The 72,089-nt window shown below is 36.9% G+C and overlaps 2 protein-coding genes across 4 annotated transcripts in view; both read left to right on the plus strand.

Moving 5' to 3' along the window:
- The first annotated feature begins 11,734 nt into the window (after positions 1-11,734).
- Positions 11,735-38,194, plus strand: LOC128227464 (very low-density lipoprotein receptor-like). Of its 3 annotated transcripts, none has more exons than XM_052938243.1 (10): positions 11,735-11,846; positions 17,118-17,163; positions 21,470-21,598; positions 21,857-21,985; positions 22,244-22,372; positions 25,934-26,443; positions 27,194-27,335; positions 27,816-27,944; positions 28,252-31,410; positions 37,581-38,194. In XM_052938243.1, exons 1-8 carry the CDS (start codon positions 11,820-11,822, stop codon positions 27,835-27,837), a joined length of 1,134 nt encoding a protein of 377 aa, XP_052794203.1. In that variant the 5' UTR covers positions 11,735-11,819; the 3' UTR covers positions 27,838-27,944; positions 28,252-31,410; positions 37,581-38,194. The 3 variants fall into 3 exon arrangements, with proteins under 3 accessions (XP_052794203.1, XP_052794122.1, XP_052794040.1); XM_052938162.1 differs by lacking the exon at positions 37,581-38,194 and adding an exon at positions 31,459-32,122; XM_052938080.1 differs by lacking the exon at positions 37,581-38,194 and having other exon boundaries at positions 28,252-32,122.
- A 32,211-nt stretch (positions 38,195-70,405) lies between these two features.
- LOC128228724 (lectin BRA-3-like) overlaps positions 70,406-72,089 on the plus strand; it is a 5,737-nt gene continuing 4,053 nt past the window's right edge. The window contains exons 1-2 of the mRNA XM_052940236.1: positions 70,406-70,483; positions 71,119-71,225. Coding sequence (XP_052796196.1) covers positions 70,435-70,483; positions 71,119-71,225 — 156 coding nt within the window. The 5' untranslated portion in view covers positions 70,406-70,434. The remainder of the gene's footprint in view (positions 70,484-71,118; positions 71,226-72,089) is intronic.

Genomic DNA, 72,089 nt, shown 5'->3' on the forward strand with positions numbered 1-72,089 from the left:
GGTTTTGTGTTGTGTGTGAAACTGGAGTACATGTCGTGACGCCACTTGACAATCACGATAGGTCTCATGCAGTTGATAATCCTTCCTCCAGCCTTCATTAAGATTCGACATTAAACGCGCTGTAACAAACCGATCGCGGAGATGACGTGTACGTATGAGATTCCCCTGACGTGCTGACGTCATGCGAGATGCACCCGATTTGGCTTGTCTATATTTCACTTATCCTCTGTTCTAAGTATACAATTTTCGAACGAGTCACCTAAAAACGATTTTTATGTACGTCTACACTCTTGCATTGCCAGAATCCTAGCACGGTTATCATTTCTTAGTCTAGGCATCGTAAATCAATTAAAGAAGCACAACTTTTGTCCAAAATAGGTGCATAGCATGGTTGAATAATTATCACGTGCAAAACGTGCGCTGACCGACACAGGACTCCAATGATGTGTAGTGGAACGAATTAGTTTTATGCGTGATCCAGAGTCATGAAATAAAAAAGCATCAATTTGTAATAATACATATGCACATTTTTCTGTGTAGCGTTTTTTATTTATATCAGTTTATTTCTGATAAAGTCGTCGAGCACATTACCCTCAGCGACGTTTTGTCACATTTTGAATCTTCCAATATCTTTACTGACAGCCAGCATGGTTTTCGCCAGCATTGACCCGAAACTATAAACAGCCAATCGAAGGGCATTGATTACAGCACACAAAATAATTCAATTCTACTTGACATTAGAAAAGCTTTTGATAAAAATCCTCATTAACGTCTTTTCCAGAAGCTTGCTCACTACGGTATCTCTGGCACAATATTCAACGGTTGCTATATCAGACAATGAAACGGCTGGAAGTCACCGATCAGGTACCTTTTTAAACTCTTTGCATTGTAACCAGATTAGCAGATGTCATTCAATGTCTAAATCAGTCATGTCAGCACTTAACGAAAAATTATCCATACTCAGTATTTAATAGTTATTGTTTGTGTTCGTTTGACGAAGCCATTCGGTTAGCATTAGCGAGCTCAATAAGATAATACCTACAAAACATTTGGCCCAAGTGTCACCAGCAAGCGCCCCTGCGCCAACCACTGAATAATCCACTTAATACAACCAACCTATAACTAAATGGAACTTTTGCCAATCTTTTTGTAATTATTATTTTTCATAGATTTATATTTCTAAATTATTGAACCGAAATCCGTCTGGTGATCCAATCAGCTTAGACATATGCCTATACAATAATAAATAACTATTTTGCAATTTAATTACATTGATGGCGTGTTTCCTTACACATACAGACCCACTTGCTACTCTTATCCTGGTAGCAGAATCTTCTGCAAGAGCTGTAACAGCTGCGACACCGGAGCCAGCCGTACCGTACAAGTAGAACACTTATTTTTATGGGTTAAGGGACTGCTGTCACAAAGCAATTTAGGTAAAACATCAGCTAGCTAGACTTGTACAGGTAGAACATGAAATGTTATGGGTCCAGAGGACATTGCCACTAAGCAACTATGGTAAAACAGTAGCCAGACATACCTGTATAGATAGAACACTTTATGCAATGGGTTAAAGGACTGTTGTCACAAAGCAATTTGTATGAAACAGGAGTAAGTTAGACCTGTACAAGAACACATAATGTTATAGGTTCATGGGGCATTGGCACAAAGCAACTTAGGTAAATCAGGAGCCAGCTGCATATGTAAAGACAGAACACTTTTTGTATTGGTTAAGGGGTCATTGTCACAAAGCAATTTTGATAAATCAGGAGCCAGCTAGACCCATATAAGTAGAGCACTTAATGTTACGGGTTAAGGGGGGCCTTGTCACAAAGCAATTTGTGTCAAAAGGGAGCTAGCCAGTACATGTAGTGCACTTAATGTTATAGGTTCAGGGGTCATTGACATAAAGCAATTTACTGCGTCAAGCAGCAGCCAGCTACATATGTATAAATAGAACTGCTGCAACCAAGATTGATGTCAAGAGGGCTATAGACTTGTAATTTATATTTATAACTTACCTGCAGTATTTACTACGGCAACCAAAATGGCTGTCAAGAGGGCTATAGACATGTAATTTATATTTATGACTTACCAGCAGTATTTACTACCGCAATCAAGATGGCTGTCAAGCGGGCTGTAGACTTGTAATTTATATTTATAACTTACCTGCAGTACTTACTGCCGCAACCAAAATGGCTGTCGAGCAGTCTGTGAACGTCTTCCATCCAGCGATAAGTTAGGTTGGATGATATGTAATGAATACTATGTTAGTATCGATGATTCCCTGATTGGTTGAGCTTAGTGTAAATTAATTCATATTTGCTCAAATGTGAATAAAGTAAGGATGGCAACGAGTGGTAATATTGGTACTCGAGTACTCGGACAATCTTCCGATCGAGTACTCGAGTACTCGGATAACTTTAATTGGTTTTCGGGAAAGACAAGTTCGTGTACACATGTATCGGTGTATATCGTGCGTTGGTCGTAAAATTGGCCATAGCATCATTAAATAAAACTGTCATTAAGTACCTTAACAGAGAAATCAATAAAAAGAAAAGAAATATTGTTACATGCTTTTAGTTTCAATTGTCGTTTTCATTTAATTTTATACGTATATAATTATGTACTACAATATTTATGGAAAGCAAAACTCGGATCATATTCGAGCGTCGCTATGACGAGACTACACTCAATAATTATTTCAGAATTACAATAAACGAAGATTATTTATAAATTGTTTAATTGTTTACTCTACGAAATATTATTTAAAATGACAGTTTTTCAAAACATCGTTAATTGACATCAGTGCAAGTTAGGGCCCATTTTGACAGTTTGCAACTATTACAACAACTGTCAAATAATTTATTAGGGTGAACACAGCGGGGATTAGAGGGGCTGTTAATTGTCGGTTTGGAAACACGAAAGATCTGATACTTACGTCTGTTAATTGTGAATTTTATAAAAAAAAATGTTTTTTTTAGAGGACTCGAGTTGTGATTTGATACTCGGGTACTCGGATGATTGATGAGTACTCGAGTACTTGGGTACTCGTTGCCATCCCTAGAATAAAGCTACCTATTATTATGTTATTAATTAGGTTATTTCATATTGGCTCAGTTTTTGTCAGAGGATAGTTTTATTTGCCTTAGCCCAAAACGTTAATCGGTTCTTAAAAAGATCTAACCGAGCAATAACTTACGTGCGGCTAAATGACGATGATTTGTAAATATTAGCTTGCTACTTATTAAACGCAGTCTAAGACATATGGTACGAAACAGGAACAACACCGAACTCTCGTGATTGAAATTCCTGGGATAAACTTCAATAACTGACCAGAATAAAACTAACTACAAATGAATGATAAATAAACAAACACACGGTATGACACATTCTCATTCATCAGAGGTTTGATAGTGATAATATACGCATAGCATTATCGCTCTGGTGTTCGAGGACGGGTACGACTCGGGTTATACATTATAACAAGCTGTAAATACATAAAATCAGGTGAGAATGAACAAAACTACTATTGAAAAACAATATTTAAAGTTGATCTTCTAAACTCAGGGCTTGTTTGAAATATAAAGTTTATTTATTGACTTGTTGTTCATTCTTATGCTTAACATTTCAATGAACACGAGTAGTGGGTGAAGTTATTTAATATATAGCAGAGTAAGAAGTTTGATGAAACTGTGTCTTATGGTTGTGGTGGAAAAGGTTTATTGGAAGAGCAAAGAGTTACAAAAAGGAATATAAGTCGAAGGGCATGTCCCAGTGAAAAAAATATGACCCATCTCCCATCCTGTTTTACGCCAGTACGCTGACATTTAAAAGCATGGACATTGACATTGGTTGTAGATCATACAATTGCTAGTTTTAAATCGAGGAAATGCGTAATTATTAATTGAAAAAAAAATACAGATCCGTCTTGAACAAAGAAATTATCAGTCACACGTTAAGTTATTGTGATTTGCCAACTTTACTAGGATGTGTTATATCTTTCTGCAACCAGATGCAAATAACTTGAATATCTATCAATTAAATCGTCTATCTATTATTTCGTTAGCCCTTGAAGTTATTGTTAAGATCCTGCATCCTTGTTGTAAGTGTTGAGCAAACTACGTTAACAAAACACCACTCAGAACACTTCGGCGATTTTCCATCGAAAAGTGTCAGAATTAACATTTAGCTACTCTGCAAGTAGATCGCGTAGTAATTTCAAGTAAGCTACGCGCCATGTATTTGAAGGAGTGATGGGGTACGGCTAGGAACATCATTTGCAGGGCATATGCCGCCTCTTTTAATGAGTGATGAGTGCATTATTCAACATCAGTTGCAGGTCAAGCCCCACCCCTTTCTATAAGTGATGGGGTGCGGCTAGGAACCTCATTTGTAGGCCATGCTCCATCTCTTTCAACCCTTTCCATTGAGGTGCGGCAATGTATGTCAGTTGTAGGGTGTGCGCCAACCATTTTCAATAAGTAATAACGTGCTGTAAGGATTATATGTTTAGGGCATGTCCCACCATTATCAATGAGTGAATTGGTAAGGAAAGGTATGTCAGTTGCAGGGCTTCCACAATCTTTTCAAACATTGATGTGGTGCGGCAAAGTATAAATTATCAGTTGTAGGGCATGCCCCAATCATTTCAATGAGTGATGTTTAATAGTGGTAAGGTATACGCCACCTCTTTTGAATGAGGAGCGGCAAGGAATACATGTTGTAGTCCTAATAACCCTAATAACGCGTGATGGGATGAGACAAGGTATGTCAGTTGTAGGGCATACCCCAATCTTTTCAATTAGTGATTTGTTGCGGCAACGTATGTCATTGAGTGATTGGCCATCTTTCTAAGTATGTGGACACTTAAAAGTCAAGAACACCATATCTTATTAACGCATAACAAGTCCGTTTTCTGTATGTTACAGAGTTATGTTAACGACAAAATTTAAGGGCGTATTTTGCAGTAAATTCACGAGCAGTTAACGCCAGGCTTATTGTTTTACATATGCATACCAGTATCCGGTATAAAGGGCATATTTCAACTCTTGATTTATTTTTGAACAGCATGTCCAAGATAGGAGTTATCTTTCACAATTTCCATTTTCAGTAAATCATCTCAACGCTGACGAACACGCGACAAAACATACACCCTATAGTTCATTTAAAAATAATAAAGAGCGCTAAAATCCAGCAATACGTGTTTTAGATTTCAAGATCTAAAAATACCCTAAAACACAAGCAAGGTCAAAGCTAAATTTCAGGATACTAAGATATTTCAAGCAATCTATTGTCAGCCACTTCAAAAATCCGTGTGTATGTTTTTGTTAAAGTTGTTCTTCCCTTTTACTAGGATGTATTATATCAGACCAAGTCAAGACGCGAGCTCACTTGAATATCCCTAATTCAATCTTACATCCTATTCCGTTTATTCTTGAGTTAAAAAGATATGTCCTGCATTATTGTCGAGGAGTCTTTTTCAAAATTTGTAAACAAATATGTTTAGTTTAGCGCTATCGATAAAATAGAGAATCGAAAGCTTTTTGCCAAGTGTTCTGTATACGATTAACAAGATGACTTTCGGTCTCAAATATATATCGAAATAATACAAACTGTTATCATAAGAAATATAGAATGACCGTTCCAGAAACTTTAACGAAAACTGCTATTACTACACTGACTCTGGTAAATATTACAAAATATATCACTAACAAACAGTAAAATAATGGAATATACAGGATAAGAATACCATACAAACCACAGGAACAATCCCAGTAGTCGACAATTCCAAAATATATCTGGTTAGTGGAGCAGTGCGAGGGCCCAAAAGACAATGTACAAGAAACAACACTTAGAGGCGTTAAATGATTGGAGAACAGCCTTGAAACGGTCAGTGAAACATGAGTTAACTGAAACACCCGGCTACTGGGGGCTTAATCTAGTACTGCCGCAAAGTGGACGAATAAACTGTTAAGATATTTATATGAAAAGCTACAAAAACAAGCTCGGTAGCCAGAAGTTTAAACATAAACCCTACATATTACAGACACTAGGATTAGGGTTAAGGTTTGGGTAAGGGTTCATACCTAACCCTAACCCTAACCCTAACCGTACAGACCTAACACCAACCCCTACCCTAACCATTAGACGAAAGGTGCAGACATTACGGTTAGGGTTAGGGTAAGGATTTAGACCTAACACAAACCCCTACCTTAACTAGTAGACGAAAGGTGCAGACATTACGGTTAGGGTTAGGGTAAGGATCTAGACCTAACACAAACCCCTACCCTAACTAGTAGACGAAAGGTGCAGACACTAGGGTAAGGATTAGGGTTTGAGTAAGGGTCTAGACCTAACACAAACCCCTACCCTAACCAGTAGACGAAAGGTGCAGACACTAGGGTTAGGGTTTGGATAAGGGTCTAGACCTAACACCAACCCCTACCCTAACTAGTAGACGAAAGGTGCAGACACTAGGGTAAGGATTAGGGTTTGAGTAAGGGTCTAGACCTAACACCAACCCCTAACCCTAACTAGTAGACGAAAGGTGCAGACACTAGGGTAAGGATTAGGGTTTGAGTAAGGGTCTAGACCTAACACCAACCCCTACCCTAACTAGTAGACGAAAGGTGCAGACACTAGGGTAAGGATAAGGGTTTGAGTAAGGGTCTAGACCTAACACCAACCCCTACCCTAACTAGTAGACGAAAGGTGCAGACACTAGGGTAAGGATTAGGGTTTGAGTAAGGGTCTAGACCTAACACAAACCCCAAACCCTAACTAGTAGTTGTAAGGTGCAGCCATTAGGGTAAGGATTAGGGTTTGACTAAGGGTCTAGACCTAACACCAACCCCTACCCTAACCAGTAGACGAAAGGTGCAGACACTAGGGTTAGGGTTTGGGTAAGGGTCTAGACCTAACACCAACCCCTACCCTAACTGGTAGACGAAAGGTGCAGACACTAGGGTAAGGATTAGGGTTTGAGTAAGGGTCTAGACCTAACACCAACCCCTACCCTAACTAGTAGACGAAAGGTGCAGACACTAGGGTTAGGGTTTGGGTAAGGGTCTAGACCTAACACAAACCCCTACCCTAACTAGTAGACGAAAGGTGCAGACACTAGGGTAAGGATTAGGGTTAAAGTAAGGGTCTAGACCTAACACCAACCGCTACCCTAACTAGTAGACGAAAGGTGCAGACACTAGGGTAAGGATTAGGGTTTGAGTAAGGGTCTAGACCTAACACCAACCGCTACCCTAACTAGTAGACGAAAGGTGCAGACACTAGGGTTAGGGTTAGGGTTTGGGTAAGGGTCTAGACCTAACACAAACCCCTACCCTAACTAGTAGACGAAAGGTGCAGACACTAGGGTTAGGGTTAGGGTTTGGGTAAGGGTCTAGACCTAACACCAACCCCTACCCTAACTAGTAGACGAAAGGTGCAGACTCTAGGGTAAGGATTAGGGTTTGGGTAAGGGTCTAGACCAAACCCCAACCCATAGCCCTAACTAGTAGTTGTAAGGTGCAGCCATTAGGGTAAGGATTAGGGTTTGGGTAAGGGTCTATACCTAATACAAACCCCTACCCTAACTAGTAGACGAAAGGTGCAGACACTAGGGTAAGGATTAGGGTTTGAGTAAGGGTCTAGACCTAACACCAACCCCTAACCCTAACTAGTAGTTGTAAGGTGCAGCCATTAGGGTAAGGATTAGGGTTTGGGTAAGGGTCTATACCTAATACAAACCGCTACCCTAACCAGTAGACGAAAGGTGCAGTTACAAGGGTAAGGATTAGGGTTTGGGTAAGGGTCCAGACCTAATACCAATCCTTACCCTTTCCAGTAGACAAAAGGTACATACACTAGGTTTAGGATTAGGGTTTGAGTTAGGGTTTAGACCTAACACCAACCATTACACTTACCAGTAGAGAAAAGTAAACAAATAAACTGTTAAGAGGTACTATGGTAAGGCCTACATGTTACAGACACTAGGGTTAGGGGTAGGGTTTGGTCTAAACCTAACAATGACCCTTACAATAATCAGTAGACGAAATGTAAACTAACAAACTGTTAAGGGGCACTATTGTATGGCCAACATGTTGCAGACACTAAGCAGGAGTAGCATACAAAAACATAACATAATACACATTTATTGATATAGCTTTTCATACATCATATTGCATAATTACTAGCAAGAAACTCAAAAGGTTAAGTTCATGTTTTTCTTGCAAGTGTCTGACGAGACCTATATATTCACTTTTCAAGACAATAATACAGTTTGATAGTTTAATTCAAATGCATTAAGGCCAAAGGCCCATGAGCATACAAGATTGATGCATATATACACATATCATGACAATTCATACGTCAGTGGTCAAATACAATTTCATATAAACAAATATTTACAACAACGAACACTATATTATTATATAATTCAAAATATAATATATATAATACTATAATGTTATCACAGTGAGGAGACAATGGTTGCTATATCAATATAAACATATTACATATGTTAAATATAAATACACGTATTTCTGAATTCAAAAGCTTTATGTACAGACAATAGTATATAGATTTCCCATTTTATATCCCAAGCCAAACAATGTAGAACTTGGCTAGTTGGTACTTCTATTGCAATCCTAACATTAATGATTATGTACCGCGGACAAGAATTGCTCTTCTATCCATCTATCCAGTTACCCCTTCCGCCTGCATAGCATGGCAGACAGTAATTAGTATTGTCCGCATCGGCGTTGGTAGCTCTCCAATTAAAGCATTTCTTATCTAATCCCGATAAACAGATATGCCGAACAGAACTTGGAAACATGTAAACAATGTTGCAAATATATTTACTTTGCAATGGAAGGAAGAAATGTTTTTTTTATAAGACTTAGCTGATTCTTAACTAGATTATATGGAATTAATATATAGCATATAGTATGGCATTATTTATGTTACTGTGATCTATTACTGTTTGTTTATTGAATGTTAATATATTGTTTATAGGGATTTATGTTCATTGCTTGTCATTGCTTTTCATTATGTCCGTGTAAATGGTCCAATGCAAAATTGCCGATATGCCAATAAATCTGAACTGAACTGAAATGGTCATACTCGATGAGATTTTTGGTCTGCAAATTTGGCGTTTTTTTTTTTACTTGCAATACGAAAGCAGGACCTGACGAGTCAGACTCGGTCCCAATCTTCTACGAAGTGATCTATCCTTGCAAGCAGAATAGATCTCTGACACCACGAGCAAGGAAAGCTTGAATTCAGCTATATAATCGTTTTAAAATGCTTTTCCTTATCATTTTATTTTTAATTTTTAAGTCGCATGGACGTTAACATTCATTTTTAAAAAAGTTACAGATAATTTCCATACCATCTATGGTGATTTGAATGGTGGCAGTGATAACTGTTCTGTTAGGGAGGTACCACAAGGTGTGAAATGGTTCCGACCACTCATCAAGGATAGAAACACCAACAAATAAATGAATCTGCTTTTCAAAGAAATGGATGTGCCTTGTGGGTTTACAATCAGAGTAAGTCATATTATCTATTTCTTGTTTTCAAAATGGTTGTAGTTTTAGTATGAAACATACTGTTTGATCAAGGATCGGATTAACATTAGACATAAGTCAGAAAAGTACACTTGGGTCATCAGACCGTTCGGCTAAATTATGGAGCTTTAATATTTCGATTGACTCCCTAAAAATTAAGCTAGTATGTGCTCATCATTTTGAGTATGGTGCCGGGGCTTTTATAATTTTGAAAAAATACGTTATTTTGACAGAAACTATAAGTTTCAATTTTGCCAAGAAATGGAAAAGATTGCTTCATAAATAGATTGAAAAGAAATACAAATTGTGATCAAGTTTGTTTCTTTAACATAAATCTGCTCCACCAAACAAAAACGGTTAAGGTGTCCTTTTAAACCATTTTTTTAAACATTATATTTGAACTGTAAGGAAAAGGTGCTTTAAACCATTTAAAACAAGGTCCTCGTAAATATTTGGCTACTGGGCTTGTCCTTGTAGTTTATATTGCATCATTGGTATGTTCTACAATTTTTAATACACAATGTTTCATGTTGAAACATTTTTTGTAACTGATAAGAATAGATATACCATACAATTAAACAACTCTATTTAGTTACAGACTAGTTTATTGAACAACACATTAACTGCACAATGTCACGTGATGTGTTTTGTTGTTTTTAAACGGAATATAATAAACGAACTGTTATAACCAAGCAAATATAATGCATCAGCTTTTAAGCTTAAATGTGAGGTATAAAACATAAAAAATTCACATCTTGAACATACATATGCATCATGGCGATTTTTCAGATTTTTTAGTCAAACATATATGACAAGATTATTGCAACATACAATACAGAGACATATATACCTTACAAAAACAGTAGTTTATCACGTTAGGTGCACTCGCAAAATTTCGCAGATTCAATGGTATTCTTTAATATGTTTTAGTACGTGAACGACCAGATTGATTAAAGATATTTCACCTTGAAACCACATCAATCAATGAATTTCCTATACAAATATTTATATGTCCTACAAGGCAATACAAAAGGTGTCCATGATTAATCTCGAATGTTTTATTTGGTATATATTTTGGGAACGTAACAATATTTTAAACCTGTTGCAAGGAAACATAATCGCTACAGATTCGGTCGTTTTTACCATACGAAAGATACAAATTAGATCAGAATTGGATTAGGAACGCGAGTATCTGGACAAATTCGGCTGGAAACTGTTGAATCGGGACGTTTACTGAACAATATCTGATTGTTGTCGTTATTAAATAAATGTTTTAAAATAGTCTTACAAAATCAAATATAAAGTTTGAATTTCCAAGATTAAGTTAAACATGCATACTAATATTTATCTTCTTTTATTTATTTTTTACATATAATTGTGTATTGGAATGACCATAGCATCTACTAAGGCTTCTCTTATACAGTTTTTTGGGGAGACCTTCAAATGCAAAGAATACGCAAACATGCCTAATAAATTCGTTTTCAATGATTGAAAACTTTCATTTCCAAAAACAGTAAGTTCTTAACAGTGTGTTATAGATGATGTTAGAAAAAAACATAAATGAAAACAAATGGGTATACAGCTTAGTGATAGGATAGTATTGTCATCTGTCTTATCGAGGGTAAATGTACATATTGAGTAATATGTTTCATTAACCTTGTCTATATGTTTGCCTTTGTAACTGTGCCCCTGGTGTCCAAGTAATTCGACGGTTCCTAATAACGCATTAAGTAAGAAATTTGTCGCTTCTTATGGGTGACAATTGACATGTTTAATTGATTTAAATACAACAACAATTCTGTGAGCATTGTTTCTGTATAAGATAGTATTTCAAGAAAAAAACTTAAATTATTGCTTAGTTTTATTTGTGAAACAGATAAAGCATCAACTCACGACATTCTTAATAATGTGCATGGGCTTTTAAATCATAAACAAAAATATATCAGCTCGTTAAACCGGCCCCAATAGTTTGAGTTTAAAATTAAATGCGGTAATATCTGGTGTTTGTAAAATTTTAAGAACATTTGCTCTTACTAAATTCATTTAGAGCACACGCTTCAGTTTCTGCATTGTAATACAGATGCGAATGCTAGATGCATGCTTCCTTTAAATGTTTGTTGCTTGTTATATTTACTTGGTTGCGGAAATCAGCTCATTCAGACAGCGGCTTGGGTTTGATCTGCGCGATTTAAATTCAAACAATTAAGTTAAAATATTAAGGTGAGCTGTGAACGTTCTTCTGAATAAAAAAAAATGGCTTGGATACAGTTTTGTCTCATTGTAAGTTTTAATAAATACGCTATCATATTTAAAACATTATTTAACACTGACTGCAATACCATCTTCCTTTGTTTTCTCCCGTTTTATGTCATTGCTTTCTCCCATTTGTTTTTCCCCATTTTTTGTCTTTGTTTTCTCCCATGTCTTTGCTATTTTCCCATTTTTGTCATTGTTTTCTCTTATTTTGTTTATGCGCATTGTAACTCTGAGATTAGCATAGGGTATATAATAAGGTCTTTATTGGTCGCCGTTTGATTTGCCGACTGTTTTATGCGTGTTTTGATGTCATTCAGAGGTATTCAAACCACGGCCCCAGTATCAAAAAACTACTTAAGTTAAATCTCAACCTCAGACCTAATTATTCTTACCACATAACATCATAGGTTATTCAAAATCATATAATTATATTCTTACTCCTTTGAAAAGGAATTCTCTCATAGAATATAGAGGGGTAGTTAAGGGCATTCGGGTTGAGAGCAAAACTAGCACAAATCTGCACACGGTTCTCTTTATTGTAACTCTATGGCCAGGGCAATAAATTCTAACATAATTACAGTATCAAAAAACTACTTAAGTTAAATCTCAACCTCAGACCTAATTATTCTTACCACATAACATCATAGGTTATTCAAAATCATATAATTATATTCTTACTCCTTTGAAAAGGAATTCTCTCATAGAATATAGAGGGGTAGTTAAGGGCATTCGGGTTGAGAGCAAAACTAGCACAAATCTGCACACGGTTCTCTTTATTGTAACTCTATGGCCAGGGCAATAAATTCTAACATAATTACTTTTTCTTCGAAACACAAAAATTACGTGTTCTTCCTTTATTAATACTCTTGCCATCATAAAATCTTACAGGACGAAATTTAAATGATGGTTTTATAGTATGCTTTAAGTAACTTGTTCTGAAAACGTTTACTTATAATGAATTTTATATATGTTTTAAATTGTTTAAATTACGAATAGGTCCCTTTACGATAAACGCAATTGCCTTAAAAAGTGAAAGTAAAGCAAGTTAGGTGTTTTAATAAAAACATAAGGGATCAGAAGAATGAGTTTGCTTAATCAATGCCGATGAAACAGAATGTTTCGCCAAGATGTTTACAAGGCAATCTTTTTCTATGGAATATTAAATCCCTGAAGTATTTTATTTGTGAGTTTACAAAACTGTTGATATTGTTCATGAAGTACTTTTTGTGATTATAACGATTTTCGTTGTCATAATTAGGGCGGTTTCAAGAAAACTTATCGAGATTTTTTAATTCGTGTTTTACATATGCATGACCCGGATCTTTCTGCGAAACTCCGCCTACAAAGGTCATAAAAGGTCGACAGGGTCATACAAAATGAACGCAAATTTTATCGTATGGAAAATGAAAATATTTGAAACTGTCTGCCAATGACTGTATCTTGTATTTACAATATTTTAGGCCTTTTTTTACTTTTAGACGTCCTAAGAATATACAATATGGTCTTATAAAATGTTTGTGTTATACTAAATCATTTTCGGCCAATACATGTTATAGACTTAGAGGCTCATATTGGGACAATATCAAGATTAGTTCCCTATTTAATAGCCAGGGGCGTTTCCAGGATTTGACATTAGAGGGGGCGTAACTTAGGAGCGTAACCTTTTGACTTGCGCCCCTCTCTTAGAACCGAAATGTATTTGTTATAAAGTGTTTGCGGGGGTTTGGGATTTTCCCCTAGATTTTTGTAACAACTTCTAGTCCGAAATATTGCAATTTGGGCGTGTTTAATTACTTTTATTACCGTTTCAATCTACATTGAAATAAAAAGTAAACTTTTGGGAAAGGGGCGTCTCTTGGTTATCATATGATTTGTTTTTTGACTTACAATGCAGTTCACGTCATACTACATACATTTTTTAAACTTATTAAAATTTTCATAGAATAGATTCACGTAGATTTGATATAAAAATGTTACAGTTACTGAGTTTTCGTTTCTTTCTATAGATGTTATCTTTAACCACATTGACCGATTATGCACGGGAACATACATCAACTATAAATTGCCTCCGCGCGGTCTCAATAATTAACTTCTTTATGCTATTTGATACTGTCACATATTTGTCATAATTTACTATGCATATACAGATCGTGTTTCTCTTTTGATCCATAATACATATGTGTTTTAAAGTTTGTCATATCTATTGCTCTATCAACGTCATTTGATTGCCGCTAAATGACATGTACATTTCAAACACCTTAGGTCGAACTCTGTTATCTCGGTGTTCTGGTTATGTCGAACTTTTTCGAATGTATTGGGTATAATTAGACATCGGTTATATCGAGTTTTCGTTCTCTCGAAGTATTTATCAAGGTCCCAACGACTTCGGCATAGCGAGTTTTGACTGTATCAATATTTACATTCGCCAAATCCTTTGTAAAGATAAAACTAGACGTCCATATTGTATACAACACAAGGAGTAATGACGTCATTGTTAAGTTCAAAATTGCGCTCCAGTTGGATTAGCGAGAGGTCAATTTAAAAATGATTTACGACGTTACAAATATAAACTATTCTTTCATACGAATGCAGAAGATACCGATAGTTTTTAATTTTAATGAATAACTGTTTGATATGTAAAATAAGTATTGGTGGCATTTTTTCTTGCGTCATGAAGAACACTTTCAGTTTCAGTCAACACATTTAGATTCAAAATATTCGTTTGTGAAAGGACAGAAAACTATGATTAAAGTATACTACTACTACTACTACTACTACTACTACTACTACTACTACTACTACTACTACTACTACTACTACTACTACTACTACTACTACTACTACTATACTAGTTATTTAATAGAATGTGATACGCTTTGATATCATAATTGTAAAAAAAAGTACCAAAATGTAAAAAAAAATGTATCGGAGACCGGGTTCGAATCAGTGTCGCCAAAATTGCAGTCCAGCGTCGTATCCACTGAGCTACGACGGCTTACTCTATTGTGACATAATAAAGCTATACACGTTACTTAGTAATATCACGTGATAACACCAACTAGCCAATCACGCATAAGGAATGAATTCTACTAGGTAGACATACCCAGTAATCTTTTTTAATGAAAATACGAAATAACTGCTAAACTTAAAAAAAATGTAAACTATGTGGTACTTCAGTAAGTAAGTTTCAATTTACTGTACACATTAATACCAAGTTTATGACAGTTTTCGACAGTTTTCTTTTTTTTCAAATTGATCATCTGGGTGCACAGTTGCTTTAAAGTAAGATGACTAATTATAATTATAGTCAAAGTGAAAAGATAATGATAATAACAAAACCTTAATTACATAACAATGATTTTAATGATTATAATTATTATAAAAAATAACAAGAACAACAACAAATAATAATAATAATAATAATAATAATAATAATAATAATAATAATAATAAGACTAAAAGTAATAATAATAATTAATAATAATAATTATAACTTTAATAATAATAATAATAATAATAATAATAATAATAATAATAATAATAATAACAGTAATAATAATAATAATAATAATAATAATAATAATAATAATAATAATAATAATAATTATAATAATAATAATAATAATAAATAATAATAATTATAATAATAATAATAGTAATGAAAATAATAATAATAAAAATTATGACAATAATAATAATTGTAATAATAATAATATAATAATAATAATGATAATGATAATAATAATAAAAATGATGATATAAATTTTAATAATAATGATGATATAAATAATAATAATAATAATAATAATAATAATAATAATAATAATAATAATAATAATAATAATAATAATAACAATAATAATAATAATAATAATAATAATAATAATAATAATAATAATAATATAATAATAATAAATATAATAATAGATATAATAATAATAATAATAATATTAATATTAATTAATAATCATATAATAATTATAAAGATGATTACATAGTCAGCTGATCAATTAATTATTATAGTCAAAGTGAAAAGATAATGATAATAGCAAAAAATCAATTATATTTATAGGTTACTATAAAACAATAATTTTAATGATTATGATTATAATAAAAAACAAAACAAATAATAATAATAATAATAATAATAATAATAATAATAATAATAATAATAATAATATTAATAATAATACTAATAATAAAATTATGTTGTTTTTTCAAGTGATGCAATTTTGCTCTTTTATTTTCAGATAATGAGATACGATGTTCGTATTTACACCAAAATTATCGTTTAAATACAGCCAATGGTCTTTCTATTTGAGAGTGTTTTGTCGGGTATAAGTTAACCTAACTTCTAATTATTATGACTTAATTACAAGTCGAATCTTTCCACTATGAGCTGTATTTAGAAACACATTGCGTCCTGGCAAAACATTTCATATAGAATCGATTTTAATTATGCCTTTTGTATTACATGTATTGAACTTTTCACATAATTTTGTGTAAAGAAAACTGTAGCTTAAACATTGGTAACATTGTTAACAAGCGGTCTAAAAGTTATTACACAATGCGTCTAATAAGCTCAGTTAATATCCTTTGAATAAGTGTTAAATAGATATAATTTTAAGGGTTTTTAGTAAATAAATTGGATTTATGTCATGTTTCTACCTGGATTGCTAGAGAATGAAAAACTGAATCATCGAGACGTCAGGTGTACTCTCTTATTTTACAAAGCAAGGGTGCGGCTTTAATATTTTAATTTTAAATATTTGGTAATACTACATAGCCGAGAGTGTGGGTTTAAGATCAGGGCGGATTGCTTCAAATTTATCACAAATATACTGAATAAAGACGAGAGTGTGGGTGTAATATCAATGCGGATTGCTTCAAATTTATCACAAATATACTGAACGAAGCCGAGAGTGTTGCTTTATTATCAGGGCGGATTTTTTCATATATAAGGCCGAGAGTGTGGCTTTAATATCAGAGCGGATTGATCCATATTTATCACAAATATACTGAACAAAGCCGAGAAGTGTGGCTTTAATATGAGAGCGGATTGATCCATATTTATCACAAATATTACCGAACAAGGCCGAAATGGTGGGTTTATGTCAGAGCGGATTGATCCATATTTATCACAAATATACTGAACAAGGCCGAAAGTGTGGGTTTAATATCAGGGCAGCTTGCTTCAAATTTATCACAAATATACTAAACAAAGCCGAGAGTCTGACTTTAACACGAGGGCGGATTGCTTCATATTTATCACACTAAAGTTATATTTCGTTTCAGGCAGTTCTTCTCCCCTGGATATGGCAGACAATAACCTCTGACTCAGGTAAGGATTGAACGTATTCCTTTCTTGTAAAGCCCACCTGAGCATGAGGTGCTCAATGGTGAGCTCATGTGATTGTTCACCGTTGTCTTCCGTTGCTGGCATCAATCTCCTGCCATGGACATCATTAGTAACCATTAACTACTTTAGCAACAACATTAATTCTTAGTAACCAATAACAACTTCACTACAGCTTGCTTCTCAATTAGTCACCACATTCCTTAGGAACAATGTTTTTGTATATACAATGCATAATTATCTCAATTTAGGAGGTGATAAAATATTGAAAAGAATTAAATAAGGCGATATCATCATCATCATCATCATCATCATCATCATCATCAACACCACCATTATCATCTCATGTAATGCCCCTCCTATGCTTATTATAAGAGGTTTTATTTTCATCATGATAATCTCACTTTCCCACACATTTATTTTCTCCTACCCCAGATCACATCCAAATATTTGGCTATGTCAGAGATCTGTACCTCTGCCCGTTTGTATCCATTTGTACGAGATAAATTAAAAAACATTTACTATATTTATAACTATATAAATCTACCCATTCATCAGAGGTTTGATAATGATAAATGTACGCATAGCATCCAGGGGCGTAGCCAGCGTTACGCACTTACGCACGTGGATAACATCAATTTGAAAAAATGAAATAATAAATATGGCCAAAATGGCATCAAAGTCAAGGGCTACGCTAATTAGTGATATTAGAATTAAGGGAAGATCAGCTATACTAAGCATTGTTTCTCTGTACTAGATAGCTTACTGAGCCTAAATCAATCAATCAACGGGTAACTACAAAGTCGGCGGCTCGAACCTATAGGTCCCTCCAAGTACACATCCGTGCTCAACATGTTAGTTCCATTATCCATTTTTACCCTTGGGAGCCCCCCCCCCCCCCGAACCCCTGCACGGCTACAGGGATATTTCCCCTCCAACACCCTCCCCCTTTCGTGCGTAACATTCAGTAAATCCTGGCTACGCCCCTGGCATCATCGCTCTGGTGTACATGAATGAAATCAACCATGTCCGCTCGTCTAACGTACTCGCGCATGATGTTCTGTTTAATTTAATTGAAACGTGCACATATAATGCACGAATATAAACAATGTATTAAGTATCGGACCCAGACATGCCTTACTGATCATTCTGATAAGTTGTTCGAGATGTGACCAATGTACTAAAATGAAGGAATATGCATTGTTTTAAGCTTCTGTCATGGCTACAACTTCACTGATAAGTTATAAGAACAACGAAAAGACAACATATTGAATACAAAATCTTTGTAAAGGGTCTCGCTTATGTTTTCGGACAACACATATCTTTTCCGGGAAAGCATCGGAAAGCACTTATTTTAATTTTGCTTAAATAATAATAATAATAATAATAATAATAATAATAATAATAATAATAATAATAATAATAATAACTTTATTTAAAGAAGGCAACACATTAAGACATAGGCATCATATTACAAATAAACATAACACACGTCTTATTTACAATGCGGCCTTCTGAGAAGTGCTTAACTCTTTGATACCGAAATTGCAGAACAAAATACAATTAAAGTACTTAATTATATATTGGTTGTAATAGGTGGGGAGCTACGCCGGAACATTCAAGAAAAAATAGAAAACTGACGCCGTCACTGCTCGGCCACGGGGCATTTTACAATAGCTGATGTACATGTATAGTTTAACCTTTATCGAATAAATTGGAAATATCACGTGATAATGTCCATCAATCACTTACGCTAAAAAATATTTCTGTATGCATTAGTAACGGAATTAAATGTTTGGTGTTAAAAGACAATATTTGAGCGAATATCAGCTATTGTTGAATGGAGCCAGCTTGCTGTTTCTTTGTTTTTACACACCTAGTGGTTTGACGCATTTAATTTTGTATATTCTTATTTTGTAAAAAGAGCATTTTTCAAAACATGAGCGAGTCCCTTAAAACACATATAAGCAACTACAGAGGAGAAATAAATATTGACAGCATGCCTATCCATTTGTAGAAGCCAATAGTGAAAATACAGCACGTTGTACTGAACATTCCCGTTCATGTGACTTTGATTTTTTCGATCCGGTAATGCACCAGTCAACTGTAACCACGGCCCTCCCAGGTCCGGAGGTATACCGGGGATAGCCGGGGAAATGGGCCTTACCTAGGCTCCCTGGGGTGCGGGGGCATTTGGCGGGGATTTAACCAGCAGTTCATCCCCGCAGAGCGGGGATCTTACCCGGGCTTGGCTGGACCGAAATCAAAGTCTCCGCTATTTCCTGTAACTTAATGGTGATAATTTATGGACATTATTAAGGCAGTGCAGTAAACATTAAAACGATTGATTTGTGACGTCATTTCCGGAATGGAAAAGTGCAGTTCGTCGGTCACTCCCCCGAAAACCCCCAAACAAAAACAACAACAACAACAATGCATTAAAGAGACTCGCTCATGTATTTAGACCAAACATGAGTTTTCATTGTATTATTTTACTCTTTGACATTAAAATTGCAGAAAAGAATACAATTAAAATATAGACAATAACCTGGTTTTGGTGGGAAGCGAACCCACGCCGGTACAGTGAAGAAAAAAAACAAAAACAGAACAATGAAACCCTTATCACTCGCCCACAAGGACTCATGCATATAAATTGACGGATATATTAAGATTTATTGCATACATTATCACGTGATAATGTCAATCAACCGATAACGCTTCATGTTTTTCAAACTCTTCACTTCAAAGGCAATATTTGGGCATTATAAACAATTGTCGGGTTCTAGCCGTAAGTATCTTAGTGTTAACACTCCTTATGATTTGCCAAAATTTGCTTTCGTAATACCTTAAACTTAAAAAGTGCGTTTTAAAAAACACCTTAAGACGTTGAAGTAATCAGAGGAGGCGGCATACAGTGTGTGTATACCACGTGTTAAATTACGTCATATATATGCTACGTCAGACGGCAACATTTTGCCTAAAACGAAGACTTCTATCAAAGATAGCTTTTCTTTTACTACACCATTTTAAATGAATCAAAGGACAGTATATGCCACTAAAAGGCCACGCTCGTTTTAATACCGGATTTGATAAGGTAATTAGTTTCATCAAACACTTCGACAAATCTGTTTCCAAAATAATGTTTTGACAGTGCTCCGTCAGACGGCCGTTCAGTTTAAAATAAAAATAAAAGTTTTTGAACGGATAGTAAAAATAGTGGGCCAATAAATAGACTGAATGAAATAAATCAGGAATGTCTAAGGATAAGGATAATAATTATATTGAATATAGGCTATGTCAGAGATCTTTACCTCTGTCTGTACCCAGAAGTCTATACTTGTATTATATTCCACAGGTGGCTTGGACAAAAAAACGACATTTCCGAAATGACGATACATTCGCATACAATTTTGCGCGCTTTCCTGACAAATTACAATTAAATGTCAGTGTTATCCGTTTAAGGCATACTTTTATAATAAAAGGAGAGAGAAACATGTGCTCACTCAATTGCATTTCAAACAATCATTCTATACTTTGCTTTATGTTTCTCGTGGAAACAGCATATTATTTTCAATGCTGCTATTGGTGACGCCAAAGTCATTTCATCATATAATTGTCCCAAATAATATATAATACGTATTACAAGTTCAAAATTAATTCCATTACTATATATTTCTGTTGTCCGATATCAGTTTGATATGGGGTATGTGAACATATCAAATAAGGAAAATACAATTTGTGGAACTACTTTCAATGATCTCTGGGACGCCATTATATATAAAGTCGCGATGTGTCGTCGATTTTAAAATGCATCGGAAGTGACATCACGTCAGTAGCTGTTCTATTCACACGCCGTTCAAGCGAATGAGCGAGAAAGATAGAGCAACTATATTTGAAATTTCTTCCTCAATTTAAAGTGTATTTATTCTGTTTAAAGCGTCTGTAAAAAGAATCATTAAATGTTTATGACTATATCGCCAGTAATTATTGCGCATACAAATATTTTGCTCCTGATCGTGTGAAATATAATTACAATTGTGCATTTGTTTTCATATAAAATCAATTTTATGCACATATTGACAATGTTTTAACTATACTAGCTGTTTCCTGTTATAACGCATAAGTACTAAACATAAAGTTACAGTCCTGTATATTTTATCTTGAACCGGTAAACGTTTTAATCATTAACATCGTACATATTGAATGATAATGCGTGTAATCTTATTTTAACGCATACGACTATTTCAAACCTTTGTGATATTTGATGCTGCCATTGACATCATTATTACAGACTTGGATGTATGCCGTCGAAATGGCAACTACTTCTGTAATGTTTCCCGGCAATGCATCCCCAAGTCATATGTATGTGACGGAGATAAAGACTGTAAGCAAGGTGAGGACGAGGCTCCTCCCGTCTGCGGTAAGTCATCTTTGACGACTATTATTTATGTGTTCATAAGGAGTATGCAGTTCACATTGTAAAATTATTCACAGATAAATAGCGCGACAAATGATAATCATAAAACTACAGTCATGTATTTTATATCTTGAACCGGTAAACGTTTTGACCATTAACATCGTACATATTGAATGATAATGCGTGTAATCTTATTTTAACGCATACGACTATTTCAAACCTTTGTGATATTTGATGCTGCCATTGACATCATTATTACAGACTTGGATGTATGCCGTCGAAATGGCAACTACTTCTGTAATGTTTCCCGGCAATGCATCCCCAAGTCATATGTATGTGACGGAGATAAAGACTGTAAGCAAGGTGAGGACGAGGCTCCTCCCGTCTGCGGTAAGTCATCTTTGACGACTATTATTTATGTGTTCATAAGGAGTATGCAGTTCACATTGTAAAATTATTCACAGATAAATAGCGCGACAAATGATAATCATAAAACTACAGTCATGTATTTTATATCTTGAACCGGTAAACGTTTTGACCATTAACATCGTACATATTGAATGATAATGCGTGTAATCTTATTTTAACGCATACGACTATTTCAAACCTTTGTGATATTTGATGCTGCCATTGACATCATTATTACAGACTTGGATGCATGCCATCAAAGGGACGGATACTTCTGTAATGATTCCCGGCAGTGCATCTCCAAGTCATATGTATGTGACGGACGTAAACACTGTAAGCAAGGTCAGGACGAGGCTCCTCCCGCCTGCGGTAAGTCATCTTTGACGACTATCTTTTATTTGTTGATAAACAGATACCAGTATGCAGTTCACATTGAATGCTGATACAAATATATTAAGCTTGAACATTTATATTGAAAATATAGTTATAATACTTTAGCATTAACTGTAACTTTGAAAATATATATGGCTTTTTAATTTTAATGGTCGGAATTATTTATAACGGTTAAGGGTTAATTTGCAACCTAACGGCCAAGCGGCATGGTGGCATAAATTTGTTTTCTATTTCAAAGCATTTGTTGATGTCCTAAAACAATGACCAATTTAGGTCTATTATTCTGTAGCATCTTCTAAAAAAAGAAAATACCCCATGAGTCAAAATATATTTCTGGATTTCAAACGAAGACTCAAAATTATAATTTAACATCCCTCAATGATCATTTGAAATGAAATATAATTATATTAACTTCAAGCGGTTTTGAATACAAAAACTCGTTCTAGCAGCTCAGCGGCCTGTCGACTTTGCGGCGTGTAGTCAGCAGCTTTGTAGAGTGACGTTATCGACCGTATGGCGTATAATTAGCGGCCTTGTGGCGTGTAGTAAACGACCGTGCAGGGCGTGTTTTTAGTTGCCTTGCGGTGAGAAAAAGGCGGCGAGAACTCGTAATAAGTTGCCGGCGATATGTAGTGAGTGAACTTTAAGTGTGTAGTTAGCGGTCTTGCGGCAAGTAGTAAGCGACCTTGCGGCATGTAGGTAACGGCCTTGTAGCATGAAGTTAGCGGCCCTGGGGCGTGCAGTTAGCGGCCTTGTGGCATGTAGTTAGCGGCTTAGCGTCATGCAGTAAGTGGCCCAGCGGCATGTAGTTAACGACCTTGGGACATGTAGTTAGCGACCTTGCGGCGTTTAGTTAGCGGCATAGCGGCATGTAGTTAGCGGCCTTGGGACGTGTAGTTAGCGGCATGGCGGCATTTAGTAAACGGCCTAACAGCATGAAGTTAACGGCCTTGGGACGTGTAGTTAGCGGCCGTGGGGCATGTAGTTAGCGGCCTTGTGGTGTGTAGTTTACGACCTAGCGGCAAGTAGTTAACGGCCTTGGGGCGTATTGTTAGCGGCCTTGAGGCGTGTAGTCAGCGGCCTTTGGGCGTATAGTTAGCGACCTTGCGGCGTGTAGTTAACGGCCGTGGAGCGTGTAGCAAGCGGCCTAGCAGGGTAATATTAACAGCCTTGGGGCGTGTAGTTAGCGGCCTAGCGGCATGATGTTAGCGGCCTTGAGGCGTGTAGTTAGCAACCTTGCGGCGTGTAGTTAGCGGCCTTTGGGGTATAGTAAGCGGCCCTGGGGCATGTAGTTAGCGACCTTGTGGCGTGTAGTTAGCGGCCTTGGGGTGTGTAGTTAGCGACCTTGGGGCGTGTAGTAAGCGACCTTGGGGCCTGTAGTTAGAGACCTTGCGGCGTGTAATTTGGGGCATTGGGGCGTGTAGTTAGCGACCTTGTGGTGTGTTCTTAGCGGCCGTGGGGCGTGTAGTTAGCGGCCTAGCAAGTTGAAATTAGCGGCCTTGGGATGCGTCTTTAGCGGCCTAGCGGCATAATGGTGACTGCATTGGGGAGTGTAGTTAGCGACCTTGCGGCGTGTAGTTAGTGGATTTGGGACATGTATTTAGCGGCCTTGGGGTGTGTAGCTAGCTTCCTTGGGGCATGTAGTTAGCGACCTTGCGGCGTGTAATAAGCGGCCTTGCGTGGTGTAGTTAGCGACCTTGGGGCGTGTATTTAGCGGCCTAGGGGGTTGTAATTAGCGACCTTGGGGCGTGTAGTTATCGGCCTTGGGGTGTGTAGTTAGCGACCTTGGGGCGTGTATTTAGCGGACTAGCGGGGTGTAGTTAGCGACCTTGGGTTGTGTAGTTAGCGGCCTTGGGGTGTGTAGTAGGCGTCCTTGGGGCGTGTAGTTAGCGACCTTGTGGCGTGTAGTAAGCGGCCTTGGGGCGTGTAGTAAGCAGCCTTGTGGCGTGTAGTTAGCGGCCGTGGGGCATGCAGTTAGCGGCCTTGCGGCGTGTAGTTTTCGGCCTTGTGGCGTGTAGTTAGCGGTCTTTGGGCGTGTAGTTAGCGGCCTTGGTTCGTGTAGTTAACGGCCTAGCGGCATATAGATTGCGTCCTTGCGGTATGTAGTTAGCGGCCTGGGGGCTTGAAATTAGCGGCTTTGGGGCTTGTAGTTAGCGGCCCAGCGGCATGTAGTTAGCGACCCAGCGGCATGTAGTTAATAGTCTTGTGGCATGTAGTTAACAGCCTTGCGACATGTAGTTTGCGGCCCAGCGGCATTTAGTTAGCGGCTCAGCGGCATGTTTTTAACAGTTTTGCGGCATGTAGTTAGAGGCCAAGCAGCATGAAGTTACCGGCCTTGGGGCATGTAATTAGCGGCCTTGCGGCGTGTAGTTAGCGCCTTTGCGGCATGTAGTTAACGACTGTGAGGCTTGTACTCGTAGTTCGTGGCCTTGTGGAATGTAGTAAGAGACCGTGCGGCGTGTAGATAACGGCCTTCCGGCGTGTAGTGAGAAAACCTTCCGTTGTGTAGTAAGCGTCCTTGTGGCGTGTAGCTAACAACCTTGCACCTTGTAGTTCGCGGCGTAAAGTTAGCGAACGTGCGCCATGTAAGCCAAGTAAGCGACCTTGTGACGTGTAGTTCGCGACGTGAAGTTAAGAAACATTGCGGTGTGCATTTTGCGGCGTGTAGTAAGTGGCATTGCGGCGTGTTGTTAGCGGCCTTACGAACACCATGACAGTTGCATAAAAATTATATCGGTTTTAAACGGTTTACGAATGTTCCATAAAGGTGAAGGTGAAAACGCGTCGAAGTTCAATGCTGGGTCGATCCAGACCCCTGACGTCATTGGCGTCGTAGATTGTCCTCGTAAAGTGTGTTTGTTGACCTTGCAATCGGTAAGTGGGACAAAAATAAGAAATTGAGTGTACTGGTATATTCCTTCTGAGAGCAAACAGAAAACATTGTTGTTGAATTAAGACGCCACCTGAATCGACAGATTCGACAGAACCTTTTTTGAATTGAATATGAAGAAATCTATTTGCAAACGTTACGGCGCGTAAAAAAACTAAGATATATAATAATTCTTTTTCATTCAGCACGTGTCAAACACGTCAACAAAATCACATATGTACCCTTCAACATAATTGTTACACGTTTTAAAGTGTGCGAAGCTCCTTCAGCGTCCCTCAATTTTCTGTAAATCAAGCACTACTCGTCTTCGAGATATTTAGTGAATTGACCGTGTGGCAAATAAGAATTCATTTCCTTAATTAATTAATAAAAAAAACTATTATAATTTTTAAAGTTGATAATTGCCCATAATTGCCCTGGCAATAAAACAATGCAGGCTGCGGGGACATACCCAGAAGCCTGAAATTTAACGCGTGCGTGCGTGTCATCACTTATGTGATAGCTCATACCTGTCCTGTTTTCGACTTTTCATGGATTTGTGTACAAATTCGTATCTTTATATTAAAAACCCCATAAAATCCAGACAAACCCGCATAATTATACTTTATTTAGCATTAAAATATTGCAAATACTGTTTTCATTTGCAGCTCTCAAAAAGCAGTGTAAATCAAATTGGTTCTTTAGCGAAGGCTGTCTGGGTGGATGTTTTCCTGGTTATTTTGGCAAGTATTGCGAGAAGAATTGTTCTAAAGAATGTTTGAATGGAACATGTAATAGCATAAGTGGAATTTGTAAGGACTGTACACGAACGTATTTAGATAATTGTTCGCTTGAATGTGGCAAAGGATGTCTAAAAAAAGACGGTTTCCCGCTTTGTGACAGACAAAGTGGGAAGTGCTTACATGGCTGTTATCCTTATCACTACGGAAACTATTGCAACAAAACATGTATACACTGCAAAACAAATTACTTCAATGATGTATGCGATGTTAACGGTGCATGTCTGCTTGGATGTGAGAACGATTATTGGGGCAAGACGTGCAACACTAAATGCAGTGCCAATTGCCAAGGTGACGAACATGGAAACCGATGTAATTCATCCACCGGGGAATGTTTAAACGGCTGTACTACTGGTTGGAGCGGTAGATTCTGTTTGGGTAAGACTAATGTTCAAAATATTAACCGCCTTTGTGATGAAACGAAGGGCACCCACACTAGTATTTTACTCATTTATAATAATCAGTTCTAAATGATTATCAAAACTGTCGAAGATTACCAGACCCCTTTTCCGCGAATCATATAAAGCGTAACAACCCTAAGTATCTTATTTCATTTAGCCAAATTGCTAACATTTTACAAAAAAACGCACACCAAACATTATGTTTATCATTAAAATAATATCTTTTAAAAGCCTTAGAACTTTTCAAAATGAAAGTAATTGGAAAATCTTGATATCATGTTAAGAGGAATCCGCCCCCAAATTAATCTAGTTCTCTGTTAGCTCTATTTAACTGAATGCTCCATTGTGATGCCTGATGCCATTTGTAAGGCGTTAGCTAACCTATAACTAATACGTCCAATAATTGACAGAACGTAGATCGTACATAAATTATTTCAGTTTGTATATTCACTCTTCAGTTTGACCTACTTCGAACGTAAATGACATATATGGCAATCTTTGAAGTCCAAACAAATTGTGTTTGTTGTATTAATTTTGGTATTTCTTATTTACATATTCCTTTTCCGCACACAAATTCCTTTCGAATGATATCAAAACAATTTGGGGCTACCAGGCATCTAAACTCTGTATAGTTGTGGGCCTGATATCTTGAGATTGTTTGAGAAAATGTGGTTAGTTCATGTTCTGGTTTGCCCAGCCATTAATATAACGCTCCATTTGTTTTAAGTTTCTTTAGATGTGAGCAGTACCGATAAAGAGAACGTCAACTCTATGAATGCAACTTTAATAGTCGTACCAGGTGTTGCCACTGTGGTTGTCATCGTTGTCGTCGTTGTCGGGATTATCTGCTATCTACGGGCTCGAAAAAGGTAATGGCCACATTAAACAAAGTAGCGAACACATGTTTTTAAAACTAGATAGGTTTTGTAATATACGAACATATTTTGGAATCTATTGGCATACTTCAGAAACATATGTTAAGATTTAAGTTCGGCGTTAATATGACGATTTTGACACGTTATATTAAGTATACTCGGCTACTGCAGGAAAATAAAACATTGTTTAACTGTCGCTTCTGTTTATAATTATTAGTAAATACGCATTGCTGGTTAAAAAAAATATGTGTCATGATGACTTTGTTTTTGCGGCTACGAAATGGAACATATTAAAAGGCATCAAAACATCATTTTGCAACGTATTTGTTTTTAAGTGTTATTTGGTGTTTTTTGCGTTTTAAAGATAATATATGTTATTTAGTTGCTGTGGTATCATTGGACGATGATCCAAGCTTAATTTATATGTAATCGCTTGAATGCCAATGCTATAAAGGTAAAAACATGCTTCTGTAGGTTTAACCGATCGGCTGAATGAACGCATGGAACCACGCCGAGTATTTCCAGTTCATATTCCACCAGCACAACAACCCTCCAGGTCTCGGAGACGGGCTAGCTCTTACGTGTATGACGAGGTCAACGAAGGTACATATTCATGTTATCCATTTATTCAAATTTCACATTAAACGTTATGTAATGTTTTTGATTATCGCTCAAATAAATGTGGATCTTAGTACTTTCATGTTGTAATGAAACCATATAATTACGAAACAAATATTTCAAATAATTGTTTGCTTTTTGTAACGTAAATTGGGCTTTCCGTAATAAATGATTACATGTTAAAAAAATAAGAATGTTATGAGTATTATTTCATGATGCTGATTGCAGATATTTGTCAGGTACTACAGCTCAACGCATTATTAATTGTTTGTTACTTTTTCAATTATTTTAGAAACCATGGAACATTATCATTACATCTGTGAGCAAAACGCTCCAGATCACTATGATAAAATCAAAGATCGCAAGCCATGCATCTGTCCACATTGCGTACGCGAGCGAGTTATTCCGTTTCTTAATAGAGTTTCTTCAGGATCGTCGAGTACCACTTTTGTTGAGCCTTATGCAGTCGGTGGCGGAAGTATTAGCAGTCGCAGCTACGTAAGTAATAGCGAGATAAACCCAAGACGAAGCGCTACAAAGTATGATCATGATGGCGGAATTGTGCCAACAAAAGAATTTACGGACGATAGTAATTCCCAACAGAGCATCACTAAATCTGACGGCAAAAATGAACTTGACAGTACCGATGACAGTAAGCCTAGGCGGAGTGTCACACGCTCTGATGGTGCTCTTGATCATGTCGGTAAGACAGATAATGCGGACGGATTTAATCCCGGCCCTTGCGTTGCAAAATCTGATAGCAATATTGAACTTGTGTGCACGCCCGGTTATTTGGACCTTGAAGCCCTTTATCAAAAAGCTAAGGCTGAAGATCGGCGAAAGCTAGCTGCTAAATATTTAGATTACGGGGAAGATGTATTTGGTGAATTAGGACAATTTCAAGCTATTGAGAGGAAAGAATGTGAACTGTCTAATAATGAAATAGAACTGCAAAGTATGGGACAAAATATTGAGTCTTCCCTATCAATAAGTAGATCAGAACTAATCGAAGAAAGTTGTTGTTCAAATAATACAGATTCCATTGTCAAACAACAGCCTGACGATTCAAAATTTGACGATCAAACAAACACTGAAAGGTCAAATAGTGATGAAATAAAACAAACTGATTCCCTTTAGTAAAGACGATGCATGCTTATGGTTGGCGATTTAGCTTATAATATTTTAGATTTCCCCAGATAGATAGTGTGGGGGGGGGGCGACACTTTATATATTTTTAAAACTTTAACATCTTGAATTGAATAAACTAAGGAAAAATGTGACGTATGAACGCTTAGATAGCTACATCCTTTTATTTTTTTATCCTTGTTAATATATAGTCGCGTATTCATAAAATCATGCATGTAAGTTGTATTGATTATTTATAATACTTTGTTGTTTGATGTGTTTGGAAATATGACGTATGAAATCTTAAATAGCTACATATTTTTACTCTTTTTATCCTTGTAAATGTATAGTCGAGTATTCATAAGATCATGCTTGTTAGAGGTATTGATTATATATATTTATATATTACTTTGTAGTTTTAAGTAGTTAGGAATGTGACAAATTAATACGTTATTATCCTTATCAATGTATACATCAATATTTAATATTTGCTTGACTGTTTTCAGATAACAATGCATTGTTTATTTTCTACAACATAAAATGTGTACAATTTTCTTTTTTCTTTTATGATCATTTGATTATAGAAAATACACTCTTAAAACATATACGAATTTGTCTCTTAATTATAAATGAAAATAAAATAAGTTATAGGTGAATCCGTAAATTGTTAATCAAAATGTTTCGTACCTTTCAGTAATTGTTGTTAAATTTTAGTAAAATGAATATAACTTTATGCCTACTTAAATGCTTGTGTATATCTACTACATTCACTTCCATTTTTGTAGAAGAAGATTTTATTAACTATAAGCTTACAGCCCATCAGTTACATATAATATAAACATGTACAGTATATAAACATTTCCGATAGAACAACTTTCAAAATCAATCATAATATATAAACAAAGTAAAGTTATATCACATTTGCTTTAAATACTGAAAAATAGTTAGTGGAGAAAAGTGTCTAATGTCTAAACTGACGCATTTCAAAGCCCTTATAGACAAAACAACATAGTTTTCTAATAGTAGTTACATTTTCGCTCGAAATCAGTTCGATAAATTTAGGAATATTTGGATTGCGCCAATAATATCGCTTAATGTATAAGATTCTTAATTCATGATATAAAGGACATTCTAAGAGAAAATGGAATTCATCTTCAAGTGTATTACAAAGTTGGCATTTTCGTTCATTTCTTGGAATTATTTGGGGCTTGTGCCATCTGCCCATTTCTATTTCTAATCTGTGTGATGCTACTCTTAGTCGTGTTAAAGCTGTTCTGAATTTATTGTTTTGTATGGTGTCTAAATATGACTGATAATTAAAATTTGCAAATAGTATGTATGTTGACGCTCTTGATGACTCTCGTAATTCTTCATTCCATTTTTGCATGAAACAGTCTCTAGCCCTCATTTTAAAGGTGTGTATAAAATATTTTGTATTTACAACCCCTTGGTTAAGCCAAACTTCAGCGAATCCCATAGATTCTAACAGATTTTTAACTTTAATTGCCCAATTTATTTCCGTTGCGTTGTTTTGTATATCATTTAACATCGAGTTATATGTAAGTCGGATGAATTTTCTTTCATCCGTCATTGTCATTTTCAACCAAAAGCGGATGATTGATGTCAATCTATGGACATACAATGGGACTCTACCTAATTCTCCATATATAAAGTTGAAAGTTTAACGCCTAATAGTGTTTTTAAAAAATGGAGGTGTATCATTCGACTTATATTGAAGAACATACAATGATTTTATCTATTGCGAGATTGGACGTTAAATTTTTACCATTTATTACATTGTAAAGCTTTAACTTGAGATGTTGCAAACAAATGATGATAAGTACACTAAAACAATTTAAGATGGACTATCACTCCAATATAATATTGAATCAACTATATTTCGCCTAAGAACTTGATAAGAGCTGTAAACTTACTATTTTGATACAGGTAAAACATGTTTTGATTCGGGGAGAGAGTTACAGAACTTTATTATACAGGTAAAACATGTTTTGACTCGGGGAGAGAGTTACAGAACTTTATTATACAGGTAGAACATGTTTTGATTCGGGAAGAGAGTTACAGAACTTTATTATACAGGTAAAACATGTTTTGATTCGGGGAGAGAGTTACAAAACCTTATTATACAAGTAAAACATGTTTTGATTCGGGGAGAGAGTTACAGAACTTTATTATACAGGTAAAACATGTTTTGATTTGGGAAGAGAGTAACAGAACTTTATCATACAGGTAAAACATGTTTTGATTCGGGGAGAGAGTTACAGAACCTTATTATACAAGTAAAACATGTTTTGATTCGGGGAGAGAGGTACAGAACTTTAATACAGGTAAAACATGTTTTGATTTGGTAAGAGAGTTACAGAACTTTATTATACAGGTAAAACATGTTTTGATTCGGGAAGAGAGATACAGAACCTTATTATACAAGTAAAACATGTTTTGATTCGGGGAGAGAGTTACAGAACTTTATTATACAGGTAAAACACGTTTTGATTTGGGAAGAGAGTTACAGAACTTTATTATACAGGTAAAACATGTTTTGATTCGGGGAGAGAGTTACAGAACCTTATTATACAGGCAAAACATGTTTTGATTCGGGGAGAGAGTTACAGAACTTTATTATACAGGTAAAACACGTTTTGATTTGGGAAGAGAGTTACAGAACTTTATTTAGGTATAGGTGGATTAATGTAGGTGTTTACGGTGATACATGTATACTATTGATAAAATGTACTTGCTATCGTGTAACTATATATACTCAATAAAGATAATAGACGATACACAAAACTTTATTTGTCAGATATCGAACTAAAATAGCATAACTAAATACATACAAGCTTATAAACAGTCATGAAGTATTTCACATAACCATATATTTATATACACTTACACGATAGCATATTAACAAGTATTACTTGTTTTAAGTTAAAATTTCTTGAAATTAATATGTATACCTGTATGTATAACTTTTATATCTTATTGTTTAATTTGCATAAAATGTTACTTGGTTCAACTGTAAATACTTTTCTGTATCTAACTGTTATGTAAATAAATATTAAAATATCTTGAGTTTTTACAGTCCGACTTTGGGATGCATACCCGAAACATATATTCACTTACATAAACTATTTTTCAAAAGTAAGATTCGTCAATGAAGGCACGTGATTTGTCCATTTAAAACATAACCGAGATATTCAGCCAATGAAATTGCAGATAAGCAATTATAAAGTAATAGGTTACAACATTAAGAATTTCAACGAATCAGGTGTATGAGGTTTCTCTTGGTGGTCAATCATCAGTAACTTAAGTGGGTCACAAATCAGTTGAAAGAGGTTACCCTCCCCCCTGCCAGACCCCAGTTACTTACGTAGGAAACGAATCAGGTGTAAGAGGTTGCTCTAGGTGTCATTCATCAATTACTCCCTAGAAAACAAATCAGGTGTAAGAGGTTACCCTAACCCCTCCCAATCATCAGTTACTCACCTAGGTAATGAATCAGGTGTAAGAGGTCAACCAACCCCTACCAATCATCAGTTACTCACCTAGGTAATGAATCAGGTGTAAGATGTTACCCTAACCCTCTCAATCATCAGTTACTCACCTAGGTAACGAATCAGGTGTAAGAGGTTGTACTGACCCTCACAATCATAAGTTACTCACCTAGGTAACGAATCAGGTGTAAGAGGTTAACCAACCCCTCCCAATCATCCGTTACTCACCTAGGCAATGCATCAGGTGTAAGAGGTTACCCTACCCCCTCCCAATCATCAGTTACTCACCTAGATAATGAATCAGGTGTAAAAGGTTACCCTTCCCCTCCCAATCATCAGTTACTCACCTAGGTAACGAATCAGGTGTAAGAGGTCAACGAACAAGTCCCTAACATCAGTTACTCACCTAGGTAACGAATCAGGTGTAAGAGGTTACCCTAATCCCTTCCAATAATCAGTTACTCACGTAGGTAACGAATCAGGTGTAAGAGGTTGCCCTTCCCCCTCCCAATCATTAGTTACTCACCTAGGTAATGAATCAGGTGTAAGAGGTTGCCCTTCCCACTCCCAATCATTATTATTGACTCACGTAGGTAACGAATCAGGTGTAAGAGGTTGCCCTTCCCCCTCCCAATAATCAGTTACTCACGTAGGTAACGAATCAAGTGTAAGAGGTTGCACTCCCCCCTCCTAATCATTAGTTACTCACATTGGTAATGAATCAGGTGTAAGAGGTTACTCACCTAGGTAATGAATCAGGCGTAAGAGGTAGCCCTTTTCCCTCCCAATCATCAGTTACTCACCTAGGTAATGAATCAGGTGTAAGAGGTTGCCCTTTCCCCTCCCAATCATAAGTTACTCACCTAGGTAATGAATCAGGTGTAAGAGGTTGCCCTTCCCCCTCCCAATCATTAGTTATTCACCTAGGTAATGTATCAGGTGTAAGAGGTTACCCTACCCCTTCCCAATAATCAATTACTCACCTAGGTAATGAATCAGGTGTAAGAGGTTACCCTATACCCTCCCAATCATCAGTTACTCACCTAGGTAACGAATCAGGTGTGAGAGGTTACCCTACCCCCTCCCAATCATCAGTAACTTACCTAGGTATTGAATCAGGTGTAAGAGGTTACCCTACCCACTCTCAATCATCAGTTACTCACCTAGCTAATGAATCAGGTGTAAAAGGTTACCCTTACCCATTCTAATCATCAGTTACTCACCTAGGTAACGAATCAGGTGTAAGAGGTTACCCAATCCCTCCCAATCATCAATTACTCACCTAGGTAATGAATCAGGTGTAAGAGGTTACTCAAACGCCTCCCAAACATCAGTTACTCACCTAGGTAATGAATCAGGTGTGAGAGGTTACCCTACCCTCTCCCAATCATCAGTTACTCACGTAGGTAACGAATCAGGTGTAAGAGGTTGCCCTTCCTCCTCCCAATCATCAGTTACTCACCTAGGTAACGAATTAGGTGTAAGATGTTGCCCTTACCCCTTTCAATCATTAGTTACTCACGTAGGTAACGAATCAGGTGTAAGAAGTTACCCTACTCCCTTCCAATCATCATTTACTCACGTAGGTAACGAATCAGGTTTAAGAAGTTACCCTACTCCCTCCCAATCATCAGTAACTCACGTAGGTTACGAATCAGATGTAAGAGGTTGCCCTTCCGCCTCCCAATCATCAGTTACACACGTAGGTAACGAATCAGGTGTAAGAGGTTGCCCTTCCCCCTCCCAATCATTAGATACTCACCTAGGTAATGAATCAGGTGTAAGAGGTTGCCCTTTCCCCTCCCAATCAGTAGTTACTCACCTAGGTAATGAAACAGGTGTAAGAGGTTACCATTTCCTCTCCCAATCATCAGTTACTCACCTAGGTAACTAATCAGGTGTAAGAGTTTGCCCTTCCCCCTCCCAATCATTAGTTACTCACGTAGGTAACGAATCAGGTGTAAGAGAATGCCCTACCTCTTCCAAATCATCAGTTACTTACCTAGGTAATAAATCATATGTAAGAGGTTGCCATTCCCCCTCCCAATCATAAGATACTCACCTAGGTAATGAATCAGGTGTAAGAGGTTGCCCTTCCCCATCCCAATCATTAGTTACTCACCTAGGTAATGAATCAGGTGTAAGTTGTTACTGACCTATGTAATGAATCAGGTGTAAGAGGTTGCCTTTCACCCTCCCAATCAGTAGTTACTCACCTAGGTAAAGAATCAGGTGTAAGAGGTTGCCCTTCCACCTCCCAATCATGAGTTACTCACCTAGGTAATGAATCAGGTGTAAGAGGTTACCCTTCCCCTTCCCAATCATCAGTTACTCACCTAGGTAATGAATCTGGTGAATAACTGATAATTGGGAGGGGTTAGGCTAATCTCATTCACCTGATCCATCACCTAGGTGAGTAACTGATGATTGGGAGGGGTTCAGAGGTTGCCCTCCCCCCCCTTATCATTAGTTACTCACCTAGGTAATGAATCAGGTGTAAGAGGTTGCCCTTCCCCCTCCCAATCATTAGTTACTCACCAAGGTAATGAATCAGGTGTAAGAGGTTGCCCTTCCCCCTCCCAATCATTAGTTACTCACCAAGGTAAAGAATCAGGTGTAAGAGGATGCCCCCCCCCAATCATTAGTTACTCACCTAGGTAATAAATCAGGTGTAAGAGGTTACCCTTCCCCCTCCCAATCAATAGTTACTCACCTAGGTAATAAATCAGGTGTAAGAGGTTGCCCTCCCCCCTTTCAATCATTATTTACTCACCTAGTTAATGAATCAAGTGTAAGGGGTTACCCTACCCCCTCCCAATCTTCAGTTATTGACCTAGGTAATGGATCAGTTGTAAGAGGCTTCCCAACCCCCTCCCAATCATCAGTTAATCACCTAGGTAATGAATCAGGTGTGAGAGGTTACCCTACCCCCTCCCAATCATCAGTTACTCACCTAGGTAATGAATCAGGTGTAAGAGGTTACCCTACTCCCTCCCAATCATCAGTTACTCACCTTGGTAATGAATCAGGTGTAAGAGGTTACCCTTACCCCTCCCAATCATCAGTTACTCACCTAGTCAATGAATCAGGCGTAAGAGGTCAACCAACCCCTCCCAATCATCCGTTACTCACCTAGGTAATGAATCAGGTGTAAGAGGTTACCCTACCCCCTCCCAATCATCAGTTACTAACATAGGTAACGAATCAGGTGTAAGAGGTTACCCTAACCCCTCCCAATCATCAGTTACTCACCTAGTCAATTAATCAGGGGTAAGAGGTCAACCAACCCCCTCCCAATCATCAGTTACTCACCTAGGTAATGAATCAAGTGTAAGAGGTTACCCTACCCCCTCTCAATCATCAGTTACTCACCCAGGTAATGAATCAGGTATAAGAGGTCAACCAACCCCTCCCAATCATCAGATACTCACCTAGGTAACGAATCAGGTGTAAGAGGTTAACCAACCCCTCCCTATCATCAGTTACTCACCTAGGTAATGAATCAGTTGTAAGAGGTTACCCTACCCGCTCATATCATCAGTTACTCACCTAGGTAATCAATCAGGTGTAAGAGGTTACCCTAACCCCTCCCAATCATCAGTTACTCACCTAGGTAATGAATCTGGTGTATGAGGTCAACCAACCCCTCCCAGTCATCAGTTACTCACCTAGGTAACGAATCAGGTGTAAGAGGTTAACCAACCCCTCCCTATCATCAGTTACTCACCTAGGTAATGAATCAGTTGTAAGAGGTTACCCTACACGCTCTTATCATCAGTTACTCACCTAGGCAATGAATTAGGTGTAAGAGGTCAACCAACCCCTCCCAATCATCAGTTACTCACCTAGGTAATGAATCAGGTGTAAGAGGTCAACCAACCCCTCCCAATCATCAGATACTCACCTAGGTAATGAATCAGGTGTAAGAGGTTGCCCTTCCCCGTCCCAATCATTAGTTACTCACCTAGGTAATGAATCAGGTGTAAGTTGTTACTGACCTAGGTAATGAATCAGGTGTAAGAGGTTGCCTTTCCCCCTCCCAATCAGTAGTTACTCATCTAGGTAAAGAATCAGGTGTAAGAGGTTGCCCTTCCACCTCCCAATCATAAGTTACTCACCTAGGTAATGAATCAGGTGTAAGAGGTTACCCTTCCCCTTCCCAATCATCAGTTACTCACCTAGGTAATGCATCTGGTGAATAACTGATAATTGGGAGGGGTTAGGCTAATCTCATTCACCTGATCCATCACCTAGGTGAGAAACTGATGATTGTGAGGGGTTCAGAGGTTGCCCCCCCCCCCCTAATCATTAGTTACTCACCTAAGTAATGAATCAGGTGTAAGAAGTTGCCCTTCCCCCTCCCAATCATTAGTTACTCACCTAGGTAAAAAATCAGGTGTAAGAGGATGCCCTCCCCCCCAATCATTAGTTACTCACCAAGGTAAAAAATCAGGTGTAAGAGGATGCCCTCCCCCCCAATCATTAGTTACTCACCTAGGTAATAAATCAGGTGTAAGAGGTTACCCTTCCCCCTCCCAATCAATAGTTACTCACCTAGGTAATGAATCAGGTGTAAGAGGTTACCCTACCCCCTCCCAATCTTCAGTTATTGACCTAGGTAAAGGATCAGTTGTAAGAGGCTTCCCAACCCCCTCCCAATCATCAGTTAATCACCTAGGTAACAAATCAGGTGTGAGAGGTTACCCTACCCCATCCCAATCATCAGTTACTCACCTAGGTAATGAATCAGGTGTAAGTGGTTACCCTACTCCCTCCCAATCATCAGTTACTCACCTTGGTAATGAATCAGGTGTAAGAGGTTACCCTTACCCCTCCCAATCATCAGTTACTCACCTAGTCAATGAATCAGGTGTAAGAGGTCAACCAACCCCTCCCAATCATCAGTTACTCACCTAGGTAATGATTCAGGTGTAAGAGGTTACCCTACCCCCTCCCAATCATCAGTTACTCACATAGGTAACGATAGTTACAGAACTTTATTATACAGGTAAAACATGTTTTGATTTGGGAAGAGAGTAACAGAACTTTATCATACAGGTAAAACATGTTTTGATTCGGGGAGAGAGTTACAGAACCTTATTATACAAGTAAAACATGTTTTGATTCGGGGAGAGAGTTACAGAACCTTATTATACAGGCAAAACATGTTTTGATTCGGGGAGAGAGTTACAGAACTTTATTATACAGGTAAAACACGTTTTGATTTGGGAAGAGAGTTACAGAACTTTATTTAGGTATAGGTGGATTAATGTAGGTGTTTACGGTGATACATGTATACTATTGATAAAATGTACTTGCTATCGTGTAACTATATATACTCAATAAAGATAATAGACGATACACAAAACTTTATTTGTCAGATATCGAACTAAAATAGCATAACTAAATACATACAAGCTTATAAACAGTCATGAAGTATTTCACATAACCATATATTTATATACACTTACACGATAGCATATTAACAAGTATTACTTGTTTTAAGTTAAAATTTCTTGAAATTAATATGTATACCTGTATGTATAACTTTTATATCTTATTGTTTAATTTGCATAAAATGTTACTTGGTTCAACTGTAAATACTTTTCTGTATCTAACTGTTATGTAAATAAATATTAAAATATCTTGAGTTTTTACAGTCCGACTTTGGGATGCATACCCGAAACATATATTCACTTACATAAACTATTTTTCAAAAGTAAGATTCGTCAATGAAGGCACGTGATTTGTCCATTTAAAACATAACCGAGATATTCAGCCAATGAAATTGCAGATAAGCAATTATAAAGTAATAGGTTACAACATTAAGAATTTCAACGAATCAGGTGTATGAGGTTTCTCTTGGTGGTCAATCATCAGTAACTTAAGTGGGTCACAAATCAGGTGAAAGAGGTTACCCTCCCCCCTGCCAGACCCCAGTTACTTACGTAGGAAACGAATCAGGTGTAAGAGGTTGCTCTAGGTGTCATTCATCAATTACTCCCTAGAAAACAAATCAGGTGTAAGAGGTTACCCTAACCCCTCCCATTCATCAGTTACTCACCTAGGTAATGAATCAGGTGTAAGAGGTCAACCAACCCCTACCAATCATCAGTTACTCACCTAGGTAATGAATCAGGTGTAAGATGTTACCCTAACCCTCTCAATCATCAGTTACTCACCTAGGTAACGAATCAGGTGTAAGAGGTTGTACTGACCCTCACAATCATAAGTTACTCACCTAGGTAACGAATCAGGTGTAAGAGGTTAACCAACCCCTCCCAATCATCCGTTACTCACCTAGGCAATGCATCAGGTGTAAGAGGTTACCCTACCCCCTCCCAATCATCAGTTACTCACCTAGATAATGAATCAGGTGTAAAAGGTTACCCTTCCCCTCCCAATCATCAGTTACTCACCTAGGTAACGAATCAGGTGTAAGAGGTCAACGAACAAGTCCCTAACATCAGTTACTCACCTAGGTAACGAATCAGGTGTAAGAGGTTACCCTAATCCCTTCCAATAATCAGTTACTCACGTAGGTAACGAATCAGGTGTAAGAGGTTGCCCTTCCCCCTCCCAATCATTAGTTACTCACCTAGGTAATGAATCAGGTGTAAGAGGTTGCCCTTCCCACTCCCAATCATTATTATTGACTCACGTAGGTAACGAATCAGGTGTAAGAGGTTGCCCTTCCCCCTCCCAATAATCAGTTACTCACGTAGGTAACGAATCAAGTGTAAGAGGTTGCACTCCCCCCTCCTAATCATTAGTTACTCACATTGGTAATGAATCAGGTGTAAGAGGTTACTCACCTAGGTAATGAATCAGGCGTAAGAGGTAGCCCTTTTCCCTCCCAATCATCAGTTACTCACCTAGGTAATGAATCAGGTGTAAGAGGTTGCCCTTTCCCCTCCCAATCATAAGTTACTCACCTAGGTAATGAATCAGGTGTAAGAGGTTGCCCTTCCCCCTCCCAATCATTAGTTATTCACCTAGGTAATGTATCAGGTGTAAGAGGTTACCCTACCCCTTCCCAATAATCAATTACTCACCTAGGTAATGAATCAGGTGTAAGAGGTTACCCTATACCCTCCCAATCATCAGTTACTCACCTAGGTAACGAATCAGGTGTGAGAGGTTACCCTACCCCCTCCCAATCATCAGTAACTTACCTAGGTATTGAATCAGGTGTAAGAGGTTACCCTACCCACTCTCAATCATCAGTTACTCACCTAGCTAATGAATCAGGTGTAAAAGGTTACCCTTACCCATTCTAATCATCAGTTACTCACCTAGGTAACGAATCAGGTGTAAGAGGTTACCCAATCCCTCCCAATCATCAATTACTCACCTAGGTAATGAATCAGGTGTAAGAGGTTACTCAAACGCCTCCCAAACATCAGTTACTCACCTAGGTAATGAATCAGGTGTGAGAGGTTACCCTACCCTCTCCCAATCATCAGTTACTCACGTAGGTAACGAATCAGGTGTAAGAGGTTGCCCTTCCTCCTCCCAATCATCAGTTACTCACCTAGGTAACGAATTAGGTGTAAGATGTTGCCCTTACCCCTTTCAATCATTAGTTACTCACGTAGGTAACGAATCAGGTGTAAGAAGTTACCCTACTCCCTTCCAATCATCATTTACTCACGTAGGTAACGAATCAGGTTTAAGAAGTTACCCTACTCCCTCCCAATCATCAGTAACTCACGTAGGTTACGAATCAGATGTAAGAGGTTGCCCTTCCGCCTCCCAATCATCAGTTACACACGTAGGTAACGAATCAGGTGTAAGAGGTTGCCCTTCCCCCTCCCAATCATTAGATACTCACCTAGGTAATGAATCAGGTGTAAGAGGTTGCCCTTTCCCCTCCCAATCAGTAGTTACTCACCTAGGTAATGAAACAGGTGTAAGAGGTTACCATTTCCTCTCCCAATCATCAGTTACTCACCTAGGTAACTAATCAGGTGTAAGAGTTTGCCCTTCCCCCTCCCAATCATTAGTTACTCACGTAGGTAACGAATCAGGTGTAAGAGAATGCCCTACCTCTTCCAAATCATCAGTTACTTACCTAGGTAATAAATCATATGTAAGAGGTTGCCATTCCCCCTCCCAATCATAAGATACTCACCTAGGTAATGAATCAGGTGTAAGAGGTTGCCCTTCCCCATCCCAATCATTAGTTACTCACCTAGGTAATGAATCAGGTGTAAGTTGTTACTGACCTATGTAATGAATCAGGTGTAAGAGGTTGCCTTTCACCCTCCCAATCAGTAGTTACTCACCTAGGTAAAGAATCAGGTGTAAGAGGTTGCCCTTCCACCTCCCAATCATGAGTTACTCACCTAGGTAATGAATCAGGTGTAAGAGGTTACCCTTCCCCTTCCCAATCATCAGTTACTCACCTAGGTAATGAATCTGGTGAATAACTGATAATTGGGAGGGGTTAGGCTAATCTCATTCACCTGATCCATCACCTAGGTGAGTAACTGATGATTGGGAGGGGTTCAGAGGTTGCCCTCCCCCCCCTTATCATTAGTTACTCACCTAGGTAATGAATCAGGTGTAAGAGGTTGCCCTTCCCCCTCCCAATCATTAGTTACTCACCAAGGTAATGAATCAGGTGTAAGAGGTTGCCCTTCCCCCTCCCAATCATTAGTTACTCACCAAGGTAAAGAATCAGGTGTAAGAGGATGCCCCCCCCCCAATCATTAGTTACTCACCTAGGTAATAAATCAGGTGTAAGAGGTTACCCTTCCCCCTCCCAATCAATAGTTACTCACCTAGGTAATAAATCAGGTGTAAGAGGTTGCCCTCCCCCCTTTCAATCATTATTTACTCACCTAGTTAATGAATCAAGTGTAAGGGGTTACCCTACCCCCTCCCAATCTTCAGTTATTGACCTAGGTAATGGATCAGTTGTAAGAGGCTTCCCAACCCCCTCCCAATCATCAGTTAATCACCTAGGTAATGAATCAGGTGTGAGAGGTTACCCTACCCCCTCCCAATCATCAGTTACTCACCTAGGTAATGAATCATGTGTAAGGGGTTACCCTACTCCATCCCAATCATCAGTTACTCACCTTGGTAATGAATCAGGTGTAAGAGGTTACCCTTACCCCTCCCAATCATCAGTTACTCACCTAGTCAATGAATCAGGCGTAAGAGGTCAACCAACCCCTCCCAATCATCCGTTACTCACCTAGGTAATGAATCAGGTGTAAGAGGTTACCCTACCCCCTCCCAATCATCAGTTACTAACATAGGTAACGAATCAGGTGTAAGAGGTTACCCTAACCCCTCCCAATCATCAGTTACTCACCTAGTCAATTAATCAGGGGTAAGAGGTCAACCAACCCCCTCCCAATCATCAGTTACTCACCTAGGTAATGAATCAAGTGTAAGAGGTTACCCTACCCCCTCTCAATCATCAGTTACTCACCCAGGTAATGAATCAGGTATAAGAGGTCAACCAACCCCTCCCAATCATCAGATACTCACCTAGGTAACGAATCAGGTGTAAGAGGTTAACCAACCCCTCCCTATCATCAGTTACTCACCTAGGTAATGAATCAGTTGTAAGAGGTTACCCTACCCGCTCATATCATCAGTTACTCACCTAGGTAATCAATCAGGTGTAAGAGGTTACCCTAACCCCTCCCAATCATCAGTTACTCACCTAGGTAATGAATCTGGTGTATGAGGTCAACCAACCCCTCCCAGTCATCAGTTACTCACCTAGGTAACGAATCAGGTGTAAGAGGTTAACCAACCCCTCCCTATCATCAGTTACTCACCTAGGTAATGAATCAGTTGTAAGAGGTTACCCTACACGCTCTTATCATCAGTTACTCACCTAGGCAATGAATTAGGTGTAAGAGGTCAACCAACCCCTCCCAATCATCAGTTACTCACCTAGGTAATGAATCAGGTGTAAGAGGTCAACCAACCCCTCCCAATCATCAGATACTCACCTAGGTAATGAATCAGGTGTAAGAGGTTGCCCTTCCCCGTCCCAATCATTAGTTACTCACCTAGGTAATGAATCAGGTGTAAGTTGTTACTGACCTAGGTAATGAATCAGGTGTAAGAGGTTGCCTTTCCCCCTCCCAATCAGTAGTTACTCATCTAGGTAAAGAATCAGGTGTAAGAGGTTGCCCTTCCACCTCCCAATCATAAGTTACTCACCTAGGTAATGAATCAGGTGTAAGAGGTTACCCTTCCCCTTCCCAATCATCAGTTACTCACCTAGGTAATGCATCTGGTGAATAACTGATAATTGGGAGGGGTTAGGCTAATCTCATTCACCTGATCCATCACCTAGGTGAGAAACTGATGATTGTGAGGGGTTCAGAGGTTGCCCCCCCCCCTAATCATTAGTTACTCACCTAAGTAATGAATCAGGTGTAAGAAGTTGCCCTTCCCCCTCCCAATCATTAGTTACTCACCTAGGTAAAAAATCAGGTGTAAGAGGATGCCCTCCCCCCCAATCATTAGTTACTCACCAAGGTAAAAAATCAGGTGTAAGAGGATGCCCTCCCCCCCAATCATTAGTTACTCACCTAGGTAATAAATCAGGTGTAAGAGGTTACCCTTCCCCCTCCCAATCAATAGTTACTCACCTAGGTAATGAATCAGGTGTAAGAGGTTACCCTACCCCCTCCCAATCTTCAGTTATTGACCTAGGTAAAGGATCAGTTGTAAGAGGCTTCCCAACCCCCTCCCAATCATCAGTTAATCACCTAGGTAACAAATCAGGTGTGAGAGGTTACCCTACCCCATCCCAATCATCAGTTACTCACCTAGGTAATGAATCAGGTGTAAGTGGTTACCCTACTCCCTCCCAATCATCAGTTACTCACCTTGGTAATGAATCAGGTGTAAGAGGTTACCCTTACCCCTCCCAATCATCAGTTACTCACCTAGTCAATGAATCAGGTGTAAGAGGTCAACCAACCCCTCCCAATCATCAGTTACTCACCTAGGTAATGATTCAGGTGTAAGAGGTTACCCTACCCCCTCCCAATCATCAGTTACTCACATAGGTAACGAATCAGGTGTAAGAGGTTACCCTAACCCCTCCCAATCATCAGTTACTCACCTTGTCAATGAATCAGGTGTAAGAGGTCAACCAACCCCCACCCAATCATCAGTTACTCACCTAGGTAATGAATCAAGTGTAAGAGGTTACCCTACCCCCTCTCAATCATCAGTTACTCACCCAGGTAATGAATCAGGTATAAGAGGTCAACCAACCCCTCCCAATCATCAGTTACTCACCTAGGTAACGAATCAGGTGTAAGAGGTTAACCAACCCCTCCCTAATATCAGTTACTCACCTAGGTAATGAATCAGTTGTAAGAGGTTACCCTACCCGCTCATATCATCAGTTACTCACCTAGGTAAAGAATCAGGTGTAAGAGGTTGCCCTTCCACCTCCCAATCATAAGTTACTCACCTAGGTAATGAATCAGGTGTAAGAGGTTACCCTTCCCCTTCCCAATCATCAGTTACTCACCAAGGTAATGAATCTGGTGAATAACTGATAATTGGGAGGGGTTAGGCTAATCTCATTCACCTGATCCATCACCTAGGTGAGTAACTGATGATTGGGAGGGGTTCAGAGGTTGCCCTCCCCCCCCCCTAATCATTAGTTACTCACCTAAGTAATGAATCAGGTGTAAGAGGTTGCCCTTCCCCCTCCAAATCATTAGTTACTCACCTAGGTAAAAAATCAGGTGTAAGAGGATGCCCTCCCCCCCAATCATTAGTTACTCACCAAGGTAAAAAATCAGGTGTAAGAGGATGCCCTCCCCCCCAATCATTAGTTACTCACCTAGGTAATAAATCAGGTGTAAGAGGTTACCCTTCCCCCTCCCAATCAATAGTTACTCACCTAGGTAATGAATCAGGTGTAAGAGGTTACCCTACCCCCTCCCAATCTTCAGTTATTGACCTAGGTAATGGATCAGTTGTAAGAGGCTTCCCAACCCCCTCCCAATCATCAGTTAATCACCTAGGTAATGAATCAGGTGTGAGAGGTTACCCTACCTTATCCCAATCATCAGTTACTCACCTAGGTAATGAATCAGGTGTAAGAGGTTACCCTACTCCCTCCCAATCATCAGTTACTCACCTTGGTAATGAATCAGGTGTAAGAGGTTACCCTTACCCCTCCCAATCATCAGTTACTCACCTAGTCAATGAATCAGGTGTAAGAGGTCAACCAACCCCTCCCAATCATCAGTTACTCACCTAGGTAATGAATCAGGTGTAAGAGGTTACCCTACCCCCTCCCAAGCATCAGTTACTCACATAGGTAACGAATCAGGTGTAAGAGGTTACCCTAACCCCTCCCAATCATCAGTTACTTACCTTGTCAATGAATCAGGTGTAAGAGGTCAACCAACCCCCTCCCAATCATCAGTTAATCACCTAGGTAATGAATCAAGTGTAAGAGGTTACCCTACCCCCTCTCAATCATCAGTTACTCACCCAGGTAATGAATCAGGTATAAGAGGTCAACCAACCCCTCCCAATCATCAGTTACTCACCTAGGTAACGAATCAGGTGTAAGAGGTTAACCAACCCCTCCCTAATATCAGTTACTCACCTAGGTAATGAATCAGTTGTAAGAGGTTACCCTACCCGCTCATATCATCAGTTACTCACCTAGGTAATTAATCAGGTGTAAGAGGTTACCCTAACCCCTCCCAATCATCAGTTACTCACCTAGTCAATGAATCTGGTGTAAGAGGTCAACCAACCTTTTCCAATCATCAGTTACTCACCTATGTAACGAATCAGGTGTAAGAGGTTAACCAACCCCTCCCTATCATCAGTTACTCACCTAGGTAATGAATCAGTTGTAAGAGGTTACCCTACCCGCTCTTATCATCAGTTACTCACCTAGGCAATGAATTAGGTGTAAGAGGTCAACCAACCCCTCCCAATCATCAGTTACTCACCTAGGTAATGAATCAGGTGTAAGAGGTCAACCAACCCCTCCCAATCATCAGTTACTCACCTAGGTAATGAATCAGGTGTACGAGGTTACCCTTCCCCCTCCCAATCATCAGTTACTCACCTAGGGAATGAATCAGGTGTAAAAGGTTAACCAACCCCTCCCAATCATAATTTACTCACTTAGGTAATGAATCAGGTGTAAGAGGTTAATCAACCCCTCCCAATCATCAGTTACTCACCTAGGTAATGAATCAGGTGAATGAGATTACCCTAACCCCTCCCAATTATTAGTTACTCACCTGATTCATTACCTAGGTGAGTAACTGATGATTGGGAAGGGGAAGGGTAACCTCTTACACCTGATTCATTACCTAGGTGAGTAACTTATGATTGGGAGGTGGAAGGACAAACTCTTACACCTGATTCATTACCTAGGTGAGTAACTAATGATTGGGAGGGGGAAGGGCAACCTCTTACACCTGATTCAGCAGGTGTCAACCTAGGTAATGAGTCAGGTGAAAGTGAAACCATTGACACCAAAACTGAAACTGGTTTAGTATCAACAAAAACGCCCTAAGATATGTCAAATATTTATACTCGAAACTATCTTTTTTAATTAAGTGTCAGATTATATTAAGTTTTATGTAAATTTTCTGCGTTCAGAAAGCAATTATGCAAGGAAAAATAGGATCAATACTTATATTTACATATAAATAATTAATCATTACGATTAAAAATTAGCAGTATCTTCTGCAATTGAGTATGTTTTTATTAAAGAAATGTAGCCAATATCATTCATACGTTTGTATAAAAGAATAGATCAGCCTGAATATATAAGGTCGTTTATGAAGTCCCGCTTTTCAATTGGAACGCAATCTTGAAATAAAGAAAACGAAGTGAAAACTTCTTGCGTGTTATACAATATGAACGTCAAGTTTTATCTATAAAAAGGACTAGATAGGCAATGCAAATATTTAGCATTAACATATTTTCAAACAAATTATATCATTATTTTTGGAAATGTAGTTGGCACAACATTTAATTTAAAAAAAGAAGATGGCATCCACTTTAAAAGTTATTTTCAGCTCTGAATGTGAATTTAGACCAGTTAGATGGAGGATAATTGTTTTGGGAACGGAAATTGTGAAAATTTTATCATCAAACTGAGATTAAATTGAATTATTATGGCATTAACTTTCCTCGTTTCTTGTTAAATTACAGTGAACTTGATTTTGGGACAGAAAATGGATTTCTGGGTTTCATGTGCAGGGAGTTCAATGAAATGTACCATTCAATACTGTTGAAATTCCGATGTAGAAAAACTTGAAAAACACATCACAAGCCTCAGGATGGAATATGGCTTTTCGGCTTAAAAAGAGAGGCATAGGCCGTAATTTATAAATAAATATTTACACCTCAACTTCCATTCCTTAAAAAACCGCTTTTCGGCAACTGCATTCATCAATCGATGAACGCAACATCTTCGGATATGTTCGGATCGCAATTCATCGCATAGCAATATACATAAAAACTATTGATCTTGTTATTGTTTGTATTGTGTCAGCAGGCCCCGTAAATATAAATCAACATTTTAAAAAGTGCTTAGTTATTATATTTTAAACGTTTTGTTGCCAAAAGTGTTTCAATACACGTTAAAAAGTGATTTCAAGTGGTTGATCTTTTCCCGCGTTTTTGTGACGTCATTTGAAAAAATGTTTCCGGTAACAGTCGGGTCGTCCTAATTACAGAATGGGTGAAAAGGGATTACTGAAAGGTAATCCGAAATGAAATGAAGTATTTTTTAACGTTTCTTGAATAAAATAATGAACTATTTGTGTAAATATAAGGAATGAATGGCGGTGTTGATGTCATTATCGGGGATATGAACGCAATTGGGCTGGTCAAAGTACGCGTGGAGTCCTTCGGACTTCACACACTTAGACCAGCCCAATTGCGTTCATACCCCGATAATGACATCAACCCCGCAATTCATTCCTTAAATAGTTTGTGTAGTGATTCCTTACCGACTCATATAAGTACCCGCGACCTGAGCGTAAATAAGCCCCTCCAGTGGTAAAGATTGTTGTTTGTTTGATTGTTTTTCATTGCAGAACTCCATGGTCAGGAAATAAATAAAAGCAATAAATATCACTTTTATACCTTTATATATATATCCACACCTGAACGCGTGGGAATGAAAGGCCAAACAAACTGTTAAATATTTAGGCCTTATAGCTTGTCATATCTAGCTCTTGCTATGAACACTTACGTATTTACTTAAATGTTATCTCCCCGTTCATCGTTATTTAATTGTCTTTATATTTGTTGTCAATGTATATAAGTCAGGGGTGACTTCAGGGTATGACGTTTGAGAAGGAGCACTCTGAAGTTGTGACTTGGGGCGTGCGTCCCCTTTCCCAGGAACCCAACAAATAGGCTGTTATCATAGTCAGTGGGGTTGATGCTCTCCTGAAAATATTTGTCTAAAATAGTTCATTTTGGATTAATCTATGAATAATTTATAGACATCGAAAATTCACTTCGATACACTATGCGGGTTGGGGCGTTGGGGCGCCATATGTGCTTACCCTACCCCCGCATTTACTATTCGTTCCGTGCCACGGACAATTTGATTACATCTCGATTTCATTGGTCGGCAAATATTTGCAAAACATCGATTCATAGAACGTTAAAAATATACACTACTTTATTATTGGTAGATGTATGATTGCAGTGGCTCAGAATAACGGTTTCAACGTGTTCAAGGTTTTTGATATGTCCTGTGTTAGCAAAAATCGTTATGGTTGACCTTAACCTGGTATGTATAACGGTTTCAACGTATTCAAGGTTTTAGATATGTCCTGTGTTGGCAAAAATCATTATGGTTGTCCTTTACCTGGTATGTATAACGGATTCAACGTGTTCAAGGTTTTAGATATGTCCTGTGTCACCAAAAATCATTATGGTTGTCCTTTACCTGGTATGAATAACGGATTCAACGTGTTCAAGGTTTTAGATATGTCCTGTGTCACCAAAAATCATTATGGTTGTCCTTTACCTGGTATGTATAACGGATTCAACGTGTTCAAGGTTTTAGATATGTCCTTTGTCACCACAAATCATTATGGTTGTCCTTTACCTGGTATGTATAACGGATTCAACGTGTTCAAGGTTTTTGATATGTCCTGTGTTAGCAAAGTTTTGTTTTAGTTTTCCTATACTTGGTAGACATTAAGATTGCACAATATTCAAGGGCAATAACCTGTTATGTGAGTTCGCAAAGGTTCGTTTTGGTTTTCCTATACTTGGTAGACATAAAGATTGCACAATGCTCAAGGGCAATAAACTGCTATGTGAGTTCGCAAATGTTCGTCATGGTTGTCCAATACTTTGTTGACAGAACGGCTGTAAACTGTTCAAGATAAATATCCTCTTGTGTGTTTTGCAAATATTCTTAATGGTTTATCTATACTTGGTCGACTGAAAGGTTAAGGTTATAAAATAGTCAAAGATAATGTCCTGTTATGTGAGTTAGCAATGTTTTATAATGGTTGTCCGTTACTTGGTGGACAGAACGATTGTTAAATGTTAAAGAGTAATAGCATGCTCTATGTTTCGCAATTTTTCTTTATAGACTTGGTGAACAAAACGATTGTTTTTGTTCAAGAGTAATATTATGTTCTATGTTTCGCAAATTTTCTTTATAGACTTGGTGAACAAAACGATTGTTAAATGGTCAAGGGTAATATCCTGTTCTGTGTTTCGCTTGTGTTTGTTATGGTTGTACATCTCTTGGTAGACCGAAAGGTTGTAAAATGTTCTGGTGTAATATCCTGTTCTGTATTTCGCAAAGATTCATTATGATTGTCCTTCCTATATGTTGTGGACAGCACGGTTGCAAAATGTTCAAGGGTAATATCCTGTTCTGTGTTTCGCAAAAGTTCGTAATGGTTGACTTTTTCAAAGAGATCTAACGGCTTCAAAATGCTCAATGATTATATCCTGTTTTCCGTGTTGTAGCCTGTGTTACGCAAATGTTCAAAAGGCTTATCAAATCCGATTTTTAAACGAATAAGTTTACTTAACTATTATTTAAGCAAAAAGATGATCAAAACGACAAACTCAATGCCCTAATTTTGAATTATGCATGATAGTTTTGGGGTTTTGTTCAAGGTAATGCAGTCAGAAGAGTCCACGACTATTCGATATCAAAGAGACAACACAAAATGATTGTATTTACTGTGCATTAGGGTGATTCAGTTTCGAAGTGTGTGTGTGTGTGTGTGTGTGTGTGTGTGCGTGCGTGCGTGCGTGCGTGTGTGTGTGAATGTGCGTGTGTGTGTAAAGGTTAGGTTTTTTTGCCATTCATTGCTTTGTTGACAATTGTTCTGCATTTATTGGGTACTTTTCTGTTCATAAAAGCCCAATTTATAATACCAATAGTTCCATAGTAGTTTAACTTCAAAATTCTGTTTATTGCAAAATAGCTGGCATTTGAATGTTATATAGCACATAACCCCACCTTTATCTAACTACTGGTTGGGTGACTAATACTTGGTGTTTTCATTTTATGTAGGCCAATGTCAGTCGAAGATTTATTCAAAGTTTATGTTATTTTTAATTACATTATAATAATAATTGTAAAGTTATGTATTAAATTCACGCTGATCGATTTGGACGAATGTGCCAAAAATTATGCCAAAAAATTGCGTGGAGTAAAATTCGGTCAGTCTTTTTTCCAACATGGCTTACTTGACTAACTAATGTCAGTGTTTGCTTTTTTGTGTGGGCACATGATCATTGAGGATTTTTCAAATTTTCTGTTCATTAACTTCATGTAGATCGATTTTGTCGAATACACCAGAAACAGTAAATAGGTTACGCCTGCTCTTTTTTCTGTAAATCGTCAAAATTGGACTCAGACTTATGCTTGATTTTTGGAAAGCACTTTGGGCAGTGAATATGAGCGATGGCATTGGTTGCACTTACCATTATTGTGCCATCGTCATGGATTATGTGCTATCGTAATCAGTATTTCTAACATTCTCATAACAAGAATTAGACACTAGTGCTTTTGGTGATTTGTCTAGGATCAATTTTGGTTTTTCAGATATTAAATAAATGGATATAGATGGACTGACTAACCGTTTCACGAAGTAATACGGCAAGACCACAAACATTATCTATAAAGTGTGGTTTATGAAACGGAAAAATATATAAGTGAGACATTATAATTGCGATGTTTTGGTTAGTCAGGAAAATGCTAGACATAAAGTAACAAAAAAGCTATTACCTTTGTTGACGAAGCCAATGGCATATAACCATATCAAAAGGTAACCAAACACATGGCCTTAATACTGAACCCCAATCATGTTTGTGCTTTCCTAATTTTGGTCATAATCATGATACACATTTCAAAGGCAGTATAACCTGGTCTGTTTTTGTAGTTTTATATATTGATGTTTGTAGTTCATTCGTTTTTACTTTAGATCCGCCATCCTGAGCTGTGTTATTGAACAAAATAACGTGTTGGTCTCTAACCCTTTGAGGTCTAAGTCAGCTCTGTCCAAACTACATAAACACATAGAGACATATGGTAAGTTACTCTGCGTTTTCTATTTCCTGCATTTTCCTTTAAATTACTATGTAAATCTTTTCTATTGAATGGTTATTTTCATCACATCAGAGTTCGTTTTATGTTAAGAGTTGTATTTTTTTGGCTTAACAGTGACATACTTGTAGTCAGAAAGATAGGAGCATAAAGAAAAAAAAAAACAATTAAAGAATCTTCTCATACATTATTAAGTGTCATCATTGATTGACCGAATCGTAAATAAATTGAATTATATTCAATATAGTATGTATTCCCAGATGTTAACGTGTACGAGAATGGTGTTATTACTGAAGTAATATGAACATTGCAAAAATGCCAGGAACAATAATAATTATTTGTATTTTTTATTACCTTTCGCTTCCGTTTAGGTGAGATGTGCGCGAAAAATGCCTCTCTTAAAAGTTTGATATTTTAACAAATCTTTGTGGTCTATAGCTTTATATTTTAGTGGAATAGATGCATTTGACGTTTATCTTCATATTACTGAGTTGGTGAGCGAATCATTTGTGGATTTATGTGCTTAATTCGGGAAAACTTGACATTCCTTTGTCTTCATTAGTCAATAGTGCATGTATTTACAACGGAGATAGCCATTCACCCGTGCAATAAATAGATTACTGTGTGCTAGATAAATATAACACTTCAGTGGCTTTACTACAATACTATAAATGATCTCACACCAAGACAAAAGTTAAATCTTTTTCGAGGACTTTGATAAAGAACTTTACCTGTTTACCTGCGTAATCAGTTGACGTTTCGTTGTTTAAGTTTATAAATGGCTAAACAGAAAAGTAAAAGCAACAAACGAACAAAGAACGAAGCATCCCCGGATTCACAAAGCGTTAGCCCTGGCAGAACAGGACGCGCCGTTTATCCCTCTTCTGGGAGCCCAGTGTGTCCCTCAGCCCCTGATTACCCCGCAGCAACAGATGTTTTGCCAGTTCTACCCACCTCACCTTCAGTACGTCACTCCGTCCATGTCTCAAACTTCCGGTTCCTCTTGTTCTCCCGTTAAGGACACCAGTAATCAGCAAATCATGGCCAAGCTGAACATTATTGAAAGTCGCTTAACTAAACTTGACCGAATTGAAACGAATGTGTCAAAAATATCTAAAAAAATAACTCTTATAGAAGCCAAAATAAGCGACATTGAGACTAAATTTTCAAATGTTGACAAAAGGCTGATTGACTTAGAGAATAGTCGAGCTTTCGATAGCATTCAATGTAACGAGCTGATAGAAAAGTGTAATGATATTGAAACTAATTTGATGGCTGAAAAGTCGAAAAACATAATTCCCTTGATAACCTCAAGCATGAAAATGTCTCTCTTAAAAATGACTTAATTGACCTAAAATCGCATTCTATGAGAGATAATCTCCTCTTTTTCAATTTTGATGCGGAAGCAACCGTCGACGAAAGAAAAAAATGAAAACTGTGTCGAGAAAATCATTTCTTCCTGTGAACACAACCTTGCCATTGCAGACGCCCGCGCAAACTTCAAGATTGACCGTGCCCACTGCATTGGTCGTTATAATAACACTTCCAAGCTTATATAGAATTGCATTATTGAGATTCCGACTATGTCCTCACTCTCTTGAAATAGAAGTTGAAAGATTTAATAATGTTGCACTTTTAGAACGAAAATGTAAACTATGCAATACTAATATGGTTGAGTCTGAATTTCATTTTTTGCTTGCTTGACCTTTTTATTATGATTTACGTCAACAATTCAATATTTCCAATTCATGGAATAGCTTGAATAAATTTAGGGTTTTAATGTCTTCAAAAAACCCCACAAACAATATAAGAATTGTATATAAATACATTTACAATGCTTTTCAACGACGTTATGCCAGCATTGATGCAGTTGCTTCATAATTAGATAGTACAATAAAGTAAATTATGATTGTGTTCTCTATATTATTTACGTGTGTTGTTTTTGTTTAGTTTATTTTGTATTTGTCATCTTTTCAATTTGTATACATCTCATCCTATGTGTATGTTCATGGCCAAAGGCTTATGTATTGCCGATATTGCCAATAAATTTGAAACTTGAAACTGTATTGCTGGTGTAAAAAAGGTGTGTTTTTTTTGAAAGCATCGATTCGTTCAGGTTCTTTCCATCAAATATCACTAATAGTATGTTTGTGTGATGGTTTTGTAAGACACACAGTTAATTCTGCCTGAGTGATCCGTTGAAAGCAGTCTCTAAATCGGGACTGTTAATAGACGGTAGAAGTAAGTGCTAGTCAACCTTCCCTGTCACCGCCTAAAAGGTATTTCAAGAATAAAGTAATAGTAATCCAACCAGTAGTAAAATTTGGGTGAGTTGTTTTTTGAAGAAAAAAAAACACATACAAAAATAAAACAACAGCATTTAAATATCAGCCATTCGTAACAATAAACTTAAATTTTGAAATCACTCGCGATCTAGGCTTGACTTCTACTGCTGTATAACGTTCCATTCCAGTAATTGAAACCACAACACTGTTAACTAAGGCCCTCTTTTTCCAGTTTGGTTTCGTTCATGACAAATACTTATTTTGTACCTGTTTGTGTTTAACAATTAGCTTAATTGATCGACAACGAGAAGAAATATAGCAATTAACTGACCTGAAACACTGCAGTAGAATTCGATAACGACGCTAACACAAGTGAAAATTATATCGAATACCATAGGCTTGATCCAGTAAATTGTACCATAAATCTAAAGTAATAACCTCTTTTATAACGTTAGTCATCGAAACAACTACTGATGTTTCGGAATGTTTGGTGAAGGGGCGCTAATAAAAGCTATATAAACTTTTCTTAGAATACAAGCTCCATTGTCAGCCAATGAAATTGCAGATAGGCAATTATTAAGTGTTAGCCTGTGTAATAGTTAGATGAAATGAACTACGCGCATTCAGTAGAGCAACAGCGCCACAACTGTTATAAATATGTGCATATTTCCTTTTTAAGATGTGCTTATAAGTATGTGTAAGCAACGGAGTGTACATGAAATGCTACAGATATGAAAATATGCCCAAGTCCGATTCGGGAGAAAAACTCCTGGCACTTCAGTTAGCACAATATTGAAACGAAATCGTAACCAGTCTGCTATTTTACTTGACAATGTATGATCAATTAATAAAATGATACATAGTAGAGTTAAAAATAATAAAGCCCAGATTTGATTACATCTGCCACTTTTTCACCCAATGAACGCAACATATTAGTACATCAGTTATGATCTATATATTAAAGGCATCGTTATATATATTTTCAATAACGGTATGGATATCCAGAAACCAAGTACAATCGAATAAATTAAGGGTCGTCTACAACCGAGACTAAACTCATCCTACAACATTTTTCCACTTGACTAGGGTAGGGGCAGTGTGTTTGAAATAAGAGAGAGTGTAATCAATTCGCACACATCTTTATCTCACACTTCTCTTGCACTCTGCAGTCTTTTCAGCAACCCCAAAGGGCCCTTTTGGAAATAAGTGCATTGCTCTTTCGTGAGTTTGCCTTGATCGTAAGATATGAGTGTTATACATACTAAGATAATTACCTCTGGAATGTCATCGCATTCAACGAACTTCAGTCTAATTTATTAATTTATTCTGTAACACAATGCAAATCTCGGTATTTCGTAAATAGTAGAATAATGGTTTTACATGATATCTTATGTATATCAAGTCTAGATAACCATAAAGATTTCAAGAATATTTACGATGGGTTAATAATTCAAATTAAGCAAATTCGTATTCAGTCAGATACACCCACACAATATATCCTCTATATTGCGCAAGGCGAAACTTTCATCACTCTTCTATTCAAATTATATTGTTTTCCATATTCAAATTCGCTTAATGTAAGGATAGTGGAGACGTGGCTAAACCGTAAATGTTAAAGTAAGGGTGATGGGTCAAACACTGTCCATTATGTCAGGAAAAGAACAGTCCGAGGCATGCATTTTAATTGACGTTTAAGGAGTTTCATTCACTTAAAAGATGTAAACAACGAGATCCAAATCATGAAATTCATGCCGTTATTGTCAACTTATTGGAAACTGTCACACCCATTGAAAAGCTACTAATCATGTGAAGCTCTTAAGAAAATCGAAATATTTTGCGCTAATATACATGTGAATATGTTATGCAAATCAAAATATTTTGCGTTTATATACATGTAAATTGTAAAAAAAATATTTTAGTTTTTATTTGAAATAATGTTCTCTAAAATAAAACTTCTACGGATATATTACCAAATGTGTTTTCATTGTGCATTATTCGCTTCATACGAATACTTTGTTTTTGTGTTCTACGCTTTATGGGACACACACTTAATAAACAATTTCCTTTACCCAAAACTTCATTCATATCTTCATTGGTGATTACGTTGATACAACCTTAACATTGGAAATGTATGGAATTAACATTTTCATAATAATTTATTTAAGCTTTTAAGGGTTTTTAAGTTATTTTTCTTAAAATGTGTTCATAGTTTTACACCATCTTGAAAGCATGTACAAGAAAAACAAGTTTGTCAACACAGGTCCTGATTCTACATTATGTTAATCACACCATTCTACTTTCTCAACTGACTATCCAATATTTGAATAATGTGTGTCCATTGTTGAAATATTAACCAGTCCACTCTTTAAATATCAGACAGTTAGTAGAAATTAAAAAAAGAAAGAAACACAGTCCAAAAGCCTAGGATGAGGTCACAAACATGTTTTAAGCTAAACTATCTCTCTGTATAAGCGATATCTTATAATGCAGTGCACATCTCTTGCAAACCGTTTGTAAGAAGTGTCATGACAAATATACTCATAGTTGGTCGGTTAGTCGGAACCTACCATTAAACAAGATCACAACACGCGCCATAATAAACTGCAAACAAACATTTTTGGTCGGATAGCTGCCAACGAACTGTTTTGGTCGGTAGCTGCAAACGAACAGTTTCAGACGGGCAACTGCAAACAGTTTTAGACGGGCAACTGGAAACGAACAGTTTTGGACGGGCAACTACAAACGAACGGTTTCGGTTAGGTAGCTGCAAACAAACAGTTTTGGTCGGGAAGCTGCAAAGAAACAGTTTTTTTCGGGTAACTGCAAGGGAACAGTTTTGGTCGGTAAGCTGCAAACATAAATAGTATATCAAAACATTACATGAGCTTGTGACCTTGAAATAAAAGCAAATTGTTTTACACAGGTACAACTATTTGAACAAGTATTTACAAAAGCCGTTCCTTATTATATGCATGCATACAATTGAAAAACATAAGATGGATTACAGCACTGAAAACAGTGATAACATCAACTAGTTCTTCCTGCTGTACGGGCAATCCACAAGCGCACAGTTCAGCTGGTTGACATACCAGTGTAAAATAGATAGAGTATAACTTAAGGGATAATCGTATATATTTTAACAGAAAAATTGTAATTAGCATTATATAATTGGGAATTACAGCATTGTACATATAATGCCAGTGTCAATATTCTTTTAATCTAGATATTTGCCTGGACAATTAACAAAGGGACTGGAGACGAGCCGTTATGAAGAAAAATGATGTTCCGCGCATGCGCATTGCGCACTAGACTTATTGGCGAATAGTAAATATAACCAAACCATGCTGTGGAAATGCACATGATTCTGTCCAAGATTAAGCATATACTGTTATAGTTCAACCGTAAGTTGTTGTGTTATTTTTTTCGTAGATTTAATGAGTTCCAATTCGGTTTTGTAACCATATTTTTGAGGCAAATTTGCAAGTCTTCGAATTTGGTTCGATGATATTCGGACAAAATGGCAGCTTTTGCAAAGAAGGAGGTCGATTGTGTTCGTTTACTTACACAAACGAATTTAAATATGAGCTGCTTATTTGTGTAATTGTATCACTTAATATAATTGTACACGTGTAGCAAATTTGATGTAAATATGAATATCTGAACTCAATTTATGATAAAATGCATAGGTAAAACATATACACAACTGAATTATAATATGCGGCTCTGTTGTAAAATGAGAAGAGACTAAGAATGGAAAATGACTTAAGTATTTTTTTTAGATATTGGGACCTGGGCCTCAAGTATGAGGTGGCCGTTTCATAAACAATCCTAGGAGCGATTTCATACCAGTGCATTGCTACAGTTGAACTTATCTCACGTCAACTTAGCGGTGGTGAAAAGCAAAATGAGCTGTCGACATTTCCGTGGTGCAACTGTGCATTTCGTTTATTTGTATATACTAATGTAAGTATGATTAATTGGACATATTTCGAATATTGGAGGATCTGGTATCGTGTAGGAACAATTTTACTACATGTTGGCTACGATTACGTCGCAATAAAGTACGAATTGTGGTGCCAGGAGCTTTTCACCCTGTTCGGACTTGTGCATATATATATAGACCAGCGAGTATTTCAACTACATTTCGGTACATTGACACTACGTAAGAACATTCTGGCGCATGCACATACAACTAACTGTTATGTACAGTAATTATGTTGGCATAAATCAAAATTTACAAGCTCTTCCTAAAAAGGTTATGTGCACCGTTTTACCATGCATTATTTTAATGCTTGTTTCGCCCATCTATTACGGAAACAATAGGCTATGCGAAATACCTAAACCAAAGTGAAAACAATAGGATGTTTGCCGATATATATTTAACCATAAAACTGCCTCTTTCAGACCCCAAGTCCTCGAAGTGAAGTCTAGTATACCGGAATGTTAGGAGTATATTGATATGTACCGGTGTTAGTAAGATACGTAACAGTTATATTTGCATGGGTCAGATTGTTCTTACAGTGGTCCTTTACAACAAAATGTAATTTAATTGTTTGCATATCTCGAAATATGTACAAGTCAGAACCTGACACCACAGTTTGCACAATAAGATAACGATAACAGTAAAAGTGGTCGTACACGGTACAACATCATCCGATTTACGAAATATGTCCCTTTAATAAGAACATCAGATGACAATTTATTCATACTAACGAATAAACAAATTAACAAAAGTCACAGCTGCACCAAGGCAGAAGTTTCCACAGCCCATTTTGTTTGCACCATCGTTAAGCGGTGGAGATTGCGTTAAGTAGGCGTGAATCGCCTGTGTCCAAAACTGTTAATAACATCATTGATGAACTGGCTCAAAGAAAACAAATATTTAATATTATTGTCAATGGCTAAAATCCAGAAGACGTACAAACAAACAATCGAATTTGTTTTTATATCATGTTAAACAAAGAATAAGTGACCAATATAAGCAAGAATGGAATGCAGATATACAAAGTTCAAGTAGAGCATTAACGTATAGACTGTTTGCTGAATCCAAATTTCAACCATATTTAGATATTGTTAACATTGAAAAGTATAGAATCTCATTAACTAAAATACGTGTTTCGTCACATAGACTTTGTGTTGAAACAGGTCGATGGAACAAACCTACACCTATTCCAGTTAATGAAAGAGTCTATTCATTTTGTAACTCTTAAGAAGATGAATTTCACTTTATTTGCGAATGCGAATGTTTTATAGAACTAAGACACACACTAATAAATAGATATTACCGTTCCAACGCTAATGTTATAAAGTTCAAAGATTTATTGCAATCAGAAAGTTTTGTTGTTTTGAAAAAATATTCGCATCATTTTGTCATAAAGCATTTGTTTTACAATTAGTAATATATGAGCATATTTATATATATACGTGTATATATAAATGTGCATTCCTAAAACATAAACATTGAGTTCTGCCTGAAATAATATTTATTGTATTGCAAGTTACTCTCCTTTCGCTGTATCTTACTACATGACCAACCCAATTGCGTTCATATCCCCGATAATGACATCAACCCCGCAATTCATTCCTTATATTTACACCAATAGTTCATTATTTCATTCAAGAATTGTTAAAAAATAGTTCATTTCATTTAAGAAAACCTTTCAGTAATCCGTTCTTACCCATTCTGTAAATAGAACGACCCGACTATAACCGGAAACATTTTTTTCAAATGACGTCACAATAACGCGGGAAAAGATCAACCACTTGAAATCACTTTAAAACGTAAAATTGAAACACTTCTGGTACTAATATATTTAAAATATAATAAACTAACACTTTTAAAAATGTTGATCTATATTTTACGGGACATGCAGACACAATACAACCAATTACAAGATCAATAGCTTTCATGTATATTGTTATGCAATGAATTACGATCCGAACATATCCGAAGATGTTGCGTTCATCGATTGATGAACGCAATTGCCGAAAGGCAATTCATTTAAGGAATGGAAGTTGAGGTGTAAATATATGAATGTATTTACCATTGTATTTGTATACTGTACTCATGGGCTTATGCCTACTGTATATGATTTTCCACAGTAAAACAATATATACAAACAAAACGCATACATTACATAAGACGCTGTTTTACATACAAAAAAGCAAATGATTTATCAATGTTATGTGGAATTGCAGTGTAGTGCCAACCGCATTAGCCACTCAAAACCATCTTGCTTATTCTTTTTCTTTTACGGTGGGGTTCCGGTGACCGCCCGCGGAACGAAATGTACAGGACTCAATTCCCGATCGGGACTCTTGCAATCGTTTTTTTAAATTACTTCTGCAAGTAAACCCTGAAAATATCGAAGTTTCAGACATTAATCCCGACGCTTAGATACCAGATACCACGTGATTTCCGAAGACTCTCTTTAATGTGAATTAATGCTGTTTGATGTATTTTCTTTTAACATATTTCGGTATAATTAGACTCAAACCTCAGTCATCAGCTCGTAATTGGTCTGTTATAACTAACAACACGTAAATGCAAAAACTAAACATCTAAATGATAAGATGATATATAAGCCGATGCATTGAGGATCTGCAGATTGCCTGTATTACATGTTGGAGTGTTTATCGTTCATCAATTCGTTTTTCAGTCACACAGTTCTTTTTATCGTAATTATTAAGGCTCTAATTGACATTTCAACATGTTCAACCCTCCATCAACGCCTAATTATCCGTTTCTTTTTGTAAGTGTTTGAAACATAGATGCTGGGAAATTGACAATGATGATACACACTAGGACCATGTGTTCAAGCATCCAGCAACGCCTGATTACCTGTTTAGTTTTGTGATTGTAACAGAGATACTTGGTATGGTACAATGAGTATACAAAGGCCACGTATTCGCATTCTTGATTTAAACCATCTTAGCTAAAGTTGTGAACTTAGACCTTGGTAATTTTAAATACTTGTCATGCTAATGAGTTTGAGGGGCGTTATGTAATGTAATAAGCACATTTCAAAATTATATTGAATTTTTGCATGATTCCCTAAACACCCAGAAAACTGTTTTATCATGTTGACAAGATTGACAATAATTGACGTCATGACGGTAGCCTGCGACCGTTGTTTGGTAATAGCACGAATAATGACATCTTCAACAAGCAAGCAATGATGGCTTGCTAAGGGAAAGAAACAAAAGACATGATATATAATTGTCCAAGCTTCTTAGTTTCTTCATCACTTATAATGTCCTGAGGGTATCTATGACCATTACATCAAGACATTTGTGGCTTAAAGCTGCACTCTCACATATATACCATTTTTTCAACTTTTTAAATTTGTTTGTCTTGGAAAGAGCATTTTTTTACGTAAATATCTGCAAACCAAAGATTTAAGATTGCGGACAAATATCAGATCGTAGATTTTCATATTTCCGTTCGAAAATTAATATTTTATGGTTTAAACCGTTACTAACTGGTTAAGAAAAATGCATAAAACATCAATTGTTGAACTTAAATATGAAACTCTGCGATCTGCTTTTTTGTCAGCAGTCTTATATTACTGGTTTCCATGGATTTTTGCAAAACTTGGCTGTTCCAAGACAAAAAATAAAAACATGTGTCAAAACGTTCAATCTGTGAGAGTGCAGCTTTAATTTGTACACGCAGGCCACTTTTTAGACAGCTTACTTTAAAGTATAAGCCTACTCGAAAAGGATTTATGTGTATATATGAAATCGGCTTGACTGAAGCTGGAATATGACGTCATAGATTGGTGTCACTATCCACAAAATGGCGGCGTTTATGGATCATATGTTTTGTTAAATACATATACAATAGACTAATAGACCTGTTTTATATTTTCACAGTTCTTTGTGGTATCGCTTATGATATATGTATATATATATTTATATTATATATATATATTGATCAATTGAAAACATATATGGTAAAATGTTGTAGGATTAATAGACATACAGCAATATAGAGTACTTTGTAGTTTGAAAATGTTATAAAATTACTGGCTTATTCAATAGCGCCATTGACACAATTTAGGTCATTTGGCTCTCAATTCATTACGTAATTACTATTCAAATAACATGCGTAATAGCGCAAAACGAGTATACATATAATTTTAATGAAAATGATATCAGTATAAATGTTTGAGGCAAACGACTCGCACAATTTGTTTAATTGAATAATTAACTTCTTAACTGTAGTTTCAAAAGTACTACTACTAATTGTTGTTATGATTGAAATATTATGCAAACACTCTCATTAAATTAGCTTTTTTAGTTGAAATATATGTATGTTGAAACTATCTTGTAACAATTAATTTTTATAAGTATACACGTTGGCTCGAGTTCCTCGATGGCTCGAACTGGATATATCTTTATCACATACTATACCTTGTTTCCGGTTTAATATCAAATTATCAAGTAATTTTCTGTATCACACATGTGCAATATAACAACATGAAATCACATGTTTTTAACAATTAAATTGTAAACAGTTACTGTTCAATTGGTAATATTTTAGCAAGTAATATGTGTACTTCTAATTTTATTTTTACGATATAGATTCAATTGTTAAAGCAGAAAACAATAAGAGAACAACTTGATATTATCTTGATTTCATGAAAAACAATCCTAAAATGTTCGTCACGTTCAGAGTCTAAACCGAAAATAACATCATTAACATGTTTCAAAATTATGACGTCATAGAACGCAGTGACGTCATCATTCATAGTAGAGCAATTTGCGTTGAAAGGATAATGTTTATTATTGTTTTGTTTCTTTCTGAATGTCATCTCAATATTCAGTTGAGCATGCCGTAACACGGGCAATGGCAGTGCTTGGTCAGTTTTTCGTAGTCGGCTCGTCAATAACGCAGATGAAAGAGGTTCGTCTTTTTGTCATTGCTTTTCAGGAAAATAACAAGTCATAAAATAATCGGACACTCGACTTCATATAATACACACATTTATTTAACAGGTTTGCTTTCTTACACATTTCCTGAACCCGTCGAATGAAGTGGTGTGTTTCAGGTCACGACTTAGGATAGCTCGTGTATATAACTATGTTTTCTATTTCATTTCATTTTATGCCAAACATATTTTTTTAAATTATTTAAACCTTAGTAAAACAAAGAAAGGAACACAATACAGGAGTGCCATCAAGCGGGGTATGTTATTTTGTGTATACTGACAATCCAATAACATTCACACAGGCACTGATTTCCTGATTAGCCATAACATGGTGAATGGCTCAATGTTCCTAAATAAAGAAATTAGTGTTTTTGCATTGTAGTAATGTCCGGAATCAATGACAACTCCCATTCGTACGTTGGTAACACATGCAATACCAAACTGAAAAATAATTATGCGTTATGCAACAACCACGCCCCCCCCCCCCAGTTCCGGGGGTATACCGGGGATGGCGGGGAAAATGGGCCGTGTTTTTACCTTTTCAGGTAGCCCCGCACTGCCGAGTGAATGCGGTGGTTTTGTTTTCGCTCCGAAAAAAAACAACAACAACAGAGAATGGGCCTTACCTAGGTATTTTGGGGTGCGGGGGTATTTGGCGGGGATTTTACCAGCAGTTTGTCCCTGCCGGGCGGCGATTTTATGGTTTAAACCGTTACTAAACGGGTTTGGCTGGACCGAAAGTCTAAGTCCCCGCTCGGACCTGGGGCCGTGGTTACAAATATTGACTGGTGCATTAATAACACAGAAACAATACATTTATTTGCATGTTTTTTTATAATTATAATTACAGAAAAAATAAAAGAAAAGAACACCGTAAGTTTACAATAAGGCACTCTTCACTGTACCCCACTTGTTTATCGAATGATTTCCCAAATTAGTACATAGCCCAATACTTATGTGAAAAACTACACAAACAAAATCAGTAGCAAAAAGTTTAAACATAAACCCGGTTTAATGGCACTGGGTAAACGCCAAAGACATAGAACACAAAAAAAAATCACAAACAAGAAACATGTAAGAACAGCACAAAACTCCAGAAACAGCAGAGAGCATACATTCTATACTAGTAATTTATCCGAGGATATGTAATTCTTATATAAACTACAGTGCCCAACAAAATCTACCTCACAGCCGTATTTAACATTGATAATTTATCAATTCCGATAATAAATACATACATAAGAAAACTCCCCATCCAATCATGTTCAATATAAGATATATTTTGAAATTTTTCTTTTGCTCATTTATTTTATTCTAGCAATTAAACTTAAATTTCAATTTTTCTTTGGTTATTACACACAGACGAGAAAATTATTCAACCTCAACCAAATTTGATTATAGCAAACTACATTAAAACTGATAAAGATAGAGGATTCATAAAAGTTTAATTATGGCAATTTTGTGTTTGCGTGTTGGTGAAATAGAGCGGACTTAATTTAATTAATGAAATTATTTATACTCTTAGGATTTTTTCGAGATGGGACATACATCGCATTTGAAATCAGGTTAAGCCTCCACATTCCTTCAAATAGTTTATTAAAATGACAATCGTATTTAAAATAAATATATGCACATGTATAAAAAACATAAATCTTAACTGATACCATTTACTACATACTTAATAATGCATTTATGGAAAATTTTAATTACTAATGACAAGAGTGCAACCGTGTGTTTAGTAGCTGGAAACTGACAAATATTAAATAACTGGTGAGTCTTAAAAGTTTTACAGTGATCAACAATCGTCTAATAAGGTAGAAATATCGTGATTTCTGTACCTTCCAGAATATCCTATATAGCAACCACTGTTTTCGATATTTCTTCATCATTTCCAGCAATTTAAAATAATGGTATCAATTGTGGTACGTCTTATTTGGGAGTAAGAGTTCATCTTTGAAAGAAACTGCTTTCTTTCTAAATAATTTGAGGTCTGAAAGCGTAAAGGTTCTATCTTCAGCTTCATTTAATGTCACTTAGAACCTTTTTGAATTCACCCTCGAATTGCTTTAAGTGGAAATATGTTTTCTCTTTGTCTTCTTAGTCGAATCAGCAATGCTCTATTAATAGAAACTACTATAACTTGGGAAGTTTGAATCCAGTTTTAAACTGCAGAATGTCATATTTAACTGTTGTCTCCCCTTTTGCAAAAAGGGTAGCTACTACAATATTGCAAACAAAGATGGTTTTGATTAGTCTTAAAGTTGTGGTAGAAAAACAAATGAAAAACATAATTAAGCAATGAGTCAAGTTTTGTACTGGCAATACAATGACTTGTGATTGTGAATGAGATTTATGTGACATAAACAGCCGAAACCCTTTGCTTCGCTCGAATTCATTGTTGGCTCGAACTAGAGGAAAGGAGCGATTTCTCTATACTGAAAGTAAACTTTCCCGCTTGGCTCGAGTTTTCCGAGACTCGAGGTATTTCCCCGGTCCCTGGGAGTTCGAGCGAACGGGTTTCGACTGTATACTCATTTCTTAACTTATCATTCAATCAAACAACACAATGGCTTGTGATTGTGAATGAGATTTATGTGACATAAACAGCCGAAACCCTTTGCTTCGCTCGAATTCATTGTTGGCTCGAACTAGAGGAAGGTAATTCCCCGGTCCCTGGGAGTTCGAGCGAACGGGTTTCGACTGTATACTCATTTCTTAACTTATCATTCAATCAAACAACACAATGGCTTGTGATTGTGAATGAGATTTATGTGACATAAACAGCCGAAACCCTTTGCTTCGCTCGAATTCATTGTTGGCTCGAACTAGAGGAAAGGAGCGATTTCTCTATACTGAAAGTAAACTTTCCCGCTTGGCTCGAGTTTTCCGAGACTCGAGGTATTTCCCCGGTCCCTGGGAGTTCGAGCGAACGGGTTTCGACTGTATACTCATTTCTTAACTTATCATTCAATCAAACAACACAATGGCTTGTGATTGTGAATGAGATTTATGTGACATAAACAGCCGAAACCCTTTGCTTCGCTCGAATTCATTGTTGGCTCGAACTAGAGGAAAGGAGCGATTTCTCTATACTGAAAGTAAACTTTCCCGCTTGGCTCGAGTTTTCCGAGACTCGAGGTATTTCCCCGGTCCCTGGGAGTTCGAGCGAACGGGTTTCGACTGTATACTCATTTCTTAACTTATCATTCAATCAAACAACCCAAGAGTTTATATTTTTTATTTTTTTATTTATATTCAAATAGTTCAATTTCTATAATGACATATCATTTAAACATCTGTATTTTCTGATTATTCAAATCACATAAAATAAATATAGGAGGATATTAAAGGGACTATACACCAGATTGGCACCAAAAAAAGTTTCTTTTCTGAACGAATCTCAGATAAATTATTTAATAAAATGTTTTAGTCTTTAAAATAATACAAATCGAGTTGGAGACCGGGTTCGAACCGGTATCGCCAAAATCGCAGTCTAGTGTTGTAACCACTGTGCTACGAAGGCGTACTTTAAGCCGTTGGAATATTTAAGCTATATGCCGAACTTGGTAATATCACGAGATAACATCGACTAGCCAATCACGCATAAGAATGAATCTACTAGGTGTACATACCTAGTCATCTTTTTTAATGGAAAAATGCGAAAAATGAATTAATTGTAAACTATGTGGTACTTCAGTTAGTAAGTTGCAATGCATTTTACACATCGATACCAAGTTTATGTTAGTTTTTCGACAATTTTCTTTTTTTTTCGCGATTTCATCATACGGTGTATAGCCCCTTTAATAGCATTTATACTACGGGCTATATTCATAAAAAGGAATAACGTGTTGCGAAATGAAAATATGCAGTAGTTTCGATCAAAGATAAATAACACAAAACTCTATTTTATGTTTACTTATTTAAAATTGGAAAGCCACCTCGGTGATGATCTCATATCATAATATTTTCACCTCAACTTCCATTCGTTAATGAACTCCCTTTCGGCAATTGCGTTTATCAATCGATGAACGCAACATATTCGGATATGTTCGGATCGCAATTTATCGCATAACAATATACATGAATTATTTTGATCTTGTTATTGTTTGTATTGTGTCAGCAGTTGCCGTAAAATATAAACATTTTAGAAAGTGTTAAATTATGATATGTTAAATGTATTGTTGCCATAAGTGTTTCAATTTTACGTTTAAACTTGTTTTCAAGTGGTTGATCTTTCCCCGCGTTATCGTGACGTCATTTGATAAAACGTTTCCGGTTACAGTTGGGTCGTTATATTTACAGAATGGAAAGGAAAAGGATTACTGAAAGGTTTTCTTAAATGAAATAAAGTATTTTTTTTAACAATTCTTGAATGAAATAATTCACAATTGGTGTAAATAAAAGTAATGATTTGTGGGATTGACGTCATCATCAGGGATATTAACGTTATTTGGCAGGTCAAAGTACGCTCGGACTCCACACACTTTGACAAGCCCAACTGCGTTTATACCCCGATAATGACATCAATCCCGCAATTCATTCCTTAAATGAATAGCATTACACACGTCTCTTTCATTATATCAATAATCAATAGTCAATAGTCAAGAGTTTATTTTGTAAATAAAGGCTCCGTCCCAAAATACATTTCAAAAAAGTAAACATCATACGTAATGCTTAAAGTTGTGTTATAGTACATTTATACATGAAAAAGTGTACATAAAGTATAATTATTCTCATTCCTTGATACAATTCATAAGATGACATATGTACACTGCTATTTTTCATACTGTGTTAAAGTCATTTGTAGGTAGTAGGGCATAACAACTTTTCAGATCATCACCAGATTCATACCAATTTAACAAATGTTGGCCCGATTGTTCATATATGTACCGTATGATTCCTTATATGTGTATATTTTTTGCAACGAAAAAAGGCATGATATTCACAATCAATTTCAGATATATTATAGTTCAGAAGACAGAAATTGCATAATCGATCATGCAAAGCAATACTTAATTGCCTTCCAAGTTCAATATGCAAATCATGATTAGAACATCTAAATTTAGCATATGCAATTTTATGTTTTAGTGGCATCTCTATCAACAAATATCGTTCGATGTTAAGTAAACTCTAAAAGTGGATGTAGTGGTAACATCGGCTGCCATTACTCACATTATCATGCCATGTTTGGAGTAAAACAGTCAATTATCCTGTCTCTAAACACATTAAATTAACAAATAAATTACAATGACCAATAATTAATGATTATTGTGGTTGGTCAGTTTAGGGTTCAGATATAGGGGAACCTAACCAGATAATAAATCACACCTGCCACTGATGGAAAGCCCAGTGGTGTAAACACGATGGTATGAGACCGAAGTAATTTTTTAGAAAAAATGCAACATTGTTTTGGCATTATCATACAAAAGCAATGTCCGATATGATATGTCTCGAAATAGTCTGGACAGCGTTTTACGCTTCGAGTCGGAAATTGTGTGGAAAGGGATCGTTGAGATGATAAATTGTTTTGTTCATTGGAATTCTTACAGGGGAACAATTCTAAAGACATACATATGTCTGACCTACTAGAGAAATCTCATACATGACATTAGTATTGGCCTATCAGACAGTGAACACATTATTATGTAAGCGACTGAAACACCCTATTTCATTATGTATAGAAGCACGTATTAGTAAGCGATTATGTTTGGACTTTGAATAATTTAATCATGAGGCGAGGTGCAGACCAGCGACGCATCATTTGTTCAGAAGACAAAAAGCACAATATCCTCAATATTTTTGTGTGTGAAACATACCGATAATTCAAACGGCGGAGGCATAAGCCTGATCACTAAAAATGTTTTAAACAAAATCTTCGAAATCCATGTTTTAAACAGTTTAATGATATCAAATTATTTGCGTTCTTCCATCATATTTTGGTGGTTTGGACCAGGAATAACATAGCAATTATAGACGAAGGACGGTTATCCAAAACAATAGCGTAAAATGAAAACAGTGACATCAGTTGGAAATGAGAGTAAAAGTAAACGCCTATAAACAAGCAAATTGTTCAGTTAGCATCAAACGATGTTTCGTCAATAAACTGAGTGAAAAACGTAAAATAATATTGAACAAGAATAAGATCATAAAAGGTTAGTCTAAAACGTATTGCAGCTGCCACGTATTTATTTGATCATCGTGGAATACCCCCGATACTTAACAACATTATGCTTCGTTGTGTACCGTGGGCGATTTGGCTAGGAATATCTCCTTATCATGAATAAATAATGAGGCGGTTTCATTGGTTCCGCAAGGTAAAAAATGCGGCAACATGGACGTTTACTTATGTTTTTTTTTCCGAAAGGTAGTCTGGCAAAAGCGGGAATGAAACCCTGTTCACTACTATATCCACAATCTAGACCATTCGCCAATGAAGGCTACTGACAATATACGTTATTTGAAGAGTATTAAATTGTAACAAGCAAATTCACTAAAAGAAGAGTTGTCTCCCCTGCCTCATGCATATTCATTTTAACGAGATTTTGTCAGTCAATTGTCCAACGGTATTTATGAAGTTTAACAAAATAAAGTACCGTACTCCAGTTCTACTGTCCCTTTTGATTCGACATGCGAGCGTGACCCTTGGTGGGTCTTGAACCCATTACCTCTTGCGAGATGGGCAGAGAATAATATAAACAGACCAACGATTTCATTACAGAACTCTTTACACTAATAGAACGATATAAACCATGTGATTTGTTCAGACATAGCAACGCTTTTTCGTGCTTCAAAAACATAGGACGTCAAAAGACTCTAAGATTTTATTGAGATACAGTGTTAATTTGATGTAACATTGCGTGAGGAACTCACTGGCAATTGTCACACATTTATATACAAACCATTGGTTAAAACAGTTACCTTGGTTATAGAACACACAGTGTGAAGATAAGATACAATGTGTGGACTGCTATCGTATCAGCCTTTGAGGTAGGACAAGTGCATAAGCTACATCAATGTGTGTGTACCACGTGATCAATTACGTCATAAATGCTATGTCGTAGGACGCCATTTTGCTTCGAATAATGACGTAAAACAAAGAAAACTTTTCATTTTCTTCACCAATGTTAATGAAACAGAGGGCTGTCTATGTCGCTTAAAGAGCACCGCATTCGTTTTGTTACCGGCGTTTAATTAAGTGACACCTTTCCTAAAACAATAGACAAACCTGTTTCCAAAATAATGTTTTGACAGTGCTCCATCAGGCGGCGGTTTTGTGAAAGGTTTGTCGAAGTATTTTAAGAAACTAAACTCTCAATAAAACTCCAGTAAACGACCGAATGCAGGGTACCGTGTTAGTATCATAATGGTGAATAAATAGTAAAGTTATCTTTGTTAAAATACTTCTTTTGAAGCAACAAATTGCCTTCCGACATAGCATTTATGACGTTATTTATCATGTGGTATTAACACACTCTATATCTTGATGCGATATCAAGCATAGTTAGTATTACCAACTGCTTTCTCATCGCCGCAAACCGGGTATTTGAAATACATTTTTTCGCTCGCTCGTTAATGTTTAAATGTATAAATTATATGAATATTATCTAAAGTGAAATGTTTTGCTTATCTTGCGAAGGATAAAAGTTCACCGTACTCATCTGAGACCACGAAAGATTATGCCGGACAATATTTCCTCAGCTAATCCTGTGATTAGATAAATCCTGGACCCCTACCATGCTAGTCATTCACGTTTATTTTCGCCACATTATGTAACTGTTATAGCTGATTAATGTAAGAAATGATAAAAAAAATCAAGAAAAAAAAATACATATATATTTTCGGAATATTGAGACGTCCACCCAATTTATTTTTCCCGTTTTAATTGTAAATGATTTTTACGACGAGAAAATCATAGTAGTCATTTGCAGGTGCAAATTTGTACATGATTGTTTTCTTTCTATCCTTATTTTGAGTGTGTGCTGCTTATCTCTATACTATAAATATGTAGTGCAGTAGACGACTATTTAGACGTCTTATCGTGAAATGATGACCCGTGTTTCATTAACAATGTTACAGCTTTTATTTGCAACAGGTAAAGTTTTAACATTTATAAATTCAATTTAAATACTTCTGCTCCGCTGTTTCTTTACTGCTGTTATATTTCTATCCGATGAAAATTATTAATTATTTTATTTGTTCGTTTGTTCTTTCGCTCGCTCTAGTGTATGTTCATTCGTTTATATATTCATCCATTCACTCACTAACTCACTAACTCGCTCACTCACGCACTCGCTCGCTCGCTCACTCACTGACTCACTGACTGACTGACTGACTGACTGACTGACTGACTGACTGACTGACTGACTGACTGACTGACTGACTCACTCACTCACTGACTCACTGACTGACTGACTGACTGACTGACTGACTCACTCACTCACTCACTCACTCACTCACTCACTCACTCACTCACTCACTCACTCACTCACGCACTCATAATTTATGACATCAAAACATTTCTCACCTACCTACGAATGAATAATAACAATTCCATTATCGATTTATGCTTTGTTTTATTCTAATTTTTTTATTGTCTTTGTTTTCCGTGTTCGTTAAAATATTATTGTGATGCATCGAATTTCACTCTGTGGTAAGTTCCAATTTGGGTCCGAGGTTAAATCCGTTTTAATAGTGTATTGCAATTGTTGTATTTTCTTTATACCAAAGCGCTATTTACCGTTGCTGTTGGCCAGTGTCCAAGCGGCTGGGACCATCACGATGAGAGCTGTTACTTTCTTCACTGGCATGACAAATATGACTGGATAGAATCAACGGTAAGGTTATTTCATCACAGGCATGACAAATATGACTGGGTAGAATCAACGGTAAGGTTATTTCATCACAGGCATGGTAGATATGACTTGATAGAATAAACGGTAAGATTATTTTATCACTGGCATGGTAGATATGACTGGATAGAATAAACGGTAAGATTATTTCATCACAGGCATGGTAGATATGACTGGATAGAATAAACGGTAAGGTTATTTCATCACAGGCATGACAAATATGACTGGATAGAATCAACGGTAAGGTTATTTCATCACTGGCATGGTAGATAAGACTGGATAGAATAAACGGTAAGAGTATTTCATCACTGGCATGACAAATATGACGGGATAGAATCAACGGTAAGGTTATTTCATCACTGGCATGGTAGATAAGACTGGATAGAATAAACAGTAAGAGTATTTCATCACTGGCATGACAAATATGACGGGATAGAATCAACGGTAAGGTTATTTTATCACTGGCATGGTAGATAAGACTGGATAGAATCAACGGTAAGGTTATTTCATGACTGGCATGGTAGATAAGACTGGATAGAATCAACGGTAAGGTTATTTCATCACTGGCATGGTAGATACGACTGGATAGAATCAACGGTAAGGTTATTTCTTCACTGGCATGGTAGATAAGACTGGAAAGTATCAACGGTAAGGTTATTTCATCACTGGCATGGTAGATAAGACTGGATAGATTCAACGATAAGGTTATTTCATCACTGCCATGGTATATTTGATTGGATAGATTCAACGATAAGGTTATTTCATGACTGGCATGGTAGATAAGACTGGATAGAATCAACGGTAAGGTTATTTCATGACTGGCATGGTAGATATGACTGGATAGAATCA

This window comes from Mya arenaria, chromosome 1, assembly GCF_026914265.1.
Source record: "Mya arenaria isolate MELC-2E11 chromosome 1, ASM2691426v1".
Taxonomy (NCBI): Eukaryota; Metazoa; Mollusca; class Bivalvia; order Myida; family Myidae; genus Mya; species Mya arenaria.

What these genes read in the sequence shown, in the direction of transcription:
- LOC128227464 (XM_052938243.1), top strand. Translation starts at nt 11,820, where the DNA reads ATGGCTTGGATACAGTTTTGTCTCATT. An exon ending in CGAGGCTCCTCCCGTCTGCG is followed by an intron (nt 21,986 to 22,243) that starts GTAAGTCATCTT and finishes TCATTATTACAG; the next exon opens with ACTTGGATGCATGCCATCAA. An exon ending in TATCTACGGGCTCGAAAAAG is followed by an intron (nt 27,336 to 27,815) that starts GTAATGGCCACA and finishes ATGCTTCTGTAG; the next exon opens with GTTTAACCGATCGGCTGAAT.